Genomic DNA, 71,725 nt, shown 5'->3' with positions numbered 1-71,725 from the left:
AGGAAGTTCGCCACCAGGGAGCACCACCAGGCAGTTCGTCACCAAGTAGTTCTCCCCCATGGAATTCGCCACCAAGTAGCTCATCACCAAGGCACGTCACCACCGGGTCAAACAACGAGGTACTTAGCCAAAAAATTTAAAAAATTTATACATCACAAAAAATGGTACGTGACAAAAAACGGTTACATCACCACCCACTAATGACCCAGGATTAAATTAATACAACCCAACCTGTAAATTAACCAACCCACCGACTAATGACCCAGGATTAAATTAATACAACCCAACCTGTAAATTAATTAATGGGTGGGTGGGGTTGAAAAGTTGACACCCCTAATTCCTATCACTTGAAAGAGTGACCATGACCTCCAATACCTAATAGGTTGCAAACTTCAATCATCAACCAAATGGGCAATTTGATTCATGCTATGTTTTGAGCGCATGGTATCCCTCTCTTCTCGTGTCAAAACATCTTCTCATTCAAATATCCAGCAATCAAATCAAGGATCCGTAATGGTCTTTTAAGCCAAAAAATAAGACCTGGAACATGAAAATGGATAGTCTGAATATCCTCCCACACCTAGGGGTGTTAGTGTTAGGATTTGGTCCAATCCAATATGAATTCATTACAAATGGACCAGACTCAATCCAGTTTAATGAATATTTTAGACCATTTTAGACCAGTCCAATTTGATGTCTGGACCCAATTTGTTCAAATTGATTGTAATTTAGATTGATTCCAATCCAAACTAATCCATTGATAGCTGCATTTTTAATGGAACAGATCCCATCCAATATAAATCTATTAAGGATGGACTAGATCCAATCCAATCCAATAACTACTTTGGACCATAAAGTCTGAATTAATCCGATTCAATATATCTTATCCATTCATTCAATTCGTTTAAATTGATTTTGATTTAAACGGATCCAACCCTAAATAGATCCATCGACACCCAACCCACACCTGCATTCTATTCCATATATCCAAGGTATGTGTGCACCTCCACGAGTAGGGGTGTCAATTGGACTGGATTTTGTCCAATCCAATCCATTTCAATGTGAGTCCATTATAAATGGACCAGACCCAATCCAATCTAATGAATGTTTTAGATCAATTTAGACCGGTCCAATTTAATGTCTGGACCATCCAATCTTTTCAAATTCAATTTGATTTAAATTGGTTTCAACCCAAACTCGATCCATCGACAAATATATTCTTATCTTATACCAATGGACCAGATATTAGCTTAATCCAACCCAATCCAATATAAATTTGTTATGGACGAACCAAGTCCAATCCAATCTAATAAATATTTTGGACTAAATTGGTCTAATCCAATGTATCTTATTGGTCCATCCAATCCATCCAAATTAATTTTAGAATGAACGGGGTCAAATCCAAAACCGGTCCATTGACACCCTTATCCTCGACGTGTCAACCTGCCCAACACTGACCTGACCTTCATATCTATCAGATTACCACTGAAAAACAACTTACTTTGATACCTCCTCCTCCACAAGCTACTGTCAGACCCCTCACTATATATTTTCTGTTAAGCCTAGATGATTCAGTGTTTCAGACCAGACCAACAAAATCCAGAAATCTCCAGACATTACTAGACTTATCTTTCCCTCTCCACATCTATTTATATAGGAAGGTGTACGGTCACCCTCCTATGCTTGACACGTTTGCAATTTTGAGGATTCTGTGCTCGACACGTGTACTCGAGCCGAATTTCTCTCCTAGTGCTCCTCCACTCGGAATGGTCTTCTTTCTCCACCAACGCCCCCCGACATCATACCTGCCTCTACCGCCGATCGCTACGTACGCCACCAACGCCGCCTAGCGAATCAGAGAGAAGAGTCTACTGGAGAAGCTTCAGATCTGCTACGGTCGCAGACTAGTGTCTTCAGACGACAACGATGACTCGAGTAACGACTGCCTGTCGTCAACGGTTCTGCTTTACTTCGAACCAAACTCGCTGTTCTTTCTGCTTTACTCTTATTCGAATTCGAAGGCAAGAGATTGAAGATGCGTGCTCTACTCTATGCCTCAACACTGGATCGTATTTTGGCCTGAGGTCTACTGTTGTTCGAATGTCAGCCTGGAATCACACAATGCTGAATCGAGATTTCAGCCTGAGAAACAATGCTGCAGGGGGGTTTAATCCGCTTCGATCTTGAATTGTTAGTATTCGAATGGTGAGAATTTTCCCAGTTCGAACAATAGACCTCACAGGTTGTAGGAGTTCTACTGATGATTAGGACGGCAGAGGAATGGTACTAGGGCGAGAAAAAAAAATAGTAAGGGAAGTAAATGGGACCAGAAGAGTTTGGGTTTCGGCGAATCGAGTGGGGAATGGAAGGGAAGTTGTGCCGCTGCAACTTATCTATTCTCGCTGATAGGGACGATGAACAGTGGAGAAATGCCACTGAGTCTCGATGGAGGAGGAAAAAAAAGAAGCGAAAGTAAAGAGGGAGGGAAGATGATAGAAAGAATGGGAGAAGAGAGATTACCGGTGAGAGAAACTAAAACGGCCTAAGGGAAGTAAATGGGACCAGAAGAGGTTGGGTTTCTGTGAATCGAGTGGGGAATGGAAGGGAAGTTGCGCCGCTGCAACTTATCTATTCTCGCTGATAGGGACGATGAACAGTGGCGAAATGCCACCGAGTCTCGATGGAGGAGGAAAAAAGAGAAGCGAAAGTAAAGAGGGAGGGAAGAAGATAAAAATAATGGGAGAAGAGAGATTACCGGTGAGAGAAACTAAAACGGCCGCCGCTGGTTCACCTTCGGATGGAGAAGAAGATAAACAGTAAACTCCTCCGAAAAATCCCTTAACAGTGGTCTCTCGGGTTTAACCTAAACTTGAGTTGAGTTGGGTTTGGGTTGATGCCTTAGATGGTGCAAACATGGATTGCGCCCAATCCAATCCAATACAACCGGACCCTTCTTGACCTATAGCTCCGAGTACAAATGTCAATCTAGTCCTATAATATATAGGTTTGGATTAGTTCGGGTCTATCGGATTGACCCGGAATATTGAGAAGCATTGGCTGACAGCTTTAGTTTGGTTTTCTCCCCTACCAAATACACTTGAGGCTATAGTTATCAGAGGTTTAGGCCATGTAAACATGATCTTACTATTTCAATGTTCCAGGGAACGTAGGACTATTGTGGACAAAAGTCTTGGTGTGCCTTTCTTACCCAAAAAGAAAGAGGTCTTATTATAGCTTAGAGTGGCCTATCAATTGATGAAAAGTCGCTTAATATCTGACACATGCTTCAATCCTCGGGACCCAGTAATTGATGGGTCGGGTCATTCAGAGCGGTTGTGGGCCACCTTGGTCCAGTTTTGTTCTGCAAGTTGGGTTTACATTGGTTTAATTTGGTTCACCCAACTTGGTCCAGTTTTTTTTTTTTTTTTGTGATTTTCTTTTTATCGGTTTGTATAGTTAGGGTTTTAGATTTTGAGTGGATTGGGTTAGAAGGAAAGAGGGAAGAGAAGAGAAGGGGAATTCATTCAATACGGATTTGAGCATTGCCGACGAAGATTCAGCACCGGAGATCCATCTTCCGACAGATATCGATTGGAATGCTTCTTAACAGAGGTGCCTACATCAGTATAAATAACATTTTTCATGATCAAATTACCCTTTGATGGCGAGTTAGAGGAAAAGGGTATTTTTTAATTTTTGATTTTTTTTTTATATTTTTTAGTGTTTTGTTATAATTTTCAATACTTTTTATAATTTTTTTTTTACATTTTACATTTTACATTTTTCAATTTTCTACAATCTATAATTTTTTTTGTATTTTTTGTTATTTATTTGCAATTTCTGTGTTTTTTTATAATTTTTGGTGTATTTTCTACAATTTCTATAGTTTCCTGTTTTCATGTCTAATTATTATTTGTTTAACGTTCAAGTGACATGGTGACTTGTAGACATTTTGAAAAGTTGTGGTGAGTTTAAGAGAAGTGCTGAAAACTCAGGATGAGTTTTAAACAATTTTCCTATGTATATATATATATATATATGATATATTATCTATTAATTAAAATATAATATTTTATATATATTTATAATTTATAATTTTATATATTTTTATAATATATATTATAAAAATTAAAAAATTGACAAACCGATGAACCAAATCGACGGTTAATCGAATTAATCAACCAGTTAAACGACTGGTTTTGATTACCGGTTTTTCAAAAACTGATAGTACTGATCCCTTCCTTCTTCCCCAGCAAGCCCCTACTAGGCGCTGTGTCTAACAAATACAGAGACGTGAGCCCCAATTTCGCCTCTCAGTCTCTCCCATTCTCGCTCTCCCCTCTCTCTCTTCAAACCTCCGAATCACAAGGATCCATTTAACTTGACACGTACTCCTTCCTTCCTTAACAGACAAAGAGATGTGAGCCATGATTTCGCCTCTCTAACTCTCTCCCAGTCTCGGCTCTCCCCCTTCCTTCCTTAGCCCCCACTCCTCCAGGAAGAATCCGACCCAGATGAAGCCGATGACGCCGACGATGCTATGTCGTTGAACGTTTCCGACTTCCTTAGCTGCTGCCATTGATTCCAACTCTGCTTCGGCTACCACTCGAGGTGGCATGTCCCAAGTGTCACTCTTCCTCAACTATTGTGTCGCGGAATTCCGTCTGTCTGCGATCGATTTCCACATTGCATCCAGCGTGTCGTTCTCCTCCCACTTTGCCTCACTCCCTAGACCTCTCACCTTCTTCTCCATCGTTGCCTTCACAACGCACCTTAGATGTCCCACAGGCTTCGCCTCCGTCGTAATGTCTTTGGCGGCTTTCCGGTACGTCCTCATTGTTTTTACAATGGCAGAAGAGGCCGAGGAGTTCAGCCCTAATTTCCCGTCAAAATCGGTCACGGACACATCCGACCAACCCCTGACGATGACACTGGATTTTTCAACGAAAACCACTATTTTCTTGTCTGTCTCCACCTATGCGAAACCTTCCGCCTCTACTTCTCAGGTCGACTCTTATCTTCTTCGCTTCGACTCTTGTTCGATAGCTTTTGTTGGAAGTTCGACAAAGCTGCAATGATGATGATTATAAAATTGAAGACGACAAAGAGATAAGGACGAGCCAACCAACTCTGGAACGAGATCCATAAACGAGGGAGCATCCGAGATCGTCATATGGAAACTGTTTTTGGCCAACGAGTATTGATGTAGGGTGATTTGGCTAACTGACCTAACTGACAGGATGAAAGTTCATTCCGACGTATCTAGTCTACAACGGATCGAGCTCGGATGACCGAATCACCTCGGGGCAAATCCACTTCGGAAGTAAGTCCACCTCGGGACAAGTTCACTTTGGAATACAATTGCATCAAAATCACTCTGGTTACAAGGCACTTTGGCATTTGTACCAGGTCGAATCCAAGGGGCACTAGCTCGAGTGATATTGACCAACCTCTGCATGCCTCGTAATTGCCAGCCTTATCTCCCCCATCCGAATCAGGCGGAAGCGGTAAGCCTTATCGGCTAGCAGCGTTATCTCCTGCTAATACGGATATGGGCCTCATAACAGCAAGAATTCCGGAACCACTTCGAAAAACCCACGAGGAATTCAGTATATAAAGACCCCAAGCCTTCGGGGGCAAAGGTACGCGTAATCTCTACTCACTAGCTCTCTTGCTTTCTAAACTACCATCAGCTTGCAAATTACTGACTTAAGCATCGGAGCGACCTCGGCGGGTAAGCACCCCCGAGTTCTCTGATTCTCTCTGTGCAGATTAGCCAACTCCGTCGTCTACTGGAAGCCGAGTCATCTCCAGCTAGGAGCAGGCAGATTGCGTCGCATCATTTGGTGCCATCTGTGGGAACGCTTCAAAAAGCCTTTTTTCACCAAGCATTCCAGATTCAACTTCCATGGCATCTTCCAGTAACGCCGAACATAGCGCTGACATGAGCGTCTCCGGGGGGCAACTCCAGGTCCCAACTGTGTGCATTGGACAATTCACTGTGCCTCTCTCTGCAGATGGGATTCCGACACTGAACGTGCCACAAGTCATTGCACCAGTGAATGCCCCACTCCCTTTTACGATGGGTGCAACCTTTGTTGAACCTTTTGAAATTCCCTCGGAAGTCGGACAAAATCAACTTGACGACCTGGTACACTGCGTGTGGGCTATGCAAACCCAAATGCAATAGGTCCAATAGTTTTAGATGTACCAGCAGTAGGTCCTGCATCACTTTTACCAGCAACAATACCATCAGCAGTTCCCTCCACTTCCACAGAATCAATAGCCGGTTCCACCTCGGCATCCGGCGACACAAGTCAAGCCTCGCTGCCAGAAAGAACGCCCTCCTCGCCGGGGGGAGACCTCCCAGATCCAGAACCCTCTTGGGAGTCAGGTCTCATCCTGCGACAAGAGGGAGAGACAAATCACTCCTCCCGCCTCGCAGCAAGTGAATAGGTCAGGAGACACTCAGCCCACCAGAGCCGCTTCACCTCGGCCTTCACAGTTTGAAGGCCCCTCAGTCCACAGCAGCCGCTGCCAGTAGTCCAAGCAGCTCCCTACCAGAACAATGCTTGACAACACAGAAGCTAGCAGCACTAATGCAGAGCCAGTAAAGAAGCAGTAGAAGTGGCGTCATAAGGTTCGCCAAGCTACAGTTCAAAGTCAGCCCAAACAGGCTAAAGGCAAAGAAGAGGCGAGCTCGGGAACCGTGAAGACCACTCCGCTCCTCTCCGTGCCGTCTCCTTTATCCCCCGAGCTCCTGGCCATCCCGATGCCCAAAGACTTCAAGGTACCTCCCTTGGACAAGTACGACTGGTCATTCGACCCAAATGACCATGTGGATTCTTTCCAATCACAAATGCACCTAGCCGGGGCTGATGAACCCTGCATGTGCGTTGCCATCTCCACAACCTTTAAGAGAGTAGCTCGCACATGGTACAAAATCCTCGCACCCGGGACAATTAAAAGTTGGGCGCAGTTCGTGCAAATCTTCACCTCGCACTTCATCACTAGCAAGAGGTGCCCAAGGTCCCAAGAAAGCCTCCTCAGCATAGTCCAGAGGGAGGGAGAATCAATCCGGAGCTATATCAAGCGTTTCAACGATGCATGCTTGCAGATCCCTGACCTAGATCCCACCGTGAGACTCACAGCTGCAAAAAGAGGCATCACCCACAAAGAGTTCAAGTGCCACGTGGTTACCAACAAGCCTAAAGATGTCACAAAGTTTCTCAAGCTCGTTGACCAGTTCATCGAAACAGAAGAAGAGATGAACCAAAAAAGCAAGAATCCACCAGAAAAAAGGAAAAGAGAAGGGGAAACCTCAACCAACAAGGATAATATACGGAAGAAGGATGAACCAGCTAGAGGAGGGAGTAAATCGGATCAGCATTTCCGAACTCCCCTAGTTGAAAGGATGAACTACACGCCCTTGAATGCGAAGCGAGGAGAATATCTTACGGCGATCAAGGACGCCTCCTATGTGAAGTGGCCACCTCGGATGAGAGGGGATCCGAATACTAGAAATAGAAATGTATACTGTCATTTTCGTAGAGACCACGGTCATAGCACTGAGAACTGTAAAAACCTCCGTGATGAGATCGAAGAACTCATCCGTCGTGGATACCTAAAAAATTTTGTATTAAAAGAAAATAAAAGTCAAACAGATCGGCAGGGGGAGCAAGGGAGAGATGCTCCCGAGACCAGCAACACGCAGAGCGAGCAGCCATAGAGACAGCTGCCCGATGAAAGACCGGTTCGAGGGATAATTCACATGATCACCAACGGGTCAATTGTCGCGGGCTGCACATTAGCCGCAACGAAAACATCGGCTCGTGAGTTATAAAGAGAAGAGCAGAACCCCCCGATGCGGCCAAGGTTAGAAGAGCCCCTATTCTTCACTGAAGATGACGTGCGGGATCCAGTACCCCCATGATGACACGCTCGTCATAAAAATGAGAATCAACGACTTCGAAGTGAAGCGCGTCCTGGTCGATTCAGGCAGCTCGGCAGACATACTGTTCAAGGACGCGTTCGACAAGCTGCAGCTCCAAGAAAGCGACATCAAGCCCACGAACACTCCTCTGGTAGGCTTCAGTGGAGAGGAAGTCAAGCCTCTAGGGCGAATTTCAATACTTGTAGAGGTCGGTACGTATTGCGAGGTTCAACCACACTTTTCTAGTGGTCGCAACTCCCTCCTCGTACAATGCTGTTATAGGTCGGCCTATCACCTACGCTCTTCGCACAGTGGTGTTCACCTATTATTTGGCCATGAAGTTCCCTACGGACTTCGGAGTAGGGGTAGCGCGAGGTGACCGGCTCGAGTCTCATAAATGCTATGTCACCACCCTCAAAGGGAAAGCCAAGGTAGCAAATGACCTCAAGCTAGAGTGACCTACGGAGTACACTGAGGAGCGAGTTTCACCAATAGAAGAGACGGTGGTCCCTATACCCATTTTGACAAAAGATCTAGCCAGGACTCTCCAAATCGGCGCATCGATTGAGGAGCCTCTGCGTTCTCAGCTTGTAAGTTTCTTACTTGAAAATTTAAATGTGTTTGCATGGTCCGCGGTAGAGATACCCAGCATAGATGCTAAAATAATAACTCACAAGTTGAACATTGATCCTGTAGTTAGGTCCGTTAGACAAAAGAAACGCAACCTAGCTCCATAGCGCTGGAGAGCAGTCGATGAGGAAGTTGGGAAGCTTCTCGCAGCCAATTTCATCAGGGAGGTCCATTACCCGAGCTGGGTGGCTAACCCCGTTCTAGTAAAAAAGGCCAACGGTAAATGGCGCATGTGCGTCAACTATACCGACCTGAATCGAGCTTGGCCGAAGGACTGCTTCCCACTTCCCAAGATCGACCGTCTGGTGGACACGACCTCAGGGCATGAGTTGCTGAGTTTTCTGGATGCATACTTAGGCTACAACCAGATCAAGATGGACCCTACTGATGAAGAAAAAACGGCCTTCAAAACCGAATTAGGCCTGTACTGTTACAAGGTCATGCCCTTTGGACTGAAAAACGCCAGGGCAACATTCCAAAGACTTGTAAACTGACTCTTTGAACCACTAATCGGCAAAAAAGTAGAATGCTATGTAGATGACATGGTCATCAAAACTCAGTTTTCAAATGATTTAATAAAAGATTTACATTGTGTTTTTGAAATTTTGAGAAAATACAACATGAAGTTAAACCCTAATAAATGTGTCTTCGGTGTCACCTCGGGTAAATTCCTGGGTTACATCGTTAACCGACATGGCATCGAAGTCAATCCTGACAAAATCAAAGCCATCCTAGATATGAGACCGCCCCGTAAATTGAAGGAGGTTCAGAGGTTGAACGGTCGTATAGCCGCTCTGAGCCGCTTCATGTCTAAATCGGCAGACCGCTGCTTGCCTTTCTTCAAGGCAATTAAAAAGAGCAAGGACTTTGAATGGACCGAAGAGTGCCATTTCGCTTTCAACGAACTCAAAAAGTACCTAACCAGTATCCCGGTTCTGACCCGACTCGAGGAGGGAGATATTTCGAAGCTGTACCTCTCCGCGAGTGACGAGGTAGTCAGCTCGATACTGATAAAAGAAGTAGATTGGGTTCAACGACCCATCTACTATGTTAGTAAAGTTTTGCAGGATGCAGAAACAAGGTATCCAAAGATTGAAAAGCTAACATATGCGCTAGTCACCATAGCTCGGAAGCTTCAACCGTACTTCTAAGCCCATACTGTCATCGTCCTCACCAACAGACCTCTTAGGCAAGTCTTGCTCAAGCCTGAGGTCTCCAGTAGATTGACAAAGTGGGCCATTGAACTCAACGAATACGACATCCAGTATGAGCCTCGAATAGCTATCAAGGCCCAAGCCTTAGCCGACTTTGTCACGGAATGTACCTTCAGCACTACAGTCCCTGAATTGATTGAGCCCTTGCACAGAAGTGAAGCTTCAACCAGTGCGGCACCTCCCCTAATCAGAGCAACACCAACTTGGGATGAGGAGCCCTAGATCCTCCATGTAGGCGGCTTGTCAAATCAGTAAGGTAGCAGAGCTGGTATCATTCTATACGAGCCAAGCAGAGTGAAGCTTGAGTATGCGCTTCGGTTCGAGTTCATCGCATCCAATAATGAAGCGGAGTACAAAGCATTGATAGTCGGGCTTGCTTTAGAGAATGACGTAAGAGCCAAGCACATCGTTAGCTGCAGTGACTCCCAGCTCATGGTCAACCAGGTCACTGGTGAATATGAAGCTCGCGAGCCAATTATGGTCGCCTACTTAGCCAAGGTTAGAGAAGCTCTGTGCGATTTCCAGTCCTACTTCATCAGGTAGATCCCGAGGTCCGAGAACACTGAGGCCGATGCCTTGTCCCGGTTAGCCAGCATAAGCGACAACACCATGAGGACCGTGTACATAGAGAATCTGCCTCGGCCTAGCATTCTCGAGGGGGGGGGGTAGAAGAGATCGCTCTTGTTGCACAAGCAGAGCCAAGTTGGATCGATCCACTCGCGAACTACATGCTTCACGGGACCCTCCCTACAGATCGCAACGCAACTAGAAGGGTAGAGCGACAGGCAACCAAGTATGTCATAATAGACGGATGGCTGTACCGAAGATCATACAAGCTCCCCTACTTGCGCTGCTTGCGACTCTCAGAAGCCGAGCTCGTTCTCCACAACACTCATGAAGGTCTGTGTGGCGGACACTTGAGGGGCAGGGCTCTCACCCAGAAAGCGCTACGACAGGGTTACTACTAGCCAACGATGAAGGCAGATGCGCTTGATCTCGTCAAAAGATGCGACAAGTGTCAAAGGCACGCCAACGTCCACCACCAGCCTGCTGCTGACCTGAACTATCTCACTAGCCCATGACCCTTCGCGCAGTGGGGAATTGACATCCTTGGACCATTCCCGCCAGCGATAGGACAGAGGAGATTCTTAGTGGTAGCAGTGGACTACTTCATAAAGTGGGTGGAGGCCGAACCTCTTGCGACGACCACAACACAAAGCGTGCAAAACTTCTTTTGGAGGAGCATAGTGTGCCGCTTCGAACTACCTCGAGTGCTTATCTCTAACAACGGCAAGCAATTCGAGGACATCAAGTTTCAGAATTGGTGTAGCCAGATGCGGATACAACAGAATTTCACCTCGATGGCACACCCCCAAGCAAATGGTCAAGCGGAAGTCATGAACAGGGCCATCCTCCGTGCACTGAAAGCACGCTTAGCCCAAGATAAAGGACTATGGGTAGACGAGCTGCCCAATGTACTATGGGCTTATCGAACCACTGTGAAGACCGCCATGGGTGAAACCCCCCTCAACCTCACCTACGGCACGAAGGCAGTGATCCCAGCCGAGATCGAGGTGCCTACGCTACACCTGGAGGCATACGATGAAGAGGCAAACGATGACGAGCTACACACCAACCTCAACTTAGTTGAAGAGGTACGGGACCTCGCATACATCCGGACCACGACCTACTAGCAGAGAGTGGCTCGGTACTATAACGCCAGAGTCAAGAAGCGGAACTTCCGCGTTGGAGACCTGATTCTTCGTAAAGTCATGGTGCCTGAGCCAGGTGTTGGTAAGCTCCGACCGAATTGAGAAGGACCCTATCGAGTAAAGTGGGTGCTCGGAAAAGGTACGTACGAGCTCGAAACCTTAGAAGGAAAACAGGTGCCTCGGGCGTGGAACGTCGGCAATCTAAGGTGGTACTACCTGTGATCGTCTAACTAGAGAGCGGACTGTAAGTCACTCCCAAAAGTCTAAGGACTAAAAATGTTGAGCTGATAAAAGACCTCGGCATTATACAAGCCCCAGTCACCTCTTCGGCATGGGCAGGATCAAGAAGGGTGGACAATAAGTCGCCCCCAAGGCCTAAGGGCTAAAGTATTGAATTGACAGACTCGTCACCATATAAGTCCCAGTCGCCTCTTCGGCATGGGCATATAAGTCCTACTCGCCTCTTCGGCATAGGCAAAGTACCTCAAATGCCTAAGGCATAGACAGCTCGAGTATAAGCCCTATGATGTCTAGTCCACTTCGGCATATAACAATAGGTTGGGCCCGTTAGGGACAACCAACATCTAAATGAGTAGCCCGTGGGCAGATAGGATGGGTATATACCCTGTAATGCCGCCCACCTCGGTGTACATTACGTGAAGTTGCTCCTACTAGTAGTCTAGGCAGACAATTCGGGGTAATCTCCACTTAGAAAAATTTTATTTTTGGTTATCCTTACTTATTGTCCAGCTCGGTAGCTCGACAATTCGGGTAACCTATACATTCGTTGCCTAGATCGGCAGTCACTCACACTTAGAATATTTTTACACAAGGATTAGTAAAAACGTTTTTATTTCATTGATGAAAAGATTTTAAGTACAAAGGTCTCATTGTGACCCGAGCTTAGTGGCTTCGGGGTGTACATCCATGATTCAAAAAGGAAGAGAAAAGAAGAAAAAACTCTTAGGCGGGAGGACTGCCAGCCACATCCGAGGGGTCCACTACTTCGACCTCGTCATCACTCTCCTCCTCTGACGAGTTGGGCTCCTCGTTTGCTGCCCTGGCCACTCCAGGAGCTAAGCCCAACATCGTGATGGCACCAAGGTCGAGATCGGGAAACTTCTGCCGAACCAGATACCTGCACAGCTTGAACCCAGAGCGGTAGGAGCTTGAGTCATATTTGACTTGGAGAGCGCAAAACTCCGAGGACTCCTTGAAACGTTCAATGGCTTGGTTCCTCTCTTCTGGCCGCGCCTCCTCGATGGCTGTCTCGAAGATCTGAGTACGCTCTTGGACCATTGCTTCAAGATTTTCGACTTCTCGTTGAAGTTGCGCCTTCTCCTCGGTCATTGTTGCGATCAGCTCCTTTTGCTTCGCATTCTCCTCGGTCATCACTGAAATCAGATCCTTGTGCTTAGCATTCTCCTCGGTCAGCGAGGAGATCTGCCCCTCCTGATCCAAAATCAGATGCTTCTAGCATTCGGCTCCCTTTCTAGCCTGAAGTACCTCACCCCGAGCTAGGTCCAGCTCGCGATGGAGCTTCCATACCTCCGCCTTGGTGTCTCGAGCTTCCGATGGGTGAATCGCGAACTGGCAAGCCAATGCGTGAATGGCAGAATTGACCTATCAAAAGAAAATCGAGGTAAGTAAAAAAAAAGAGAGAGAGAGAGAGGAACTGAAGGCAGAACACTTACCACCATGCAGTGGTGGGAAGCCATTCCCAAGAGCCGGGCTGGAGACATATCATCCCATCATGCGACCTCGCGCAAAAAGATAGCATCCTTGCTCTTATGCACCATGGTTATGTGGTCCAAGATGCTCTCTTTCTCGCTCGCAGGGGCGCTCTCTGGCTCGACAACGGGCCCCTCTGAAGTTGATACGTCCTCTGGTTCCTGAGGACAAGCTTCCTCCTTGCGACCCTCCTTTGTGACCACTTCGGGGTCCGCAGGTCGGGCCTCCTCCCTGGGGGGCTCAGTGGAGATCGGCTCCACGGCCAAGGCCTCGGTTGCTCCAGACGTTGAAGGCCTGACTTCCCGGCGAAGTCTCTTCGTGGCCTTCCACTTTTTCCCCCTCCGGGAGCTCATCAGGAGGCTCTCCGCATCAACCTCTGGCATTGTAATTGCAAAAAACAAACAGTTAGTCAAAAAACTTAAAGGGTATTTTAAGCAAATATCCGAAAGGAAACCTACCAGGAGGGCTCAAACTAGCTCGCACCAGCGCGTCCTCGGCCAAGAAGTTTTTCATCTCAAGCCCGAGGTCCCTCCATGAATTGATCACCGCCCTAGTCTCTTTGTCCAAGCTCACCCCGGGGTCCTGAGTAGCCACCCTCCAGTGGGTTGGGAAAGACCACCCTTCTGGGTTACGAGCGATGAAGTATCGCCTTTTCTAGGCTGGAACCTTGTTCGGGCAGCCATGCAAGATATTGAATCTGAGCCTAGGAGAGATGTAGTAGATCTGTCTGATGTCCCCGCGTAGACAGGCCGAGTTTCGCTTGATCGCACAAATCGAGCTGAAGACGTCCAGGGTTAGGGGTCGGCCGTAGGAGTGGAACAAAGAAATAGTGCCAACGATATTCCAAATAGAGTTTAGATGAAACTGGTCAATGGTGATGTTGTAAAACTTAACTACTTCTATTAAGAAAGGGTGGAGTGGGAAGTGCAGCCCTGCCGCGAGTTGCTCCTAAAAAATGGCGAGCTCATTGTGATCATGAGCCCAAGGGTATAGGGGTCGGCCGTAGGAGTGGAACAAAGAAATAGTGCCAACGATATTCCAAATAGAGTTTAGATGAAATTGGTCAATGGTGATGTTGTAAAACTTAACTACTTCTATTAGGAAAGGGTGGAGTTGGAAGTGCAGCCCTGCCGCGAGCTGCTCCTAAAAAATGGCGAGCTCATTGTGATCATGAGCCCAAGGGTACTAACCTAAGGGTATGTTGAAGACTGAGCTATCGGGGAGACGATAGCGGGACACTAAGTACAGCAGTATGTCTGAAAACAGTTTGGAAGGCCCGAAGTCATCAGGATCCCGACTTCGGGAAGAAGTTGGGGCCCCCGACCTGGAGGATGGACCCTCTTCCTGAGCTTCGGTCTCCCCGAGCCAAGATGGCTCAACTTCGGGGTTAGAGGTTCCCTCTAAAGACCGGAGAGGGGAGGCACCTTGCTGTGGGCTGACTTCCCCGGCAGGAACAACAGCACCCTCCACCTCGCTAACACTATCTACAAGCCTATCTATGCTAGAACTCGACATAATCGGAAAGCAGGAAAAAGCTAAGGAATGGGGACTCACCGAAAGGAAAGAACGAAGTGGAAAACAGAAAGAAGACCGAGCTGGCAAACTCCAATGCGTCCTTGGGAGAGCTCAATCGTAGAATTCGTGGCGAGAAAAATGAGTTGCGGACCCCCTATTTATAGCCGCTATGTCCGAGAACTAACGGTCGAGATCGAAGCAATCCAATGGCTCCTAGGAAAACCAGTTGCGCAACCCTCGAGGGTGAAAACGGTTTACCGCATTTTTTGACGTCCACAGAGTTTACAAATCGTGTGACGTCCGCACGTAAGCCAGACGCGACCTGGGTTTTCCTGGTTGAGCCAGGTGGTCGAACAAGTTCGACCCGTGATTCATCTAACTAGCTGCCCGGTCCTCGGACCAAATCCACTTGGCTCGTCATGAACTCCTTGCACCAGGTCAGAACCCCTGGCCCAGGGAGTGGGGGGCAATTGATGTAGGGTGATTTGGCCTGACCTAGTAATAGAGGGGCACGTGGACATGACCTAACTGACAGGATGACAGCTCATTCCGACGTATCTAGTCTACAACGGACCAAGCTCGGATGATTGAACCACCTCGGGGCAAGTCCACCTCGGAAGCAAGTCCACCTCGAGACAAGTTCACTTCGGAACACAATTGCATCAAGATCACTTCGGTTACAAGGCACTTCAGCATTCATACCAGGTCGGATCCAAGGGGCACTAGCTCAGGTGATATTGACCGACCTCTGCATGATAACCCTAAAGATCTCACCACAAGATTCCACGCTTTACGAGATCATGCCTCATAATTGCCAACCTTATCTCCCCCGTCCGAATCAGGCGGAAGCGAAAAGCCTTATTGGCTAGCAGCGTTATCTCCTGCTAATACAGATACGGGCCTCATCACGACAAGAATCCCGGAACCACTCCGAAAAACTCGCGAGGACTCCAGTATATAAAGACCCCAACCCTTCGGGGGCAAGGTACATGTAATCTCTGCTCACTATCTCTCTTGCTTTCTAAACTACCATCAGTTCGCAAATTACTGACTTAAGCATTGGAGCGACCTCGCCGGGTAAGCACCCCCGAGTTCTCTAATTCTCTCTATGCAGATTAGCCAAGTCCATCATCTACTGGAAGCTAAATCATCTCCAACTAGGAACAACAAGATTGCATCGCATCAAGTACTGAAATGAATTGGCCATTGCTTCACAAACCGAAGATGGTAAAAGAGGATTTCTTGAAGTGAAACCCTAAATAACACGAAAAGAACTATAAAGAGCAAAAACCCTAACATTTGAAAACCAGAAAAGAACACACTATAGAAGAACAAAGACTACAGATACGTGAGATTCTTTTTGCTTGAAATAATTGTTCGTACTCTATTTTGGTTGATCAATTTAGTTTTAGCGTAAAAATAATGATCAAGTGACCAAGGCTCACACTTCTCACTTCTCAATTTTCCATAAAAATTGTATCCAATTGATGTTGCCAAAAGTATCACATAAACAAGTTTGTCATCCTGAATTGGCCGATAATTAATAACCATCTATGCTTTTAGTTTTTTTTTTTAATTGTAAAAAATTGTTTGCACATGGTCTTATTATTGAGTCATCTCCAACTTTATTGGAATTTTAAACTTAAAGGGCTCTCTCTGTATCCATTCTTTAACAAGTATGATTAAATTGAGCTATTTATCCCAAAGAATGAAGTAGCACAGAATTAGTGTAAATTTCTGAAGTTAGATTTTTAATTGAAAATTATATTAACCTTTTCCTTCATTTTTAATCTCCCAATTATTCAATAAATAATTGTTCAAAATTATTTCCTTGTTTTCCCATTTGCCCGTGCTGCCTTTCTGCTACTTTTTAATTAATTAAATATAAAAAAGCAAGAAATAACTTTCATTAAACCACTCTCAAGTGTCAAGTCTACAAGCCATCTCAGACGCGCTGATACACTCTCTCGCTCTCACAGACACAGAGTCACCGTCTCTCTCTCTCTCTCTCAAACGATGTTCGGTGTGTTGTTTCCGAACCGGAGCTTTCCGATGGACATCTCCACCTTCACCCAAATCGACACTACTCATTGGGTCCTCGACATGAATACCTTCGTCGGTAAGCACACTTCCTCTCACCCCATCCCCCGCCTTATCTTAGCCTCCTCCTTCATTATATTAACCCTCCGTCTTCTTCTATCAAGCGCAGGGGAGGCGTACGATCAGATTCGCGATATGTGTATCTTCCTACTCAACGGCTTCACTCTCCCTCCCGACAAAGCCCTAGCCGTCTATATCCAGTCACCCGGCTCTCCTTTCCTCTTCTGCGGTGCCGTCTCCGTTTCCCGTCCCTCCGCCGTTCTCTCGCTTCCCTGGCCAGAGCCCGGTGGCCAGTTGCAGCTCACCTCTCCGGATTCCGCCCCTCTTTCCGCCAAGATTGGTGTCTCCGTCGAGGACTTGGCGTCTCTCCCTTCTCTTGATGTCACCGCTCAGAAGCGGGTCGAGCACTTGGCGCTCAAGGTTGGTGAGAATCTTTTTAACTTTATGCAGTCCTTCTGCGGTGTTGATGGAAGCCGCCTGGTCGTTCCAATGGACATATTAGATCGATGGTTCAAGAAGTTTCAGGAGCGGGCGAAGCGGGACCCTGATTACTTGAAGGGTTTTGTATTATGAGATCAGAAAGAGAAAGGTACTGTGAATTTGTGACCCATCAATGTTCTTTGCTCGCTTTTAGTGTCAAATGCCCATTAGTTGAGCCCCCAATTTGTTCTATGTTTTGTTGTGAATGAATAGAGAAATCTTTCTTTCTTTCTTAAATTGTGTTTTAGACTGTTTGCTCTTTAATTTACGTTGTACTCGGAGCATTTGATAAGCGAAAGAAAATTACAAGAGTATAAAGCTGTGCAGTATGCAGAGAGAATTGGGAGCCATTGATTGTGGACAACCTGGAGCCTTTCACAACTCCAATTAACCATTTGAACAATATGCAGAGAGAATTGGGAGCCATTGATTGTGGACAACCCGGAGCCTTTCACAACTCCAATTAACCATTTGAACAATATGCATAATGTGTGAAAATAGTGATCTAATATCTGTGTAGTCGATGTAACAGGAATGGAGGCTTCTATTTAAATGGGAACAGAGATTATTTAGCATTGGTTTGGATAGGGGATTGAGGGGTTTGTATGACATTGTTCATATTAGGTTAGAGGCAGCTTTCCATGAACATGGACATGGGAGAGTCCAAGAGTATGAGAAAACATGAACTAGCAGACATGTCAATGGAAAAGTATATACTATTAAAATAGTTCATGTTTTTTGAATCCTAACATTAAATACCTGCAGAAAAGAGAGCTAAAGTGCTGTTTTTGTTACTAAGTAACATGTTATATGAAAATGAAAGAAAAACGGAGAAGAAAAAGCTAAAAGATATGGAATTTATATGGAAGTATCCTCAAGAATCCAGGAAGTCTTGGACAATGGACGTACAATGCCTGTCCGTGTCTGTCATCCATTTAGGAGAATCCATGCAACACTTGTTTTAGGGTGAGTGATGTTGGTGGATTTTGTGATGAGAAAGCAGACCTAATACTGCAGTTATTTACTGAGGAAATAGGTGTTATTGTTGAATGGAGATATGGATGTTTAATTATTGTTTTAGTGAATTGATTTGTATGCGGTAACTAAAATAGAAGAAACAGATAGAGAATGCAAACCATATGAATGCATAATCTTTTATATCCTATGCTTTGAAAGGATGGAATTCCACTTAGAGCAGTAATAATGTAGTGTTTACAACCCAAAAGGTTCATGGTTTACCATGAAGGTGGAGTGATAGTGTCTTTCTATTTTACAGTTGAAAAAGCTAATACTTCTGGAATACAAGAGTTTAATTTGTAACTGACTACATACCTGCACCTCGTGTGCGGTTTTCATGTATGTTAAAATAGAAAATTTTGAAAGCAGACTGGTAGAAATGAGAGTTATTTGATCTTTTCCATCCAGAGCAAGTCTGCTGGTTGGAACTGGTCAGTATTATGTTACCTGGAAGGCTCAAACCAAATTTATTGAAGCTGAACCTTGGTTTTTGAAGCATGTGAGTGCAGCTATCTGTTTGTAAATGTATCAAATGTCAGTGACAACATCTGCTCTATTCTCCTAGAAAAAAAGGAGGAAAAAAAAATACAAGTGCTGTATCCAGAAGGACCAGAACCAAATATTATGTTTGTATTCTACTGACTACCAGTCAGCAAGCTTATTGATATTTATAAATATATAAATTTTAATAATCAATTAATAAAATCCATGCAATTATGACAACTAAGACTATGCTTGTTTAAAATTCTGCCCCGAAGATCATTATTTGAAGAATGAGTTTCGAGTGAAAAGTGATTCTTTTTTGAAACTAAATTTTCTAGCTCAAAGAATCAATTTTTAGAACCAATTTTGAGTCCAAGAAAGAAAAAGGTTAATTCAAATGATTTTCATGAATCCAAACTTGAAAATGACTCATAGAATCGCAAAATTTATCAGAATTATTCATTTGATTATAAAAAACCATCAAAATTAATTTCGCAAGCCAAACACAGCCCAAGTAAAGCATGGTTTAATTTCTATACCATAGAGGCTAGGAGACTGAATTTAATGGCAAAAAAAGAGGCCAAAGTGAACTTCAGTCGGTAATCGTATTGTAGATTTTAGGAAATGTGAATGTTTGGGACGTGGAAATTTTGATTGTTTTGTTGGGGGCGCTGGATCAGTCCACTGTAAGTCCCCTTTCTCAGGAGGAGGATTGGATATGGTGGATACTGGATAGGTGACCATTCAGGCATTTTCCCAGATAAATCTCTTTTCCAGATCCTCTCTGCTTCAAATAGAGATGATTGTATGAAATTGGATTTGGAAGCTCAAGTTCCCATCTAATGTGTTCGTTTTTTTTCCTGTGGACGGCCATCAAAGAAGAATTTAAACAATTGATAATCTGAGAGCCGAAGGAATGGTCATCATTAACGCCTTTCTATGTGTCTGGGGCGAGGAAAGAGTTACATCACCTTCTGCCCCACTATGAATTATCACATAAGAACTGGGTTCATTTCTGGAAGCTGTTAAGCACGGTGTGGGCAGCCCCCTCGGCCCCCTCCTGATCTTCAAGTCTTGTTCTCTTCATGGCAGTCCAATTTGTTCAGAAAGAGGTATCAGATTTTGAACCCACCAATAGCACATCTGGCCACCTTTGAAGGTGCATACTCTTCCCATAAATATCCTGGCTCAATTCTTGAAACTTAGAAAAAAAAAGAAAAAAACAAATTAATCAATCAGTATTGCCCCTTTGAATCATGCAATATACAATACTTTGAACCATGTTTTCGAAGGAGTATGATGCTCAAGAAACAATCTTCGATCTAGAAGACAATCTTCGATTTCCATCTCTTATTTTCGAGCTTCATGAGCAGCCACCGATGCTTGGTGGCATCTGGCAAACAGGTTACCCTGTTCAAGCTTCAAGGACCATAGATAGGAATATATATATAAAAAAGCTGTCCATTTCTCTGCTGTGTATTTTGAATTTTGAGTAGCTACTGCTGTTATATTCTAATATTCCTATAAATCTTAAGTGGCGCATCTTTCTACTTGGACTACTCTGCAACTCTAAAGGAAGAAAAGCATTTTCAGCCAACATTTGATCCTTATGCAGCATTAATCTACCTATGAATATCCAAACCGTTATAAAAGCAATGAAACGCTACAGCGGTCACCAAAGAAACAACTGCAAGATAGAAACCATCAGTCCATCGGTAAACAAAAAAGAATATGAAATTATAATAAACTCACTCTCCCACAGAGACCTTGATGGCAAGCTACGTGCTTCACCTTTCATGGGGCTCTGGTTGAAGACGCTTATTCCACATTACACTCATCAAGTTTGGAATGAAGATACCTGTAAGCATGCTTCCACCCATAGAGGTGATGTCTCAGATAATATGGATGGCGAATAAAGAATGATAACAGGACCACTAGTTCTTTGTGGGGCTAACAAGTAGTTTACCCCCAACGACTTGCATATAACCAAGGTTCAAAATATCAATACAGGGTGATACGCCCTACTGGCTTATCAGCCTGTATTGGTTTTGTTTTTTTTTTTTTTTCGAATCTGATTCAGAGGGGCTGGTCTACCCCCCGAACCAAAATTTTGAACCTCGCATATAACAAGTTCCTGCAACTCCTGAACCGCTGTGCACGGGGATCACATAAACAGGTGGTCGTAATAATTGAGTTGAGAGCCAAAAACAGTGTTCATATAATACAAAAAATTCCAATCAGTACATGTCCTGTGGGAGGTGGTATTACAAATGTCTACTTCAATAGGCTAATACATACACATGTCGAAGGTAAAACACAAATGAAAACCACAAGATACAAGATCAGTGCTATGCCTATTTTAAACGGAGTAAAGACTAGTAATTCTTAACTACAAGCTATTGTGTTTAATGCCATATGACAACTGCTATTCGTCACAGTTGACAACGCCCAGGCGGGTTCTTTGATGTCAACTAGGCAGCGTGGCATATCTGACAACTGTACATTTCTTTTTACCCACAAGGTATCCACTTCTTTAATCCAGTGTCCTGCAGGAACAAGGGTACAGAGATTAATACTTTATCCATAGCATTAAAGTTGTAAACACTACAATCATGTAAATTCACACCATATTTACTAGACAGTACTCAAAGCAAGAACATGCACGGTGGAAGATCACCATATAAAGGATACCTTGCCGATCTAGGCTCAAGGTTTTAACAATGAGAACGAGGAGATCCCAATTCAGAACCATAACCCGATGCATACGACATTGTATCTTCTTTAGATATGGCAACAAAGTTTAGTGGTGCAGTTGACAGTCTTCTCGTTTCTTTGAAATATCCATTTTGACGCCCTGAGTAGGACCTGGGTGTGAGTAACTCAGGAGTTGCACTCCCAACTGAAAGCCGCTGAGGTGTAGGAGTCATTGATCCATTTCCATTTGCACGATATCCATTTGGTTTCTTAAAGCTGTTACTTCTTTTCGGGCTTGGTTTGGAGCCATACATTGCTTCCTTCTCCGTAAGAAGAAGATCTTGAAACTTCTTCTGATCCTGCCAAATGATATGGTGGAATGATTATTTTACTGTTTACAAATAAAACAATCTGGAAATGCCCAATTTGTAATCATGTTTTACCCGGTATCTCCTCTTCTCTTCCTCTTTCTGTTGCCTGGTTAGTTTGTAGTCCTCCAATATTTGGATTAACCGAACCTGCAAATTGTTAAAAATGAGCAAGCTTATTTCACAATGGTGTGAATGGTATGTATCCAAACTGTGAATGAACCACTCACCCCATCATAAAGAAACAGCATTTTTCTTTCATCTTCCCATGCCAGTATTTTATTTATCAAATTTTCAATCATTGATGGAATCTTGGTAACAGTCACTCTAGCTTTCTCTGCACGTTTCAGGTTGAAGTGGACTCCTCTTCCAGCACTATAACGGTTCTCATCCTGAAATCCACCAAAATCACTTTAAAGCAGGGCTCTATAAGGGATAATTAAGACAGAACCCTTGATTTGTAAATAGCAGGTGTGATTTATTTTATATGATGTGCTATTTTATGACCAGAATCTGGCTTGCAAAGGCCAAAACACTGAAAATAAAAAAGATTAACCACTATAGTTTCTGGTATGAATTCCATGTTGCATTCTTACGCACTATAACAGAATATTACTATAACTGAATCACCAGCTTACTTGGTTGTAATCTTCAAGCCAATTTTCCTCTTCACAGGCAGCTAGCCATCTGTCTATTCTATCCATAATTTCTTTTCGGCTAACAGCCTCATCCTTCATCTTAGTTATCTGAACTTCAATGTTGGCCAGAAGTTCAGAAGGATCTACCAAACCTGAACAAGAGTATCATTCAGACAAGTACCTTGATAATTAGATTTACCGTGCAGCAAGATAGATGGAGATTATACCAGAGTCTATCAATGCATTCGCCTTTTCTGCTGCAGTGCTCATGTCAGGCTCAATATGTGCTTTTCTACAAATTTCTTCCAACTCTGACCTCTTTTTCATGACTAGTTCTTTCATTCTGCTGGCTTTTAGCTTGGTCAGTCTCTCAACCTCTGATGCTGCCTGAAAGCAATAATAAAAAAGGAAAACTTGAGATACATCTTTTTAAATATTTAACAGAAAAATATGGTGTTTGAACAGTCAAACCTGCTCAATAATCTCTAGTGAGAGTACACTCGATTTGGTAGTTTCCAGTTCTGGTGTTTGAAAGACAGAAGTAACTCTTCTAAACAGATTCCTCTCTTCTTGAGGTGAGTCCATCAAATTCCATAGCTCGAACAGTGATGCCACTATATCTTTCAACTACATTCGAAACATAGGTTTGTTTACATAGCCCAAAGCAAAAAGATGCATAACTATTAAAAATTTGTAATACCTTTTGAAAACGAGATTTTCTTTCTGCCTTTAACTTTAGTATGGCCTTCTCCAGACCTTCCAATGTACTGTTGCTGATGTTTGTGGATTGCTCATGACCTGTATCATGCAAGCTTGGATGCACTTCACTCACTGTCCTCCCAAAATCCATTCCAAGGACACCACATAAAGAATGCACCTCATTTACATATTCCAGAACTTTATGAAGGCGGTCAGACTGCAAGTAGCCACACAAACTTGAGACAAACAAACTTTTTGATTGGCAAATTTAGACTAAGAACAGGTATTCTTCATGTTTGAAATCTGGCATCATACAGACTGGTAAATGATCTCATTTGTCAGATTCATAGTTGCCCAGGGAACACCTAGGTGGATAGCTAGGCAACTAGGCAGTTTTAGACAGTTTTCTCACTCCACTGCCTGGAAGATTCCGTAAAAAGTGCTCACTCAACTTTTTAAGCAACAAGGCAGGTGTCTGTGTGACTAAAATAGGCTGGGCTACACAAGTAAGTTTCTTCTTAAGTTACAATATTAAGTTAATAACTGAATAGCTTAATAATGTTTGTTTATTTAGTGGCTTAAAATATAAGTTACACAACCAAGTTTCTCAACATGCACACACAGGTTTCTTTTCTGTTATTGCTGCAGCTGCTGAGCAATTTGCTCAGTTGCTGTTTTGGCATTTCTTTTTTTGTTTATCTTTTAGCTAAAACAGAGACTCTGCTCTTTCTTCTGTTTATTGTTTTAGCAGTAAAATACTTTCTTTTCTGTTTACTTTTTAGCACTAAAACAGGGGTTCTTTTTGTTTGTTTGTTTGTTTTTTTTGCTGAGAGAGGGGGGGGTACTAAAACATGGCTGAATTTGGTTCTCTTCCTTTTTGTTTATAATTTGGTGCTAAACAGCCAGGGCTGAGTTGGTATGAAATTAATGAATTTAAATGGACGTCTTCTCATGAATATGACAATTTTCTATATTTTGATAAGAAATTCTTGCTAATTGATAGTGTATATGATTATTTTTTGACAAGTAACAGGATATTGCCAGTGTATATGATTGCCAGCAAAATAGGAAATTAACCTAGGATTTAGGGATCATTTATTTTCAAAACCCATAGCCTAGGTGCCTGCCTAGGCATCTATGCACTCTCTGGTTGCCTAGCTTCACCTTGGTACCTTGACAACTATTCGCAGACTAATTACAGCACTTCTTCTGGGCCTGCCCCTTAGTCCTTTTTGGGGGTAATCTAATTGCATTCCATTGAGAAAATTTTGCTTAAAAAGATGGAGTTGTTAAAAGTTCTTGAGCTGCTTGTGATTCAAGCTTGTCTTTAATCATATAATGTAAACCTCTAGTCTAACAAAATAATTTTTTTTTTATCAATATAGTCTAACAAAATAATGATACTTTGAAATTATAAAAAAAAAATCAAAAAATAATAATAATAATAATGATACTTCGGATTATCCCTCTCCCACTAATTTAAAACAGGGATTCATCACATCATGATAAATGCCTATTGATCATAAAATACACATTAATATTAATCATTTTGGGCCTTCAGAAAGTGATTGTTAAAGGAGAATATCTAGTTCTCATAAGATGCATGCTCTCTACAATAATCCTCATTGAATAATTTTTTTTTTTTATCAATAATCCTCATTGAATAATTCATTCATGTGAGTCACAAGATCAGCAAACTCTCAAGCTAATGCTCTTTCAGGGGAAGGAGTAGGGAGGTTTATCCCTTTTGGGAAGCTTATAGTAGAGAATAACTATTGTACTGCTCTTAGTAAGGTCAGAATAACCACTGTTTTGGTTTAGGGTGTAATCCAACTTTTATTTCACTTCAATGAATTCCTTTTGATCCGTTGCTGGTAAAAAATAGTTTAAAATACATGTTATTCTATATTTTTTATTAGAGAAGAAATGGTCCTTGCATCCTCATTGAATAGCTCATTCATGTGGATCCCAAGATTAGCAAGCTTCCGAGCTAATGGTCTTGCAAGGAAAGGAGTAGGGGAGCCTCTTATTCTAGTCTGCTATGAGGTAGGCATAACCATTTCAATCCATTGCTGATTAAAAGAAGGTTAGAATGTACGTTATAAACTATAAATTTATGTGCAAACTTTTCATCTTTATGCATCTTATTACTGTTCCTATTCTAGCTATCCTACAGGAAAGTTACGGTTATCAGGAAGCATAACTATGATAATTCAAGACATGCTTACCTTTTCTTTTTGCAGGCTGTGAAGATGTGTTTGATATTCAGTAAGCTTTCTTTGTGACAAGTCTTGTTCTTCAGTATTTAAGGAGTCAGTAACAACACCATTGAGGTGAGTGTATCCTGAAACCTCGCCCCTAATCTTCTCAATTTGTGCTTTTACATCTGCAATTTGCTTTATGCGTTCTTCTTTCTTCATTCTAAGATCTTCTACCAGTGGTAAGACTGATGCAAGTTGCTCTTTCAAAGATGCTGACCTTTTGTCAGTCAGTACCTGCAACTTTTACAAATTAATTAACTGACAGAAGGATATGTAATTAATGATATCACATATTGAATGGCCTACTAAAGCATTTTGCAGTTTGCGCCTTTAGAGTTTAATTCCATCTAGTAAATAGTGAATGGTCTGGATGTACTGTAAAGATGTAATACAATAAAAACAATACTTTATCTGTTAAAATGACAATAAAGAAAGGTTTCCCAAGTAATAATTAAAAGAAAAGAGAAAAAACAGCTGTTATAACAATAGGACAAAAGAATTATCAGCTAAACCATATTTTACATTGGAAAGGTAGATGTGCCAGAATCTGATATTAGCTATGAGGTGGCAGACTAGGCAAGTCCCAAAGATGTGGGGATATTCAGCAGGCACACTTCAATTTTGGACTTTAATGGTAATTTTCAGTGTTACCAAAGTATCAATTAGTCAGCTGACAAGTCAACCATGTCAAAACAAAATTATTTTTGTTGAGATGCTAGCTTAGAATTATGGTTTTAGTTTATTCATTGATAGTTAGTTGCTGTCTTTGCTTCTTTTATTGCTCCTAAATTGCTTTCATATAATTGGGTCAACCAGGGGTATTTTTGCCATTGTACATCTTTTTATATTATAAATATATGAGAGAGGGGCAACAGCAAGAATTTTTGCTTCTCCATTCTTTCTCTTCTTTTCTTTGTTAAGTATTGCATTATTTTCTGTTTCTGTAATCCAAGTTGGTATCAGAGCAAGCACAACCTCCATTGGTGATTTCCATGCAGTTCAAAGACCAGTTGACTGAATGGAAGAGTGAAAGTGCTGGTCTATTATAAGAGTTGTTTGGCCTGCTTTTTGGAGATTTTGGATTACTTGCTGCTGAGCAAGGAGTTATCTTGGAGAACTGCCCAAAATCAAGAAAAAACAGAAAGAAATGAGAGGATATTTCTTGCTTGTGATCCAAATATAATTTCTTTGAGATTGGTGCTTGGCTTTTTCTAGGCATTTTATCATAAAAATGTGGGTCGATGCAGTTGGGTCAGATTCTCGAGTGTCTGGTGTGATCAACCTAGTTTTCTCAAATTTCTCCTCCCAAAATTGGGTGAAATTTGTTGGATCACTTTTAGGTGAATGTTCTTTGTGCAATCTGTTTTCTCTAGGTTTGTTTTACCTAGAATTAGTGGCAGCTACCTCTGGAATTAGTTCTGTTCCTTCTAGAAAGATCAATTATCAGATATCTCTTCTCTTGATCTCTGGCTGGTTACTTCACTAGGAACAACTTTAGGGTGATTTCTATAGATCAATATATCCCTGAGGAGTTCTTATTTGTTATCTATTAATATGGCACTGAACAGAATAGAATGGTGAAACAGGATTAATGTAGCTGTCCACATATGGTTGGAACAAGGCTTAGATAATGATAATTATGATGTGATCATTACCTATTGGAGAGATGACGAAAGTTGCTGCAAGTGGTCATAAATCAGGTGAAAAGACAAGAAGGGCTCTGAGAGGAATGAGAAAGAATCCTAGTGTTCACTGCTCAGGTTACTACAGTCAAACTTGATGGAACAAATTATATGGAATGGGCCTAGTCTGCTTATATGGAAATTTGGGAATAGACTAAAGACCCTTCCCATGCTCGATGGGTGGAAAAGAACCACATGGGAATTGGGATTGTCTTTATCTACCTTTCAACCTCCCTCTCCCCCTTCCTTCTAAATGGCCTAGTTGTAAGTTTAAATTGTAACTCTCATAGTCTCTAGGCAAATTGAAGTTCCATTGCAAACAAGATCCTAACAAGTGGTTCTGGAGGTGGAATGAGCAAACAAACAGTTTGTGGAGAAGAGTTATTTTGGCTAAGTATGGTTCTACCAACTTTAACCGGAATCCAGGTAAATCCAATATCTCTGATGGGTGCTCTGTGTGGAAAGGGATTCAGAAATCAGCTCCAAATTTAAAAAGGGAATCAGGTTTGAAATAGGCAACAGCTCAAAGGTGAATTTCTGGAGGGATTGGTGGTGTGGTGAGCATCCTTTGAACAAGAGATTTCCAGTTTGAGCTAGCTCAAAATAAAGATTGCTTGGTGACAGAGGTTTACTCTCATGACAGGTCCACAGGTGATTGGTGTCCCACTTTCAGAAGAAACCTGAACGACTGGGAAATAGCTCAATGGATGGAATTGGTGCAAGCTCTTAGTCCCCGTCAGACCAGACTTCTCTAGGCTAGATAGAAGAATTTGGTTGGGAGAACGCTCAGGGGTTTTCTCTGTTAACTAAAAGCCTAAGCAGTGAGGGTGAAGAGAGTTTCCCAGAGCATAGAGTTTGGGTATCTGTTGTGCCTCTTAAAGTAGCCTTCCTGTTATGGACAGCTACTCTTGGAATTTGGAAAAAGCCTGACAGAAGATTTGCTTGCAAAAGGGGGAATGGTGGTGAAGCCAAGCAGATGTAGCTTGTGTGGGACAGCTTCAGAAGATGCATGACATTTATTCATCCACTGCAAAACTGCAAGAATGACCTAGGGGAAAGCTTTGGGGCTGTTTGATGCTAACTTCTGTTTCCCAAAAGACCTGAAATCTCTTTTGTGGTGCTGGCAGCTTAAGGGTCTGTCCAAGAGAGGGAAAGTCTTGTAGGAAGTATTTCCAGAAGCAGTTTTTTGTTTTTTGATAAGTTCCAGCAGCACTGATTTGGTCTCTATGGGTGGAGAGAAATAGGAGAGTTTTTGAAAATACAGTACAAAAAGGCTTATGGGGCAGAATCTACTTATGGACTGCAATTCACAGACAGCTAAAGGATACACCTTTCAATTATTTTTTTGATTCTATGAATCTTTTTGTATCTAGATCTGCAGTGTAATCAGCTTCTCAGTTTTTTCCCCTGTTTCAAGTTCTTTTTGAGCAGGGCCTTGTATGTTTTGTTTTTGCCTTTTCTAATACATTACCTCTCCCTCAAAAAAAAAAAAAAAAAAAGAGACCCTTGCCCAATAAAATATCTTATCTCAAAAAAATATCTCCCATTCTGTTATCCTTGCCCAATCTGTTATCCTTCATCTCAAAATATAAATAAATAAATAAATAAAATATCTTATCTCCCATTTTCTATTTCTATTGTCAATCTTCAGGAACCTACCTAGTTGATTCCCATTTAGCTTTAAACATTCTGCACACACCAAACGCATAATGGTAATGCCAATTACAAGACCCAAATCATTCTTATTCAGTTATTCCGCAATGCTTCCATACAGCTCATGCTTATAGGCACCACCACTCAACACACTTTCAGTGCTCTGGACTTACTTTCCTCAAGCTCCAAGATTTCCTCTGCCTCCTTACTGTTAAACACAAAGAGAAGCAAGCATGCAATTAATCCTTTTACAAGAAGGTGTTCATCAAGGTTCCCACTCCACCACCACCCAACTTCTGACATCTTCAGCATCTGGATCAACTTCCACAAATAGCCCTGACAAGCGTGCTACCTTCAAGCCTAACCTCTGAAGAAGTTTTCCTAACAATGATACCTTTGCTCGTCAAATTTCCTTACCAGTAACCAGTTTCCATTGACAAGCTCCATGATAGCCTTAGTCCTTCAGGGAGTTTCAGCTAGACCATAGGTTGATACTTCTATTATTCTAGTTTCCTTACCAATCACCTTTGGCAAGATCCATGATAGACTCCCCCCTCCCTTCTCTAAAAGGGCATCCCAGTGCACGAAGCTCCCCCCTCTCTCTCTGTCGTTAATAAGGTTGGTATAATGTTTCAAAGTCATTGAGTCAATAGGTTATAACATATTGGTTTTTTTCCTCTTCTACAATGACAATTTCATGGTTATGGTGAGGCAGTGAAGTAACACAAGCCCCCCACAGTTATCTATTAGTCCCCCCCCCTACTTTTCTCTCATTGAATATGCATTTTTTTCATTCTTATATCATGAAGTTTAAGAGATTGAACCAATGTGCATCTGCAGCAAGTAGCATAAGTTTAAGAGTTTCTCAAGAACGTTACCAGTTCTAGTACAAGTATGAATAGAGGATGCTTGTATGCACATCATTTAATAGTGATAACCCTTCAGGATGAATGAAAAAACGAGGTTTTGATGATAAGAATAGATGCAGGTATAACTTTCCTTACTTCCAGAAGTTCAGTTATAACAGTCCTAGAACAGCATCAAGAATATCCTTTCGTTACTTCTGAGAATGCTCCAGTGTGCAAAAAGCAGGATGGCACAAACATAGTGTTCCAACTTCCAAGAAATTTAGCACTTCCACTACTAAGAATTTGATGTATGCATAGAGAAGTTTTCCATTAGAATGAAGCACCGTCTCTTCAGTATCTTACTTCTAGTACACTGCTAGCTCATCATTTCATCAACAGTGTGTTTCTTTGACAATCAACTTTTGTTATCATGCATATGCTAAGTGATCCTTAAATTACCAACTTTACAATGTAAGATGTCACCATTTTCTGAAATACAGCTATTGAATCACTCAATAAAGTAAACCCAACATCTTATTAAGTGTAAATACATCAACATCCACCTCCATCTTTTCCATGAATCCTTGCCAGGATTCTACAACTTTATCAGTTTTGAGATCATATGTTCATGACATCCACTGCAAATGTTCCTACTACATCTCCAGTACTGACAGTGCTCAATTGAGATATATTCTTGTGGGTCTCAACTACACAATTTGCTTTTCTAGGAACCCAACATGTCATTTATTAACTTTAATCTTCAAATATTATGCTTTGTGGCAGTGAAACTGCAAATTTCAGCATCCTACTCAAGGAGGATTGGTTCATTGATCATACTTCCTACAAACGTCCTTAACTATCAGACTTGGGAAGTTGGGATTGAAAAACACCTAGAACAAATAAGCTGAATGGTAAGTAGAAGGTTGTATCTTTTCTAAACCAGAGAGAACTTGCAAATTCAGATGACATGGCAGTTCCAGATGATAATTAGTAATTATGGAAAGAGCAATTTGATGGCAAACAAACAAAACTGAGAGAGAGAGAGAGAGAGCACTGAAACAAAACACAACATAAACTATTGCATGAATTTGCCACGCTGAAAAAGGAGGAAAAACCATAGAAAGATACAGCTGTAATTCCTGAAAAAAAAAATGAACTGTACCTGAGAACGAAGATTAAGCTCCCCAAGAGCAGCCATGAGCGTAGCGAGTTCAGCCTCCTTTGCCGCAACAGACTGATGGAGGCGGGCCTTGTTATTACTTGCCTCGTGAACCTTCCTCCGGTATACCTGTAAGCATTCCTTCTCAAGTTCCAACAGCATTCGGTCCTTGTCCGCTTCGCTCTCACCAATTTCATCCCACACGTGCTGCTCTCAGACAAGTTGACCAAACTATCATTAGAACATTTGAACCGAGAGAGAGAGAGAGAGAGAGAGAGAGAGAGAGAGAGAGCTACTTGAGTTCTGATACGAGAACTTGTGAAGAAAACCACTAAATGAGGAAATGAGAATTGACCCAAAAATTAAATAAAAAAAAAACCATTTATCTTGTATGTAAAAGATCACCCTCTAAGTCTCCAAGTTCTTCCCCGGACAAAGGAAAAATAACAGAAAAAAGAAAAAATGGAAACAATCCCAAACTGTAATCTTGACTTTTATTTTTATTTTTCATTTTCTGCTCGTTTCTTAAGAATTTCTCGACAAAACATCGCACCCAATTCCACTGCACACCTTTTTTTCCAATAAAAAACTTACAGGAGATTAGAGAAGTGTAGCCTAGCCTTACTTTTCCCCCTGAAAAACTCATCACGGGATGTAAAAACGAAGTTAATAAGATATCTACAGAATTTAGAGCTCGAAATAAGAAATTTGAGACCGATGCTGGACAATGAAAAAACAAATTTTACTCGAAAATAGTACCAAATAAGAGAAGATATCATTGAGGGAAAAAATAAGCACGCATACGAGTAAAGACCTGAAGTTCTCTAAGTAAAGCACCACAACTAGTGTCCGTACAGGCACTGGTAGGGCTCCCAAGCGCCTGCATTTGTACGAATTCAAGCCCCCCTACCTCTTTCTTGATATTTAAAACTTCAAACAACTTTTCTCAAGCAAAGACAGAAATCCAGAATGGAAAGTAGAAAAGCCGAAATTCTAGTTCTTCCTCCACCTCCACTACCAGGATACCACCTTGGCAAAAAAAACGAGAGAGAGAAAAAAGAGAAGAAAAGAAAGAAAGAGAAAAAACGGCGTTCAAAGGACGAAAGTGGAGCAAAGAGAAGCGGTAAAGCTGGAGAGACAGAAAGAGGAGAAGCGGAGTAGTTTCAAGTCAAAAAGGCCAATAGAGGAAGCCACATTGATGGCTCAGTTGGTTGAGACAGCAGTAGCTCCGTCAGATCTGAAGCACTGCAGCAACAAAAGCTCATTAAAGACCTCATACGACAATCTGTCTTCAAAGCTTAACCGAGAAACAAGAAACAGAAATCCGAAATACCTTTAGGGTTTCTGTCAAAGGAAAAAATGGAACGGGCAGACCAGGATTCAAGAAAAATCTCAGTACAGAAAAAACACCATTAAGGACGCTAAACAGAAGCAGAATAGAACCGGAGAGTTGAAGAAAAGCAAGAGATTTCTAGGGTTTCAAGATGGAGCTAAGCTGTTTTCAGACGTAACAGAGATTTCTGGAGATCTTTAGAATCTCCGCTCGAAAAAGCTCCGAAATTTTAAAGAAAACAAAGATAGCGAATGAAAGAAGAGAGCTTTTGAGGATTGAAGGAGAGTTCACATAGAGGCATCAGTAGAATTGTCTCAGTCGGAAAGGTCAGTGCTACGTGGAAGAAGAAGGAAGGAAAAATAATAACAAATTAATAAAATAATAATTATTGATAGTCAAATTTTTAATTTATAATAATTTGCTTAAAAGCAGATGGTCCTTTCGTAGAGATCTGAGCTGGCTTAGCGACCGTTTTGATAACTTCTGAACTGGATAAACCGCTGAACTGAATTACTTAAGTTTGTCGTTTAACGGATAGAAAATTATAAATAAAATCTCCAGGGGTAAAACAGTCACCAGCGACCGTTTTGATAGCTGCTGAACTGGATAAACCGCTGAACTGAATTACTTAAGTTTGTCGTTTAACGGATAGAAAGTTATAAATAAAATCTCCAGGGGTAAAACAGTCACCACGTTAAAATGCTATTCAGCCTTCATGCCCGATGGCTTATGTGTATACGCGATGGAAAAACCGTTTGATTAGAATCTTAGAATCAGTTCTTTTGTCGTTTGGGAATTGGGGCAAATGAGGATCTTTAGTGGGACCACAAGAACAAAATGGCCATTGGATACGATGTAACAGATGCACACTCAAGTGGCTCCCACCACTGGAAATGGGTCATGCCTTGGAGATTTCCTGGTACTGGAATACGAAAGCATTGATCTTGGAGCCACGACAAGTACACTCAAAAAGTAGTTAGAATCAATGCTTTCAAACCGTGTTAACTGTAACAGTCAAACCGATGAACCGGAAGGCTGACCGAATCCTGGTTTCAGAAATCATTATGACAAGATAACCCGGATAGTTTTTCGGGTTCTACATCGGGGTTGGTTATGGATCCCATTTTTTTTTACCTGATTGGATCCGGTTGAAGATACCTTACATTAGGTTAACCATGCATAAGTCGTCCATGAATCAAAAGTTAGATCTCAAGCATGCATCAAAATATGTAGACTCAACCATGCATAAATCATAACTACCCTCATGATAAAAATACAACCTCTTCTCTTCATTCAATATATATTAAAGGAAAATTTCCACTTTAGTATCCTGATTTTTGGATAGTGTCAAATTAGTACCCCAATTTTCAAATGTATTATTATAATATTTAGACTTTCAAAAAGTGTTAAGTTGGTCCCTGTCATTAACCAATTGTTAATTATTTATTGAAAATGTCAAAACTAACCTATAAAAGAAGACATTATTCATTATCTTCTACCTTGAGACTGAACCGATTATCTTCAAAAAAGAAGAGGAAAAATTAAACATATGATAGAGGGAAACAATAACGGAAAGTAAATAAATAAGTAGACAAGAATGTGTTTCAAATCTAAAGATAGAAGACAACAACTTCATTAGTCTAAAATCTCAAACACCTCAACTGGTTCAGTCTCAATGTAGAAGACAATGAATAGTGTCTTCTTATGAAGGATAGTTTTGATATTTTCAACAAATAATTGACGGTCAGTTAACGGTAGGGACCAACTTGATACTTTTTGAAAGTTTAGGTACTGCAGTGACATGTTTGAAAGTTTAGAATATTAAAGTGGAATTTTTCCCTATATTTAATTGCAAATCCACTCTATACAAACACACATATTATAAAGTACTTAAATATATAATACAAAACTAATTATAAATAAATTATAAAATATTTTTCCTAATTCAGACACCACGACACTAGCCTCAATTTCAACTAAGACCTCTGCAATATAAAACAAAAAAACAAATTTCCATGGACATTGGGTCACTAGAAGCGTTTGTTTCTATTGTAAACACTTGACCGGTGTAAACTTGCATGCGATCCGGCTTTGCTTGTATTTGTTTGCGATGTTTTTATACATCCTAAAAGAGAGCAATATTACATTCAAGTCGACGTTTGCACCAAGTCTTAATGGAAAGTTACCATGGCGGATAAGATCAATGTAAACTCTCCTCCTCCTCTCTCTCAAGGTAAAAACCACTATGCTCGCACCTCCCCTCAACCGCTATAACAGTCATATAGCATTGATCTTCTCTACTAGCAACGACCTATCTACAATTAGGGGTGTCAATTGGATTAGATTTGGTCCAATCTGATCCAGTCCAATGTGAGTCCATTACAAATGGACCTGGTCCAATCCAGTCCAATGAATATTTTGGATCGGTTCAGAGACTGTTTAATCTGTTCAAATTTATGTTAATTTAGATTGGTTTCAACTCAAACCTGATCCTTTGACACCCATGTTCTTATCTTCTATCAATAGACTAAATATTGGCTCAATCCAATATAAATTTATTATGGACAGACCAGGTCCAATCCAATATATCATATTGGTCCGTCCAGACCGTCTAAGGTCAATATGCCTTATTGATCCGTCTAATCCATCCAAATGGATTTTGATTTGAACGGAATTCAACCCAAAACCGATCCATTGACACCCCTATGTACAAGGACCATATATGTTGTAATGGTGTTTTTTTCACTTTTGATCTGCACATTTTTCCTTTTTCAATGTGGTGATTGTGTTTTCTCATCTTCTTTTTTTGGTTTTATATTTTTTTAGTTTTTAATTTTCTTTTTGTTTGTCTCGCAAATTGTTGGTGAAGTTATCGACTGTCATTTATTCCTCACATCCCCACTCCCAACTGAATTAACTTGTCAAGGGGCTGTTAACGATGGGGGTAAGTAGGAGTAGTCGAATTTCTAATGAATCGTATCAGAAGGAAATCAAAGGAGTCATTCACCTAGCATCGCGGGTAGGGGTGCAAGTCGGATTGGCCTGAATAGTTTATACTGTTTTAGGTTCGGGCTTCAGGTCCAAGCCCAACCCAGAAAAATTGCACCCTTAATCGCGGACTTCATGTAAATAAAAAATGGTATATGCGATGAAATAAATATGTTGCTAAAACATGGTATTATTATAGTTGAAGCACCTGGGGAACAATTGAAACATGGAATTTTTGAAAAAAAAATCAAGTTTGGTCAATTGACAATTTCGGTTATGTTTTAAAAATAATAGCAAATTGAGTGAGCAAGAGGAAACAAAGAGTTTTTAGGACAAAATTACCTCTTTGTTAAAAACAGAACCCACCGAATCCAAAGAGGACACATGTTTGGTTCATTCAACTCCATTCGTTCAAATTGTGGCTGGCTGGAAGCATCTCTAAATTCGAGTTCGACTCCGTCCATTCAAATAGTGATTTGTTAGACAGTCTTTGTATGCCCTTAGCTACAATCAAAATGATGTACTTTTGACATTTATTGTAAATGACTAAAGTGCATATTTGATTCATGTTCTTGTGGTTTGTTTCTGTGTTATACCCTTAAACTAGACACTTAATGAGACTCGTGTTAGTTTAGAATGTTCACAGCCGATGGGTCAGTCTGGGGAGACTTATCTTGATAAGGCTGACACTGATGTGCCACCAAGTCGGTTGGGGTGGCCTGTCTCAGTTACCAGGGTGAGACCCAAGGCACATGCAGTATAGGATTAATTAAATCTTTGAACCGGACCAGATTTCCAGTATTGCACTAGACCTTGGAGATTGATGGGCAAAACTAGAAGTTACACCTGACCCCTAGACTCGATTATGATACTGCACTAGATGTCGGATTGGGCTGTCTTTGATATGCCAATTAGTGAGATCCTTAGTGGGGGTCAAAACCTGGGTATGTTGGGACAGTCTAAGAATTCATCTAAGTGGGTGATCATAGTGACAGGATCAACCCCTTTGTCGGACAAAGGTAATGATCGGAGATGCACTCTCTCTGATGGAAACCAAGACTGCCGGCAGCCGATTTCAATCGTTGAGATTTGTTTTGCAAAATATATTTTATATGAGATATAAAAGTATATATATATATATATATATATATATATATATATATATTACGGTTTCTAAAATGTTTGCAAAATGTTTTAATTCCCGGGATCCACATAAGCAGAGAGTGCAACACTGTTTCTTGCAGCCAAGGGAGAGGTCCTCTCTTGTCGGGCAGTGTATGATCATTATGGGCTGAGAGCTTAAGTGTAAGGCCACTGAGGGTAATACCTGATGGGCTAATCTTGCATCTGCCCATAGTCCCTGGGTTTTTACAAGGTGGCTTGGTCCAGGGACCACTTAATTTAAGTGTTGGGCCCAATAGAAGTCCATGTGATGGGTTTCAGGGGCTGCACTATCCACAACAGTGTATTCGGCCAGGCCTTGTAACAAAGGCTGGGCCGAACCCATATGGCTGATGTGTAGATCAATGCTTGCGTCCCACGCCATACAAAGAAGCCCAACTAGGCAGTAGTTTAGAAGCAATTTGAGCATATAGACTTATTGGGCTTAAGCCCATATCGAACTGGCCTGTTTTAATTAGTTAAATAGAGGGGGCGAATCTGGGATTAAATCAGCTGATAGGATAGAGTCCTACCCTATCCACCCAGAGAGACCAGATCTGAATTCAGATCTAGAAACCTCCTGATAAGATCAGGAGAAGGCTGATCTAATTTGCAGATAAGATAAGGGTCTTATCCTTATCACTTAAAGAGAGTCCAAATTCAGATAATGATCTGAATTAGGAAACTCCTAATAGGATCAGGAGCTGATCTCTTTAAGCCTATAAAAACAGGAGGGGGCGGACCATCGATATCATCCAAGCATCCAGAGATCAAATCTTAGATAACCAAGAGAGAAGACATCTACGCCATCTTCTGCTCTTGCGTTCTCCTCCAGTTGTCGCCTCATTGCTAGTTCGATCTCCTTGGTGGGAGAAGATCAAGGAGTGTTCTTGATATCAGTCTTTGGAGAAAGGCTGATAGGAAGTTGTGCTCACTACCTCCATTGGATTCTTCCTGATAGGGGGCGGACCCTGTTGATTCTGCTCCTCCATCCACTATGTCATCTTCAGTGGGAGCAGTTTTTGGTGATCTTCTTTGGGCATGAACACCTCCATTGAGAGATACTATTTCTCTGTATCAGGTATATCCCTCTCCTACTGTTTCGTTTCAAATCTGGTTCGGTTTATAGTTCAAGATTGATCATTGAAAAATATGATTTTTCTAAAATAGGGAATACGAATCCCAGTTGAAGGGAGAAAATTTTTGAAATTCGCCCACCCTATTCCGCAAGTTTTGGGCATCCATGTGATGGATCTCTCACTCCCATCATGATTGGCTGGAAGCATCAACTCCATCCATTTAAATGACTTTAGATTGGGAAGCATCAATTCCATCTAGCTAGGAAGCATCAACTCGACTGATTCAAATTGTGACTGGCTGGGAAGACTCCATCTTAAAAGCAATATCCCTCCTAGTTCAAGTTCGAGTGATTTGGGGTTCCATTCTTCATCCAAATGCGAGTTCAAGCGATTTGGGATCCCATTCTCCGTCCAAGTTTGAGTTCGAGTGATTTGGGGTCCCATTCTCTAAGTTTGAGTTCGAAATTACTGTTTGATTGTTTGTCTTCTCGCAAACTCCAGAGTTAGTTGGAAAGGGTTTCTTCTTTTAATCTCGATTTGGGGTCTCATTCCCTTTATTTTTTTTCTTGTTTCTTGTTTCTCCAACTCTTTTTAACTGGCCTGGGGAGATTTTACATATTTTATTTTTTGTTTGTTGCTTCTTTGTATTTGTATTTCATTGTTTAAGTAATTGATGTGATTCTTTGGTCAAATTCTGATTGTGTATTCTTTTGTTTAAAGAATGAAAGAAATCCCTTCCTCTCAAAACATAAGTAAATGATGATTTAGTTATATTTGCAAAATGTAAGTAAAAAAAAAAATAAGACTTAGAAGTCAATAGAAAGTTGGAAATGAATGGTTGCCAAAATTATATAAATGGCAACCATGTGATGATTTGAATGCAGAAGAAGCTACACTTTCTTTTGACCAAAATATCATTATATAGTAGCTCATAAAATGAGTTAATATACATAGGAATCTAGAACTTGAATTATATAAATGGCAACCATATAATGATTTGAATGTTGAAGAAGTCCCAATAGAGGCACTAGAGGCAGAGATTTATGGTCCTACGCAAACATGGCATGTATGCTTTAGCATCGTGGAATGGCACCTGGCCAATAGATGCATGATGCAATTTAGGTTTCTGAGTCTATAAATATAAGAATCATACATAACCAATAAGTTTATTGAGTTCTAAATGGTTTTGGTGGTGTAATTACCTATAGGGGATAGATGTTCAGAACAGTAATTTATGAATCAAAATTGCAAACAATTATCCAGTCTGTTTAGTGCCACAAGGTTTCTGAGTCTATAAACATATAAGAATTATACATAACAAAGAGGTTTAGTGGGTTCTAAATGATTTTGATGGTGTAATTATGATGTAGAGGGATAGATGTTTGCAACTATTATTTATGTTTCAAAAAACATTCAAAAAAATTATGTTTCAAAAATGCAAATAATAATTCGGTCTATGTAATGCTGGATGGTTTCCAACTCTGTAATAAACCATCTGGTCTTCTCCATGCTGGATGGTTTATACACTTGTGAGAATCATATTTATGGAACGTTGGGCTTTAGATGAATTTGATGGTGTAAATACTATTTTATCACCTGAGGAGCTAAAATTTACAATTGCAATTGAAGATTCAAAACTACAATAAACCATCTGGTCTGTGTAATGCCGGATGGTTTCCATTTCCAATTCTGTAAAACACTATGTGGTTTGTGTAATGCCAGATGGTTTCCAACTCTGTAAAACACCATCCAGTTTGTGTGATGTCAGATGGTTTTCAATGCTTATCGCTGTAGAACAACAACTTTGTTCTTGTTGGCAATCATATAAGTGGATATGTAGTTTGGGTATTAATCACACAGATAAGCATTATGAGCTTTATTCAATTGTCCTACTATTTTAGCCAATCTGGCATTAAGATTTGTCATTGTCATCTAGTACACTTACTTTGAAGATGGAATCAATGCTTCCCAACTAGCCATAGTTTGAATCGATAGAGTTGATGCTTCCCAGCCAAATGGAGCTGATGCTTCCTGATGCGGCACGATCCGGGCACTCCTAGCTGGCTGCTAACTGGCTCCTTGTTAGCAACAGACGACACCTGAGAAGATGAAGAAAAAGGATTCCCGGGGATTTGCCCGGTAGGAATTCTCTGAAGCTTAAGTTAGAATGCTGGGGAGGAAGGAAAGAGTATGAAAAGCTAAGAGTGTAGGTCACGCTAGATCATTGTGCTCGCGAAGTTAACTCGTGAGTAAGTAAGGTAATCCAAGTTCAGAGTGAGTGAATGCGAATATATCCCTCCCCTTCGCCTAAAAGGCTTTTATAGGGGCGTTCTTGTCAAATCGGGTGTAACCGCCACTGGGCTCCTGTCTCAGCCGTTACCTGCCAGGTCTGTGCAGGTGATCGTTATAGTGTACCATCCGCTTGGCTGAGTGACACGTCCCAAAGGGCAGGCACGCCTCCATCTGTCGAGAGACGTGGGTGTAGACTGTAGAAAGGACAGGGACTGCGCCGCCAGTCGAGAGACATAGCGCAGTCTGACTGGTACGGTCTTGTCAGATGGAAGCTTCCTGAGAGCGTCGCATCACTCAGTCGCAAGTTACTTCGAAGCGAGCTATCCTTGCCGCGAGCTACTTTGTAGCAAGCTCTTAGGGGTACCTCGAGGCGACCCTCATCAAGGTTGGTCTTTGGGGCAGTTCTTCTGCCTAGGTGTTGGAACGAGCTGGTTTCCCTAGCTCGCAAGCTAAAATAGTCTTGGAGTATTTCCTTCTCAGTAGCTTGGGGGACCTGGGGCGTTGTAGTGAGCTCCCCCTATAGCGAGTTATGACGTAGCGAGCTGCTCTATAGGCTCGTTACTTAGTTGTGGTAAGGCCATGCTACTGAGTTGTTGCTCGTGCTGAGTCAGGTCCACGTGTCATCATCTCAGCAGGTCGGGTCAAATCATCCTCCATCAATTGCCCCCCACTCCTCAAGCTAAGAGTGTTGCCTTAGCGCGAGGAGTTCATGAGGTGTGACGGATTGATTTGACCAGAATTCAAACTTGATTGACTGCTCATATTAAATGCGTGTGTGGGAATCAGGGGATTTTCTGGCTTTTCGAATACCAAAAATGTGCTGAAGCGGCTCTTAACTCCGGATGTCGTGCAACCGTCATTACCTCAATCATGGGATACATGCAGCCAGTCACATTTCAGTTTCAAAAGGCGTGCAGTCAGCTTGACTGCGAACCGTCAAATCTGCCTCGATCTGGGTCGTTGATTCGGGGGCACAGTGACTATAAATAGGAGGACCCCCTGGGCCTCATTTCCTTTCATGCCATCTTGATGCCTTCAGATTCTGAGGTTGCGCATCCATCTAGTCTACCCAAGTTCCTTAGTTTACTTCGTTTCGTCTCTTCCGGTGAGTCCCAATCACTGTCAATCATGTCTGGGTACCCATACCATACCTACTACCGGGGCAGTAACCAGGATGACGATGCTCCCTCGAGCTCGGGGGGAGCTTGGGAGCAGGTCCCGGAGGCTTGGGAGACCTCCGGTGATGTAGCATCCACTTCCTGGGGGAGGGAGCCCGACACTTTCGGCCCTTCCTCCATGATGGCGGAGAGACTCAGGTCTCTAATCCGCTATTTTCACCTTCCTGGGGACCATGTCAACAACCTCCCCACTGACAACTTTCCTTGGGAGCATGGTCCCAACGATATAATTATCTTCCAGGAACAGCTCAAGGCTGGCCTGCGTCTCCCTCTACACCCCTTAATAATGGAGGTGCTAAACCATTTTAATGTCACCATCGACCAGCTTCATCCCAACGCTATTCGGAACATGGTTGGGACTATATCTTTGTGTTATGAGTACCGTCTCCCCTTGAACCTTGACATTTTTGCCTCTATTCTTTGTATAAAAAATGCCACTTCCGAGGTTCCACCGGAGAGGCGTTTTTACTACCTTTCTCCCCGCCACGGCTATAAGCTCTTGTACGAGCTACCCACTAAGATTCCCGCTTGGAAGCGGAATTATTTTGTGGTCAGTAACCCCGAGGGGTGGCCCTTCCCAACTTATTGAGGGGCGCCATCCAAGACCCCGGGGTCGAGCTGGACCCCGAAACTCGGAAAACGATGTTGTCCTGGGCATCGGTAGGCTTCCTTTGTTCAGACTACTTGACCGAGGAGAAGCTCGTGCAGGCCGGCCTGAGTCCGGGTAGGTTGTCTTTTTAGGTCATGTAGTGCCCTGTAGTAATATTGTGTATATACATACATTTTGTTCTTTACCGAACTGATATCTTGTGGTTTCTTTTTCGGCAGCCATCATGTTTGGTGTTGACTTGCGCTGCCTCCTCTCAAGCAACCAGAAGCGCAAAGTGAAAAGGTCGCGCCTCGACCGGACCCCCACATCTGGGAGTACTAAGTTCGGGTTTGCTGAGCCAAACTTCACCTCTTCGTCACCCGAAGTTCCGCTGCCTCCATCTGAAGGAGGTGCTGGCGGGGCTAGCCCCGAGGAGGGCGAGCTCCCACAGCAAGGGGTGATCCCTCCTGGTCCTTCTCAGTCATTTCCTTACCTGCGGTTCCTAGTGGGGAACTAGGAGGGTGTGAATGATTTCGTTGTGGCTCGACGGAAGAGCCGAAGGGCAATCTGCAACGAGGAGGTCGCTAAGTGGGGGGCGATGGAGCCTGGGGATCTTGTCGCGCTTGCCGCCTCTCACTGTATGGTGGTAAGTGGTCCTTCTCTTCTTCTCGTCTTTCACTTTCTTTTTCTATCTCCTGACTTCAGTCTCTTGTTGGCAAGTGAACACCGCCATCCACGCCATGGCCCTCCAGACGCACGTCCACTGCGGCGACACTCACAACCGGAGGGTCATCATTCAGAAGCTCTAGGGCAAGCTCGATCAGACTTGGGGCAAGCTCCTTCACACTCACAAGGGGAGCGAGTCCTAGGAGCTGCTCGTCCGAGACTAGGAGGCGCAGATCGCCAGGCTTTCTAAAGAGAGTGCACACTACAGGGAGGAATCGTCGAGGGTGGCAGCGGAGAGGGAGCTCCTTCGCCAACAGGTCCGGGACTTGGAGTCCACTCTTCTGGACCGAACTCAGAACTTTGACAACATGGTGGAGGCCGAGCGAGAGAAGGCAGTCTGGGACTTCAAGGACTCCCAGGAGTATCACGACCTCCAAGTGGAGTATGGCTCGAGCTCGTACCGCTCCAGATTCAAGCTCTGCCGTTGGTTGGTCCGAAAGAAATTTTCTGGGCTCAACCTCGACGGCATTACCATGAAGGGCCTGTCTCCCGAGACGGCGGACCAGGCGGAGGAGGAAGATCCTGACTCTCCGGAGGACGAGGACGAGGTGGAGGAGGTGGACCCTTGAGGCTGGTGGTGTTGGTTTTCTGCTCTAATTTCTGGTGGCTCCCGGGTGTCATAAACCCGGTCTTGAAAAGATCTTGTTGGGCGGTTGTGCCCTTTTTACCTTCTGCTAAACTTTCTCGAGTTGTTTAGCTCGTTTTTTTTTTTTTGAAATGGTAATGAAATTCCTTCATTTTTCTTCTAAGTATGGTGTGCTCCATTTATTTTTGCTAAAGCGATCTTGTCACTTGAGCTTTCAGAGCTACATGCCCGAGCTGTCCTTTAACGTTTAAGACATCTCTATGGTGTACCGCGAAGTGATTACCATGTGTGTCTAAACTATGCGTTGGTTGGTTATTCCTTAGTTCAACCAACGTACTGAGACGAGCTATGCTTCGTGGGTTTAAACCCGAGCTACTTACGCCTCTGATATTTCATACTTTGCCTTCACCGCTGAAGTGGCTAAGTCTTTCTTGATGCCGAGGTCTCAGTTAGCTCGGTATTTTAGCTCTTAGGCTGAGGGGGTGACTTATAGTCTACCCTTGAATTTTGCCCAAGCCATGGAGGTGACTGGGTCTTGTTGCGCCGATGCCGTGTTAGCTTGGCATTTTGGCCCTTAGGCTCTGGGAGTGAGTTATGGTTTACTCAGTAGTTACAGGTAATATTGCCTTAAGTTGACAATATTCCATGCCCGAAATAAGTTCTGAACGTTTCGGGTTGTGATTGTTACAGGGGTTCAGTTTCTACCCACTTGGTGAAATAATCCACTGCGACCACTAGGAACTTCCTCTGGCTTGTTACTGGTGGAAATAGTCCAAGTATATCGGTGCCCCATTGTGCAAAAGGCCACGGGCTAGTGAGATACTTGAGATTGGCAGCGGGCTGATGGTGGATGTTGGCATGTCTCTGGCACTTGTCACACTTTCTGACGAGCTCAATGGCGTCTGCTTTCATTGTTGGCCAGTAGTATCCCTATCGTAGTGCTTTTTGGGCGAGGGCCCTACCCCCCAAGTGTCCGCCGCACAGACCCTCATGAGTGTTGCGGAGTACGAGCTCAGCTTCGGTAGGTCGCAAGCAGCGCAGGTAGGGGAGCGTGTAGGATCTTTGGTACAGTCATTCATCTATTATGACATATTTGGACGCCTGGCGCTTTACCCTTCTGGCAGCATTGCGGTCTACAAGGAGGGTCCCGTGTAGCGGGAAGCTCGTGAACGGGTCGATCCAGCTCGGCTCTACTTGAACGACAAGAGCGACCTCCTCTGCCCCCCCGAGAATGCTAGGCCGAGGCAGGTCCTCTATGTACACGGTCCTCATGGTGTTATCACTGGTGTTGGCTAATCGGGACAGGGCATCGGCCTCAGCGTTCTTCGACCTTGGGATTTGCCTGATGAAGTATGATTGGAAGTTGAGCAAGGCCTCCTGTACTTTGGCTAAGTAGGCGATCATAGTCGGTTCGCGAGCTTCATACTCTCCTGTGACCTGATTGACCACGAGCTAGGAGTCACAGTAGATGATAATGTGCTTGGCTTTCATTTCTTTGGCTAGAGCTATCCCGGCTATCAACGCTTCGTACTCTGCTTCATTGCTGGATGCCACGAACTTGAAGCGCAGTGCATACTCTAATTTTGTGCCACTTGGGCCATGCAGGACTATTCCGGCTCTGCTGCTCTGTCGGTTCGAGGAGCCATCTACATGAAGGATCCAGGGCTCCTCATCCCAGTTTGCGCTTGGCCTAACTAGGAGAGATGCCACACTGGCTGCAACCTCACAGTGCTCGGACTCAACTGGCCTGGGAGCTTCGGGCTCGCCCGAACTGGGGGCCTCATGCTCAACCGGCCCAGGGACTTCGGAGCTGAAAGTGCACTCCGCAACGAAATCTGCTAAGGCTTGGGCCTTAATAGCAGTCTGCGGCTTATATTGGAGGTCGTACTTGCTGAGCTCAATGGACCATTTCGTCAGTCGACCGGAGACATCGGGCTTGAGTAAGACTTGCCTCTGAGGTTTGTTGGTGAGAATGGTAACAGTGTGAACTTGGAAGTACGGGCGGAGCTTTCGGGCTACGATAACCAGTGCATAGGCCAGTTTTTCTATCTTTGGGTATCTTGTCTCTGCTCCCTACAGCACTTTACTAACATAGTAGATAGGTCGCTGGACCCGATCTACTTCTTTTATTAGTACCGAGCTGACCACTTCGTCGCTGGCTGAGAGGTACAGTTCTAAAACATCGCCCTGTTCGGGCCGGGTTAAGACCGGTATACTAGCGAGGTACTTTTTGAGCTCGTCAAATGCGAGCTGACAATCTTGGGTCCATTCGAACCCTTTGCTTTTCATTGCCTTAAAGAAAGATAGGCAGCGATCTACCGATTTGGACATGAAGCGGCTATTCTGCCGTTCAAACTCTGAACCTCCTTCACTTTCCGAGGTGGTCTCATATCTACGATGGCCTTTATTTTGTCCGGGTTGGCCTCAATGCCACGCCGGTTCACAATGTACCCTAGGAATTTACCCGAAGTGACTCCAAAGGCACACTTATTTGGGTTCAACTTCATATTGAATTTACATAGAATTTCAAAAACCATGTTCAAATCTTGTATTAAGTTGCAAGAAAGCTGGGTTTTGATGACCATGTCGTCTACATAACATTCCACCTTTTGCCCTATCAATGGCTCAAACAGTTTATTTACAAGTCTTTGGAAGGTTGCCCCGACATTTTTTAATCCGAAGGGCATGACCTTGTAATAGTACAGGCCGAGCTCGGTTATGAAGGCAGTTTTCTCTTCATTGGCTGGGTCCATCCTGATCTGATTGTAGCCCGAGTAGGCGTCTAGAAAGCTCAGCAACTCATGCCCCGAGGTCGCGTCCACTAGGCGGTCAATTCTGGGGAGTGGGAAGCAGTTCTTTGGGCAAGCTCGGTTGAGGTCGGTGTAGTCGACGCACATGCGCCATTTACCGTTAGCCTTTTTCGCCAGAACGGGGTTGGCCACCCAGCTCAAGTAATGGACTTTCTCTGATAAAATTGGCTGCAAGAAGCTTCCCGACCTCCTTGTTGACTGCCCTCCACCGCTCTTGGGCTAAGTTGCGTTTCTTCTGTCTAACGGGCCTAACTACAGGATCAATATTAAGCTTATGAGTTATGATACTGGGGTCTATGCCGGGCATTTCTGCCGCGGACCAAGAAAAAACATCTAAATTCTTAAGTAGAAAGCGTACTAGTTCGGATCGCAGGGGCTCCTCGATGGAAGCACCAATCTGAAGCGCTCGGGCAGGGTCCTCTATCGAGGTTGGGATAGAGACGGTCTCCTCCGTAGGCGCAACTCGCTCCTCGCTCTGCTTCGTAGGTCGCTCCAGCTTGAGGTTGTCAACCACCTTGGCTTTTCCCTTGAGGGCGGCGACATAGCATTTGCGAGACTTAAGCTGGTCACCTCGCGCTACCCCGATGCCGAAGTCCGTGGGGAACTTCATGGCCAAGTAGTAGGTGAACACCACAACTCGTAAAGCATGGGTAATCGGCTGACCCACTATGGCCTTGTACAGGGAGGGGGTTACGACCACCAAGAAGTCGTGGTTGAGCCTCACAATGCTAGGCCAAGTGCCGACTTCCACAGGTACTGTCACCCTTCCTAGGGGCCGAACTTCCTCTCCGTTGAAGCCCACCAGGGGAGTGTTCATGGGCTTTAAGTCGCTCTCTTGAAGTTGAAGTTTGTCGAAGGCCGCTTTGAAGAGGATGTCTGCCGAGCTGCCTGAATCGACGAGAACTCGCTTGACTTCGAAGTCATTGATCTTCACCTTTATGATGAGCGCGTCGTCATGGGGGTAGTGGACCCCGCATGCATCGTCCTCTGTGAAGAAGATGGAGTCTTCTGTCCTTGGCCACTTTGGAGGGTTCTGCCCTTCCCTGCCGGTCTCGCGAGTTGATGCACGAGCTGTTGCTGAGGTGCAGCCTGCCACGATCGAGCCTCCGACTATAACATGGATGATCCCCCAGACTGGTCTCTCCTCGGGGGGCTGCTTCTACGGTTGCTCTGCTTGCCTGCTGGACTCGGGGGTGTCTCTACCTTGTTCCCCTTGTCGACCTTCTTTATTATTATTACTATTACTTTGTACAAAATTTCGTAAATATTCGCGACGGATGAGTTCTTCTATCTCATCGCGGAGGTTTTTACAACTTTCGGTACTATGATCGTGATCTTTATGAAAACTACAATACAAATTTTTATTCCGAGTGCTAGGATCGGCCTTTAGCTGAGGTGGCCACTTCACGTATGGAGCGTCCTTGATCGCCATGAGGATCTCAGCCCGTTTTGTGTTGAGAGGCGTGTAGTCCCTTTCTACTGCTGGGGCTTGGGAGGGCTGGACTGGCCTCGCCCCCTGAGCTATGTCCTTCTTCTTCCTGTTGTTTCCTTGAGACGGAAGTTCTAGCTCCCTCTTTCTTTTTTCTAGGGCCTACTCGCCCTTCTGGTTGATCTCCTCCTTAGTCCCAATAAACTGATCCGCAAGCTTAAGGAACTTGGTTACGGTTTTGGGTTGGTTGACAACTACGTGCCACTTGAACTCCTTATGGGTGATACCTCGCTTGGCTGCTGTGAGACGAACTGCGGGATCCAAGTCGGGTATCTGCAAACAAGTGTCATTGAACCGCTTGATGTAGCTCTGGATGGACTCCCCTTCCTTTTGCACTATGCCGAGGAGGCTCTCCTGAGTTCGCGGGCACCTTTTGTCGGTCACAAAGTGGGAGGTGAAAACTTGCACGAACTGCGCCCAACTTCTTATCGAACCGGGCGCGAGATTTCGGCTCCAGGTGCAGGCCACTCCTTTGAAGGTAGTGGAAAGGCCACGCACGTGCAGGATTCGCTGGCTCGAGCTAGGTGCATCTGGGACTGGAAAGCGTCCACATGGTCATTTGGATCGAAAGACCCATCATACTTGTCCAGAGGAGGGAGCTTGAAATCCCTTGGCATGGGGACAACAAGGAGTTCTGGAGATAGCGGGGAAGAAACCGAGAGGAGGGGGGTAGTTTTCACTTCACCTGAGCATACCTCCTCTTTTCCTCTGAGCTCGGGAGAGGCTCTGGAAGCAGTTCGGCGAGCTCGCCGGCGTTTCCGCTGCTGCTTTGCTGGGTCGGCGTTGGTGCTTGACGCTTCGGTGTCGCCGAGCTCGATAGGCTCGGACCGCTGGTGACGACTCTGGACCAAAGGGCTCTGTCTGCAGTCCGCTGCCAGGACCTCGAACGGATTGTTCGCGAGTGGGAGCTCGAACTGCAAAGGCTGTGGTGACACGGGCTTTGTTGGCTGAGAGGCCCCTAACCCGCCCACAGGCTGCGAGGCGGGGGTAGCCGGCCTCTCCTTCTTGCTACGGGAAGAGGCTTGGCTCTTGGCTGGATCCTAGACCTGGGAGGCTTCTCCCCGATGAGGCCGCTCACTCTGGCGAGAGGGCTTGGTATGCTTCGTGGCCGAGTGCCGAGGGGGAAGCGACGGCTGGGCCTGAGGCAGATAGGGAAACTGCTGCTGGTACTGGTATTGGGAAACTTGGTGCAACACTTGTTGTTGGTAGAGTTGTAATTGTTGAAACTATTGCATTTGAGCCTGCATGGCCCGCATGCATTGCACCAAGTCCTCTAGTTGGTTCGGGTTGGCCGTTGGGGGCATAACTGAGGGTTCAACAAAGGTTGCTCCTACTGTAGAAGGGAGCGGAGCAATGGCAGGTGCCACTATAAGAGGCGCATTCAGACTAGGAACTCCGTCCGTAGAGAGGGGGACGGTAAATTGTCCAATGCAGGCAGTAGGCAGCTGGGGTTGCTCCCCAGGAGCGTTCTGGCTGTTGCCACGTCCGACATTGTTGGAAGAAGCCATGAAGAATGCTAAGTTTTTGGAAGAAGGAGCTATAAAAGCTTGGAGGAAGGCTTTTAGAAGCATTTCCCACAGACGACGCCAAATGATGCGGCACGATCCTAGCACTCCTAACTGGCTGCTGACTAGCTCCTTGTTGGCAACAGACGACACTTGAGAAGATGAAGAAGAAGGATTCCTGAGGATTTGCCCGGCGGGAATACTTCAAAGCTTAAGTTAGAACACTGGGGAGGAAGGAAAGAGTATGAAAAGCTAAGAGTGTAGGTCGCGCTAGATCACTGTGCTCGCGAGGTTAACTCGTGAGTAAGTAAGGTAATCCAAGTTCAGAGTGAGTGAATGCGAATATATCCATCCCCTTTGCCTAAAAGGCTTTTATTGGGGCATTCTTGTCAAATCGGGCATAACCGCCACTGGGCTCCTGTCTCAGTCGTTACCTGCCAGGTCTGCGTAGGTGATCGTTATAGTGTACCATCCGCTTGGTTGAGTGACACGTCCCAAAGGGCAGGCACGCCTCCATCTGTCGAGAGATGTGGGTGCAGACTGTAGAAAGGACAGGGACTGCCCCGCCAGTCGAGAGATGTAGCGCAGTCTAACTGGTACGGTCTTGTCAGATGGAAGCTTCTTGAGAGCGTCGCATCACTCAGTCGCAAGTTATTTCGTAACGAGCTATCTTTGCCGCGAGCTACTTTGTAGCAAGCTCTTAGGGGTACCTCGAGGCGACCCTTATCAAGGTTGGTCTTTGGGGTAGTTCTTTTGCCCAGGTGTTGGAGCGAGCTAGTTTCCCTAGCTCGCGAGCTAGTTTCCCTAGCTCGCGAGCTGAAATAGTCTTGGAGTATTCCCTTCTCAGTAGCTCGGGGGACCTGGGGCTCGTGTTGTAGCGAGCTCCCCCTATAGCGAGTTATGACGTAGCGAGCTGCTCTACAGGCTCGTTACTTAGTTGTGGTCAGGTCATGCTGCTGAGCTGTTGCTCGTGCTGAGTCAGGTCCACGTGTCATCATCTCAGTAGGTCAGGTCAAATCATCCTCCATCACTTCCCAACTTGAAGTCGCTTGAATGGATGGAGTTAATGCTTCCCTGCCCGCCGTAGTTTGAATCGATCGAGTTGATGCTTCCCAGTCAGATGGAGTCGATGCTTCCCAATTTGAAGTCGTTTGAATGGATGGAGTCGATGCTTTCAGCCAGCCATAGATTGAATGAATGGAGTCGAATTCGAACTTGGAGAAGACGAACCAAACATGAATGCTTTTTAGATTCAATGGATTATGTTTTTAAGAAAAGAGTAATTTTATCCTAAAAACTTCATGTTTTCTCCCACTCACTCAATTGCTATTATTTCTAAAACATAACTGAAATTGTCAATTGACCAAACTTGGTCTTTTTTTTTTTTGCAAAAAATCCATGAAACATCTATATCGTTCATCGTTACCTAATCAAATTACACTATGAGTGCTAAACGACAAGAGAGGAAATCAAACATAGGCACCAGTCCAATTTTTCATTCTCATTGAACCAATGTTTAATATACTCCACGGTGTAAAGTAGGGGAGATCATTCTTGGCCCAACCTGGCCTAATCCACATCAAGCCCAAAAATTATATATATATATATATATTTGAGTCGCTTCGAGTATGAGATTTGTCCTCCTGAGAAAAGCCTTATAAGACAAAGGCTTCATTCTCATTCCGTAAACAATGTGGGACAGGGAAAGTACTCAATGGTTGCACTAAGCCACTAATTATTTAATTATTTAATGTTGTTCAAAATCCCACAGATCAAGAAAGGAATGAAGGCCTTGCCTTTCTCTATAAAAAAAGATAGACAACCTAATCCAAATCAAATCTAACAATTAAATGAACCTCATGCCTTGTTTTTTATGCCATAGGTATAAAGGCTAAAGTCTACTTAAACCCAATTTAATTTTGACTTATGTAATTTTTTTGTATGTATTATATTTACACAATATTTAATTAAATTAAATTTTATTATTTCATATCATGGGCCCAGAACTTGCATTCTAGGCTCGGCGTATGGGCCAGGCTGGGCCCGAACCTAGATTAAAGCCCTTATTATTGGTGTTAAGCCTGTCCCAGCCCCTAATCAGCTCCCAGTAAGAATGTGTTTACACCGCAAACAAAGGTGTATTTACCCATTGTAGACAAATCCTAGACACAACGACATCAACTTTAATTTGAACTGAGACAACTTGTGATATAAGAATAAAAATTAGAGCAAAGGAAAATAAAATACTTGAACCAGTTTTCATATTCAGTAAAACTAGATCCGAACAAAAAACAAAAAAAAAACGAAACTACAAGTGTGCCATCATAGAAACCGATAATCCTCCGAGCACAACAAAGAACATAGAATCCAATCAGCCTTCCAATCACCCGGGAGAACCCATTACAACTACCACTATTTTTTAATCAAGCTTATCCATTGTTGAGAAAAGACAAAACATTACAATACAATATAAAAGAAAATCCCACAGTTTGATCAAATAGGAGACTTCTTTAGAGGCTCACGAGTTGCATCCAACAATAATAAGGAAGTGGATCTAATTAGGTGACACTCTTACTAAATAGAGTCCCATTAATTGGAGGCTGGATCTGCTATTCACGTCTGACGCCTCACAGGCACCTCATATGCACATCCAATCATGCATTGGGAACATATCTCATACTGTATTAATTGCGATCATTTGTGAGGAGCAGATCTCGTTACCATTAATTGCGACCTCATACCCAAAAGGATTTTGTGTGAGACTCATATTAAAAAATAAAAACTCTTGTTTGAGAGCGCACCTAAGCCTAAGGTGAAACACTTGACCACACATAAGGGAAACCACGATCAGTTGTGTACTTGATGTCTATGTGGAGTCTGGATTTGCTCCTCACAACTGGCACCTCACAAGCGCATCACATGCACATCTTATCATGCATTGGGAACATCTCCCGTATTTTTTAGTTATTATTTATGGGAGATGTTACGGTGGATGTGCTTGTGAGGCACCTATTTGTGAGGAGAAGATCCCGTCACGTCCATGTGTGTGTGATCATACATATGTCGTCTCCTAAGTGGTTCCCAAAATCGTGGTTTAACGGCCTTGTGGTCGATGGTCCCCAGAACACGTGTCTAAGGAAGAGGGGGTTTGGAGATGGGAGACACATGCTGACGTGGTAATGCTATATTTCAAAAAATATGGACTACTTCAATAGTTTATAACCTTTTATAGATGCTAGTGAATGACCCCGTATTAAGTATGTGGAATCAGTAATGTTAAATTTACATTATGGAATCAATAATGTTAAATTTATATTTATTAATATTTTAAATAATTATTAAAACTTCAAGAAATATTTATTTCAAAAAATAGTTTTTCAATAATTATTAGAATATAAATAGTTTTCTTTTGTTGTGATACATAGAGGGTTAATGATTAATTGAGATTGGTAGAATGTAGGTAGAAGTGGTTGTAGATAACCACTTTTGCATTTTTTGCATTTTTTAGGAATGGATTGAAAATGGTGGTAGTGGGTTGTGGGCTTTAATAGTAACTTCTTAGAGAATGCCATGTGTATAACTTTCCAAAAAAATGAGAAGGCAATGTGTCTGAATGGTGGGGGGTTGTAGCCTGTGGGTTGTGGGCTTTAATAGGAGTTTTTCAGAAAAATTGCCACGTGTCTAGCTTTCTAAAAAATGACAGAGCCACGTCTAAATGGTGATGGTGGGTTGTGGGCTCAGAAAATGCCATGTGTCTAAATTTGAAAAAGCCACGTGTTTGAATGGTGGGGGTTGTAGCCTGATATATATATTAGATATCCAAGAAATCTTTAATGGAGTATTAGATTAAGATAAAATTAAATTGGGATAGAATTAATAATATATAATATCTTCTTTAGGAATGAGATTAATTGATTTATTTATTTTTAATATTGTTAGATATTAAAATTTTTATCTAGTTTGTTATATTAAATAAGATTTCTAATATAATAAATGGAGTATTAAATTAAATTATTGAAAAGATAATTAATAGGCATTTCAATTAATAATAACTAAATTCCCAATGTCTCTAAGGCCACATTTGGTTTGCAAGAATAGGGGTCTGAAATCAGAATTGGAATGGGCTATTCTGATTCCAACTGTTTGGACCTTTGGTTGGACAGAATAAGAATCCTATTCCCCCGTTTGAGGGGAATGGCCATTCCCTACAATGAAACCTCATTCATGCTAATTCCAATTCTCATTCCTATTCTTGTCTAAACCAAATAGACTATGGGAATAGACCATTTTGATTCCGATTCTGATTGCGAACCAAGCGAATCCTAAAGTCTATGGGAATTAATGATAATTAAGGCCCCATTTGGTTCATAGGAATAGGGGTTTGGAATAGGAATCAGAATGGGCTATTCCGATTCTAACTGTTTGGTTGGGTGGAATTGAAATCCCATTCTCCCATGTCCATTCCCATAATTTATTTGGTTCAGATAGGAGAATACCATTCTAGAAAGAATGTAAATGAGATTTCGATTCCACCCAAACAAACAGTTAGAACCGGAATAGCCAATTCTGATTCTAATTCCAAATCCCTATTCCCACAAATCAAACATGGCCTTAATTCATTACTTTTATGTTTTAAAAAATACAAAAAATGCAGAAAATTTAGAAGGATATCAATGTACATTGGAGAGGGGCTGCTGATATGAGCTGGACAATATGTTTTATAATATCATATTGCATTTATGTATATACTGATTTTTATTAATTTATAATATCATATTGCAAATCTATTACTTTTATATTCTAAAATTTTTAGATGAAATAAATCAATAGAAAAAGAATAAAAATACAATTTTGGAGAATCTACACTGCATTTGCTTTAGGACAGGCAATTCATATTTGACATAAATTAGGACAAAACCCAAATTTTGGAGAAACATACAAAACACGATTTTTTAACTTTTTAGTGCACGGGGCTTGCAAATCTATCAAATTCAACTGGAACTGGTTGTGTGGTGGTGGGCCCATCTTCATGAAGCAGCGTCGACCAGTCCTTTTACGCAGATCATATAAACCAAATCAATTATTACAACGTTGCTGGATAATACACGTTGGGCTTGGGCCCACCACTAAATCAAGTCTCAACTCTCAAGTCGATCTCTTCTCTCCTGTTTGATTTGAAAACACAATGACTTGGAATCTTTGATCAGTCAATCCTATCCAGACTTTTCATCCAATCCCATATTCTTTGCTGAAGTTGTTTGCAATGTAATTTCTTTTTCGCTCCCAACAAGTACAACAGTGCAAATCCCAGTTTGGTTCCGTTTCAGATTTTATTTTGAAATAAAACAGATAAAACTGGAGAATAATGATCTAAAGAAAAAGTCATTATCAAATGTTGGTCCGAGTTATATTGGGTCTTGCGATGGGTGAATCGTAAGCTGCAACTTGGGCCGGGTTAGCCCGAACCCTGAACCGGATTAGGGTTAGGGCTGACTTTTTCCAACCTGATTTCACTACGAATTGGATTAGGGTTGATCCCTTGATCAACCAGATCTAACCTGAACCAGACTCTACTATTGCCATTGTACATATGGTATTTGCACTGGTTCCACAGCTCACTGAACACCTAAAGCGTTTAGCTAATCCGAATTCTTAACGAGGCATGGGTTCAAATTTGGAAAAGGCATGCTCTCAACTTTGTACCAGTGGACCCCTTGTACACCTGTTGCTAATCCCTCTAATCCCTTGACTATGTCTAGTGGCTAGCATAAAGCACTTTATCTTATGGGGAGATAAACTCACATGATCCATACCCCAATTCAAACGAAAAAAATAAAAGAAAAACCTAAAACATGCATTTTCATACTTGTCAGCTTGAGATTTTACCATCATATTAGGATTTAGGAATAATTATTTCTAGTTTAGCCTAATCCCAGTACATAAATTTCTGGGTTTGGACCTAGATTTTGTGTTTAAGCCCAACCCATCTTTAGCCTATATTAGGCCCAGAAATTTGTGGGTCAGGTTTGGGTTCAAAACTTTAGGCTTGGGCTACAATACATTTATATATTGCATTATCCATAATATATACATATTATATAATGAAAAACATGATATATGTTATATAATTATGCAATATATTTTATACATATGTTATATTTCATGTAATAAAATGTTATCTATATTGACTGTAATGTATTATCATTGGCCCAAAGCCTGGCCAGGCCTCTAATACTTGGATAGTTGGACTTAGACTTATATTTCAGGCCTAGGGTTTGGGCTGGGCCTGAGCTATAGCCTTATCATAGGTTGTAAGCTCAGCCCGGCCTGATCACCTCTACATTACACTAAGGTTTTGTTTGTTTTTCGGGAAGTTATTTATCCAAATAAATGCATTTACCCTGGTAAGTGTTTTTTGGGAAATACTTGGCCACACAAATGCATTTATTCATGTTCTTTTATTTTTCAGATAAATAAGACAATGACCAATTTAGCCATAAAATGCCATTATTAAAAGGGGCAATTTTATTCCATCCAACCATTGGCAATTCCCTCCTAGGTGGAAATGCTATTAATCCATTCACCCGGGTAAGTGATACCTAGTAAAAATAAATTTTCCATGGACTCCATATAAACCAAAAAAAAAAGAACATATGTATCTTGGTCAATGAGACTAAAATCCCATTGATCAAGTTTTCCCTCTCTCAAAATTCCAAAAACAAACAGGTCCTCAATAATCATCTCTCAGAAAAGTGAACTGGAACATGCATTCTTCTTATTTTCACTCATATATATATCTGTATTAATGCAAATAAAGTTGTACTACAAGCAAAAGAAGCTACAGTACATACTTGGAAAATAGCCTTCACAACTTATATTCCATTATTCCTTGTATGAGGTCAAAAAATCACCCTTATAGCCTGTAATCATGTAGCATCGTCACAGATTGCATTAAATTCTTGCCCACGGTAAGGGTGCAACTTGGGTTGGGTTTAGTATTGGTTAAATTTTAAATGACACGTAGACAGTAGAAACTGCGATGATGGATTGTGATGAAGGATGATTTGGCCCGATTTATAGAACGGCGACACGTGGACGCTGACTCAGCGTAAGCGACGGCTCAGCATTGTGGTATAGTGTGGCTAAGTGATGGGCTCATAAAGCAGCTCGCTACATGGTAGCGGAGGAAAGGAGGGGCTCGCCACAATGCGAGCTCCAGGTCCCCCAAGCAACCTCAAGGGACATTCCGAGGCAAAATTTAATTTGCGAGCTAAGAAAGTCAGCTCGCCCGAGCTCCCGAACAAGGCAAGTCATCCGAGGACCAATTCTATTAAGGGTACTCCTGAAGTATTCGAAGCTCGTTGCAAAGTAGCCCGCGAGTGGGCCGCACGAGCATTCCTCAGGAAGCTTCTATTTAATAGGCCGTACCAAGTCAGACTGGGCCACGTCCCTAACTGACGGCGCAGTCCCTGTCCTTTCGACAGTCTGCCCTCACGTCTCTCAATAGACGGAGGCATGCCTGTCACTTTGGGGACGTGTCACTCGTCCGGATAAGGAGTACGTCCCAACGGCCACCTACGCAGCTTGACAGACATGCCTGTTTATTTAAATGGACCTCCTTCGTAGTCTAAATCAAGGGTTTTTATAAGGATAAAGATAATCAAAGGGATGAGAGTTTAGGTGAGGACATCAATGCTGTCTCTTATTTGTTTAGACTGGATTAGGAATCTCCCCTTGAGCCTAAAATAAGTGTAGGTTTGTTGCTAGACAAGTTAGGAAGTGACTAGGGTTAAAAAAACCAAGAAGAGAGTCTAAATGAAATGGAAAACTGCAAATACAATGGTTTTTGGTCAAGTCGACTATATATCAGGTAGACAGATAATTGGTAGGACCAGTCTGTTATCAGATAGCCAAACACTTCCCTGTAGAAACGGGAATACTATTTGGTTCCTCATCCATTACAGTAGATTAGCCTAGGTGATAGGTTCCAGTTGACTAGAATAGTTGAGCCCCTGGTTTTTGAATCCAAATACTCTCTCATAAAGGGCTGGGGGAAATTAGCTAATAAGGCTGCATTTGGCATTCCTTATTCTAAAGATTTATCTACTTTTTGCAGTTAAAATACCCCTTTATACGAACACTGAGTTTTTTAATTGCAAAAAGGAGATAAATCCTTACAATAAGGAATGCCAAATGCAGCCTAAGATCCCTAACAGTCTGAGAAGTTGGTTTGACTATTTCTGAAAGCATCATGTGATATAAAATGAGCAGGAAAATTTTAGTCCATTTGCAACTCGTAAGATTCTTATGAATGTCAACTTTCAGAGACCATAAGAAATTAAAGGTAGCAATTGTTTTAATTCTTAACAGAAATGCATTTCTGATTTTCATCTTTCAACAGCAATATTGTCCTTTTAGGGATCTCCCTCTACATAAAAAAATGTCGGTGACAATGAGTTAGTCACCTCTGGAAAATGAATATAAAAAATAAAATTAATTAAACATTGAATTCCTGTTCAGATTAGGTCGTAAATGAATGATCCAAATCCTGAGAAATCTTTCTATCATTTCTCCAACGGGAGACCACGAAACTGGTAAGATGGGCAAGAAGATAGGGCTAAGATTTATAAACAATCTCCAGCCCTTATTTTTATTTTCTAATTTGTGTTAAGAAATTAAAAGACTCAACCTTAGAGCGAGAAAGGGCACAACTGTGCAAGCTCAATTGCCCAAGAGAGCTCAACCTTGGAATAGAAGGAGGTTAAATGGTTTTAACACTGATTCATGCATCTGCATTAATTTGTTTGAAAGAAGTAGTAGAAGAGAGCGACAAGGAAATGCAGAAACAGACAACCAAACCCATATGGGCCAAACAGGTGAGGACAAAACCGGTTGGTCCGCTGGTTTCATACTCCTTAAGATTCGACCAGCTGAATCTGGACGGTTTTTTACAATTATAATTGAAGCCCAATATTGGAGATTCAGCATTTCCTAATCCTAACAATGGTATGGTGGTTCCAGCTCCACGTTAGGCCCTGTTTTTCTGTACTTTAGGTTTTTACTTTCTTGTCTTGTCTTAACATATACCATATAGGAAATAGAAAATGCCATTCAAACCAAACTAGTCCCTATAAATAATCAGAAGTCAAAAGAATAGGAAGACAAATAGGTTCTTGATCCCCCACAACAAAACAAGCTCTACTATATATATATTTTAGAAACTCCATGCATTATAGTTTTCCTTTCTGGTATTTAAATAATTAACATCCTTTTCATCCACACCCACCGCGCTTTGTATTGGTCTAGATAATATGCATCACTAGCTAGTTTCTTTTCCCCACTCCAAAACTATCTCAAACTCAAGCAAATACTGGAATAGTTGAGACATTATTTAAATTCATGCCTTTTGTTGGGTTGGATATTATGTAGATTGGATGGTTCATATTCTTCTACTGGTGTCGATCAATGAGTTAGAGAGCTACATAAATGTATCGTAATGGTGATGTCATCTTTCTGTGAGACATCTTTACATTTCAAATTGAACTTAATTAAACAAGGCTCTGTTTGATTGCAGTGCAAATATCAACTGACGCTCAGTTTGGAAAGAGTACAAATGCAAATATAAGGTTTTGCACTCTATAAATTTGTATTATTTGTATTCTTTCCAAGCTGAGCCTGAATAAAAATTTTACACCCGGTTCAGTCTTCTGTTTGTAATTATGATTTGCACTCCTATCCAATTCTCTCTTATATAAAGTGGGAACCGCATCATCTCTCTTCCTACCTCTCTTCCAAACAAATAACCCTTTCCTTGCTTCCATTATCTTCTATATAAGTTGGGGACTGCATCATTGTTCTTCAGTCAAAATTGATGCAAAAGTAAACCAGAATTCACACTCTGCCAATTAATTTGCACTTCCATGCATTTACTCCAATATGTAAATTAAATTTGTACTGCAAACAAACTGAGCCTTAATGCTTGGACTTTGCAACAATAGAATCAGAGCAATTTTAAAATTTAGTAGAGGCGAAAGGAGAAGAAAAAGGGATCGATCGAGAAACTTGGATGCATAGAAAAGAAGATAGATAAATGATAATTAACTGTACAGTTAAGAGCAAGCTAGCTAATACAATAATGATCTTTGGAAGTTTCTCATATTAATTAAGCTCAAAGACTCACAGCATGATAAAAAATGCTGCTTATTGTTAAACCTGGAAACTTGATCGATCTACCATTAATTAAACAAAAAACCCAACTCGTGGGTACACCTCAAAATTGGTTGGTATTCGCTAAAGTCTGTGTGACAAGCAGTAGCAGCTATCAAATCCTTTGGAGGTTCTTAAGACGTCGACCTCTGTGGTGAAAACTGCCCAGACGGGCCTGTGATCAGACAGCTTTGATTCACCTCTACTGTACTGGTTTTGCTTCAACCCCTGGCCGAACCAAAGAATCCTATCGCACCTGCAAATCCCCTCTCCTCATGAGTTGCTTTCATCATACTAATTAAGGCATTTGTATTACTTGGTTTGATGATCAAGAAATTACTTCTGATGACTACTTACCAAGCAGGAGTTCGTCTCTTTTCGCCTTTTCTACCTTGAACACAGCCATAGTATACATCGGAATTTGGAAAGTATTTGTATGTGGGTCTGAATTTGATAACTCCTTCAAGCCATCCATCGAATACATGACCCTCCGTGAGCTCAGTCTTTAGCTTTATGTAACAAGAGATTTGATTTCAGAAGATCATTTATGTACAATTGTTGGATTCTCAAGCTCAGAATAATGATTCATTTAGAAGAAAGCTTAATTGTATATAGCAGGGAAAACTATTTAATACCTGATCATTTTCTAATAAGACATCCCATTCTCCTTTCTCGACTAACGATCTTGTCGTGGCCTCTGATAGAGAGATTCTATAATTCAAATCGCCAAGCAAAATTACCCGACTGCATGAGACCAGACACACAGTTAGCCGAGATTTTCCAATTAAGTTGCTCCAAGCTTATAATTTGAAATTTGTGGTAGTTACTAGTTAGCTTAAGGAAATTGTTTTTTTTTTTTTCATTATGAAGCAAAAATTCCACCTGTTCAGTGAAATAGTATTTATTTCAATAATTAAGAAAAGAACTTAGATAGTTGAATCAATAAGGGTATGCTTGGTTTGATAGAAAAAAGGGAGAGACAGAAAGTTAGAGAGAGTTAAGAGCATCCCGATCCCCCGATTTTCTGTTTCTCTCTTTTCTTCTATATATCAAACCAAATGCAGCTTAAAGAGATGGTTTACCACTTTAGTAGCACACAAGTTAGCTTTTTTCTTTTTTTCCCAGTGGCTTAGCTATCTATCTACTCAACTCATTTATCCATTCCAAGTCATAGAATAATCTCCTATTAGCCCAGGGCCTAAAAAGTTTTTAACAACTCTCTCTCTCTCTCTCTCTCTGTGCGTGTGTGTGTGCTTATGTAACAATATTAACTTGTTCCAGTAACTAATACCAGGAAAAGAAACAACTCAGAAAGATATTGATCAAAATATAGATAAACTGAACCTATATGAAGATCAATTCCTTTGGTGGTTTTAGTGGATATAAGTTACATACTCGTGATCTAGAACTTTTCTTGGCAAATCCAGTGAAGGGCCGCGAGGAAAGCTTGTCCGTGATAATATTTCTGCAGCGTTTGAGTTTCTATGCTTCTCATCGCCTTCTTTCTCTCCAGAAGCTAGATGACCACAAACAAAGCAGAAGCTCGTTTCATGCAAGTAAAATCTAACGGACACTGAACCCTGCATAACCATATATTTCACAAATATATAAGAACGAAAAATCTTTAAAATAAGCATCAACACCTCGGTCATACAAGTTATGAAGTTAACAGTAATAGTTCTATCTGCAAATTCTTTTGAGAAACTAACACTGTAAAATACCTTATTTCCAAGGCAACCCATGATACCGCAACCCACGCATGAGACGCTTGGATGCCGGATGTATCTGTGGAGGTCACTTCTAACCCAGACTGATACCAGTACTCCGACCATCTGCTTACTTATTATGCATCGATAATCTCGTGGGGCATTGCTTTCTATTAAACTGTCATCCTTCACAGGATAAACTTTCTGTAGTTCTATTTTATTAGCATCTTGTCGTTTATCTGAGGGAGATGCTTTCTTGTTCAGAGCTGTTCTGATCAAAGAATTCCATTTCATGGAAACTCTACTGTTTTCAGAGCCTAGAACATTGCCAGCGTTTAGAGCCACGACCTCCTGGAAACTGAATAAATTGTAAATACCAGAATCAGTTTATTTCTTGGTAATATTTCAACTTACTTTCATCCATGAAATTGTGAATTTACCCAAGAACGTAAATGTCACAAGGGTTGCTTTGGGTGTTGAGCAAATCCTCCATGTTCAAATCCTCGGTTGGTGCTATGCCTCCGACGTTCCATGTGCTAACGAATACTCTATAAAAAAAAAATCAGAAAGCAAAACCCATATTAGAACTATAATAAACTTGGCAGTATTTCAAAAGTTGTGGAAGTAGACACAAGATAATAGATGCACCACTTTGGAGAAAGAGTTGAGGGAGATGGTGAAACAGTTAAACATCTAGAGCTTACTTGTACTTCTGAGTACTAAAGTCTCTCTTAGGGGATGAAGATTGATGATGTGAGCTTGGAATTTCCAGCAAAGTCTCGGTATTGTCCGGAAAATCTGCTACGAAATTGTTGCCACCCAGTCTCCTTCGGAGGATCTTATTAGCTATTAATCTTGGCCACATGACCTTAAAACCACAAACAATTATATTGAATCAGTAACAAATTCTGGCTAGGGAGTCAGAGAGGAGAAACTAGATTCACTTCTAGATAAATAAACGAGAGAGAGAGAGAGAGAGAGAGAGAGAGAGAGAGAGAGAGAGAGAGGCTGCTCACTTCCCGCTTCCCCTGCATGCTGTGCTGATTGACTGAAGTTGTTTTGGGGTTGCTCAGAAGAAATAAGAGCTGGATATAGAGGCATAATGCCGAGGAAGAAGGGCTTTTTCCCTTCTTTTTTAGGGCCCACAAAGCCTTTGCAGCCGAAGAAATTAAAGTTTTGCAAGTTGTATTGGAAGGGCTTTTAGGTGATACAGTGATGATGATGCAAGCAGAGTTCAATTAGTTTGAATGACTTTCATTTATATATATTTACAGAGAGAGAACTCAGAAGAATAAAAAGAAAACCCAGTAATTAATCAGCATCCACGTGGAAAAAAATGGAGAAAACACTAAAAGATTTATGGATCAAAGAATTACTACTAAATTATTGCCCTTTCGGAGATGCTCAATAAAGAAAATCTCAAACCCCACTGGATTGGCCCTACTCGAATTAATTCCCTAATTGGCTTTGTTCATTACTTAATCGAGGGTGAGGCAGGTCGCAGGTGGGTAGGTCCATGGCTCCAAATGCACCCCAAAACAAGACAAACCATTCAATCAACTTGCGCGGGCTCGAGGTCTTGAGGTCAAGGGACTATTTTGTTGTGTTTGTGGGGAATTGAAGGACACGACGTCTTTGGGCTGGGGGATGTCTCGCGCAGTAGCCGCCCAAGCATGGCTAGAAACACTGATGGTGGTTAAACATTAAAGATTGGCCCCATAAATTTGGAAAAAGTAGATAAAGAAAATTGATGATTGGAAGATGAATTTTGTAGGCATATCTTATCATGCCCATGCGTCTTAATTCGGGGTGATTCTCACCCCTGCTAGGAAATGGTTTTCTTGTGGTGACCATGAGCAAATTAATTGATTGATGTAAGGTTTCAGCTGCTGATTCCTCCCCCCCTCTATGAGTGGGTTTTATAACATAATCCTGCTTGAAAGCGTCTGACATAATTAGGGCACTCCACCCAATGAGAAAACCTAAAATTGAAGTGAAGACTTAAGAGGAAGGCCGCACAAGTAGTCAGCCCATGATCAATATTGGCCTTCAAATAGCAGAGAATATGCTTAGTAGCTCCCAGTGCATAGAAGTGGGACAATGTAAAAGCTGACACATCTTGTTTATTCAGTATTTTTTGTTTTCATTTATCTTATTAAATATTTTAGTTAGTCATAATAAATTTATCTCTCCCATACCTTTCTACAGGGTTACCATTAGATCCTAATGTTTTTTCTTTATCTTGTTAATTTAATGTTTTATTATCTTAGATAATTCTAATATTATGAAGCTATATGTTACTTTTAGTACTATTAATTAAAGTTACTAAGCCCTCCTCCACTGCTAACACCCTTTTCATTTTCTTCATTTAATAAATTTTTAAAATAGTTTTTATTTCCATCTTTCCTTAATTTCTTAATCTTTTATCAAGACCTTTTAGTCCTACTTTTTAATATATCTAACTTGACTTAAAATCTTTGTCTCTTTCTAATTTTTCCAATTTATAAATTCCATTCTATCCTTCTTTAGTGCTTAATTTATGATATAGTTCATTATATGCTTCAAATTTAACTTCACTTACTTTTTTTAAACTTTATTTCTTATGGTTTTACATTTATCTAACATGCTCTTTTACACTTATAATCTTTTGCCAATATTTACAACATGCTTGTTTTACTTTGATTATATTTTGAACATTTTCATTCAACCACCAAGTTTCTTTAGTACTTTATCATTTTCCTTTAGATTATTCTAAGTCATTTGTTGCTACTTTTTTTATATAATTGTTAATTTCAAGCCATATATCATTAGTCTCTTCATCTAAATTCTATTTTCCTTTTATTAGTCAATCTCTAAGTTGTACTATTCTCCTTTAGATTTGTCATGTAATTATTGGGCACCTATTTTTTTATCTTATTTCTGATCTATTTTTTAATAGTCACTAATACAATCATTAATTTACTTTTTGTGGTTAAGCTTTCCCTTGAAATAACTGTAATTTTTATGTATCGTTCTTTATGTTTTCCTAGTAAGATAAAAATCTATTTGATTTAAGTTTGGTTCACTTTTAAATGCTACTAAATGTTCATTCTTTTTTAATATTGTTAAATCATAAGCAATTGCAAATTTTAAAATTGTATCTCCTATTTCAATCATCTCTCCAAAACCAAATCTTCAATGCACCATATTATTACTTTCCTGATCACTTCCTTTTTCCCACATGCCCATTTAAAACTCCTCCTATAAAAATCTTTCCTTCTCTTTATTTTTTTTAGATTAATCCTTGTAAGTTTATTCTCTAAATTTGTCTTCTAATATTTCTTCTAAACCAAATTATATTAATGTTTCCCTTCCCTAGAATTGGTCTAGTTAAAATTATTTTATCACAAACTCTTTTAACATTTACAGTTTCATTTTTTAGAACTTTATTTCTAGTTAAAATTATTTTCTCCCCTCAACTTGGGTTTTCATTCCATTATGTCTACTAATTCCATCATCTTAGCGGCTGTTTGGCATCATTGTAGTTTCCTGGAGCAACGACGTCATATCAACGCCACGTAGGAAAAAACGGTGCTCCAGGAAACAATCGTATGTTTGGAACCGTTTTTCTATAGAAAGCGGTGCTCCTAGCCATGTCTTGGAAATCAGGAAGGCATGGCTTGGAGCAACACCAAATTTGGTGTTTCTTGGAACTTCAGCTCGTTGCTGCCAATAGGGCAGTGATGTGGCACTGGATAATGGGTAGAAGCACAGAAAACATTTCCTAGAACATTGATGCCAAATAGAAAAAGTTATTGCTCCTGTAAACGTCCTGATTGGCAGCAATGATTCCAAACAAAAAAATGCACCGTTTTCTAAGAATACAGCGCTTCCAACCCACACATCAGCAGCACCGTTTTCTCATCTACAACTGCAGCATCGATGTCAAACATATACTTAATTGCTGCATTATAATCGTGTTTTGATAGAGAAGCACAAGTGTTTTGCCTTGCATTGCTATTGCTTGTCATTCGGTTTAATTTGTATGGTGAGAAATAACGTAACTCTATTCTCTAGAACAAAATAAGTATCCAATAGATCGTAAATAGAACTAACCAATTCTTGTGTGATGGAGATACTAATAAAAATAATGAAGATGTTCATCAACAATGTCATGTTAATAAAGGAATAATTTTAGGTAAAAGATTGATAAAATAGAAGCATATCCTTCGGTTGGAGACTGGAGTTATCAAAATAAATTATAATGCTAAGAGAATATCGATCAGAAGGCAGATTCTCTTTTGGTTTTGCACGCAGATCTGATGATTTATTTGGCTGCTGTTGGTGGAGGATGTGAAGGAATTTTATATAATCTTGGGGCTGAGACTATGACCTATTTTGGAAGTACAACTTTTGCACGAGAGAAAGGATATGGAGGAAAGGTTGAAATAGAATATGATTCTAAGCAATCAGTTGCAGCTGTAAATGGCAGAGTTTTCATATATTTTTTTGATGCTTTTAACGATCTTGGTTTTAATTTTTTTATATATCTTTTGTTTATGTTAGAATAGAATACTCTATGCTGCGCATGTGGTGGCAAAAAAAATGCAAATTTATTGTCTGAAAAGGAAGACTGGAATTCCATTCCTCTTGGTTAAGGCCTAAGGGATCTAAGTATCTAACCTACCTGTGCTTGGTTTCCAAAAAGATAAGAGAGAAAGAAAGTAACACAACCTAACAATATTGTAATGGCGCTAGTGTTTTGCAATTAATATATATACCACTATTCTCCTTATTCAAATCCCTCTCATTAATTAAGTGTTATATTCAGGGTATTAACTTTCATTAACATTCATTGAATCCTATTTTTGACTAGAATACCCTTGTTTTTGAATTTGATTTCTCTAATTGTGAGAGCAAAAAGTGTAATTTGAACTATTACATTTCTCCTTATTCAATTTCCTCTCATTAGGTCTTATATTTATAGTATTAATTCACATTCTTTCATTGAATTATATATTTAACCTATTATTTTCACCAAAAAAATAAATAAATATTATCAACTGGATCTATATCCAATACTTTTAATGATATAATAAATTACATGCTTTTTAAAATTAACCAAAAAATTAAACTATTTTCCATCCTGGTTATAAGTAAGCAATTCAACCATTTGGGTCAAGTGAGCCAATCCATGATATTATAAAAACAGCTAAAAAACACAAAAAAATATACAAAAGTATATAAATTATGCAAGAAATGTTTGTGTATATGTCTAATATTTTATATTAATGAACCACATTAAAGAAAAATAAATGTGGCAAAGATTTTTTTATTGATGATAGAAATAAAATACAAATTTAAAACGACCTAAAAATGGAGTTGTTTTCCTATTTTGTGGCAAGTCAACTATTCAAGCTTTTGTGTCAAAGGCGTCAACCCTTGATGTCATAATTGAATAATAATAATTAAAAATATGAAAACACAAAAAAGTATTAAGAAATATATATCTTTTTTTTGTAGAAAACATTTGGACATATCTCTAATATCATATATTCATCATATTAAATAAAAATAAGTACAACAAATAAGAATAATTTTTATAGACATAGAAATATAAAATAATTGTAGCAAATTTTGGAAACATATTATATACTATCATCATCATAAAAAAATTGCCAATGGATGCCAAAAACCTAGTGGGTGTTTGGCACCTTAGTGTTCTACAAATTTTCCATTTTATCGTTTTGTTATTAAGAAAAATCAGTAATGCTATTTAAATGCATTTGGCAAGACTATTTTTTAGAAAACCTTGCTGAAATAATTAGCTTTAGGACTCATAAAAGGAGGCATTTCTTGAATGGTCAAAATTGGTGTTTCTTGAATTGCCTTGGAGATCTTGAACCATCACAGTGACATGGCATATTGAAATTTGAAAAAAAAAATTTTACTGACAGCATTTTTGAGATGTCATACAGTTGTCAATGTAAATATATTATAAAAATAGGTCAAAACACTTTAAATCTCCAATCAGCATGCATCTCCGTCAAACACATTTTCTTTTTGTGTTTTTTCAAAAGAAAACAAAAGAAAAAACAGGTGAAACGAAATGCTTGTGAATTAAGGACACTTGTGAAACAGAATGTTTATAAAATGTTACAGTGAGTGCCAAACAACTCCCTGGTGGTAGTGGGATTTGATCCCAGGTCCCTGCTACAATAACTCTTCTGGTTGATATATCTCCAAACTTCCATTCATAAGGCCAAAGAGCTCCCGCCGTGCAACCAATTAAAAAAAAAAAGTTGATATATTCAACAAATGGCTTTTTAGAGGTTATCTATCTGTCTAATGAATTATTTGGGTTGGATTTCTAGAACTACAGGCCTGAATGATCCTTAGGAAACCTTTCATACATGTAAAGTAGTGTTTCATTTGCCATGTTGTGTGAGAAAGAGACAGGGGTTGGGGATTGAGGGATATAATAAGGCACCTGATTAGAGGGGTACATTAAAAAAACCAAGGCAAAATCAGGAATTCTTGGTAGGATCCTGTAGTATTTTGATTTGGATATTATTTAAAAACAAAGCTATGACTGGGAGCAGTATCTAACCTACCCTAAAACCTATACTTTATTTTAAATGAACACCCAGTTAACATACACCTTTTTTTTTATTTATATATTTAGATCTTTCCAGCAAATGGGTTTGATTGTAGAGAATTTGCAACCACAAGGGCCGAATTAATTATCAAAGAAAAAAAAAAATCTATGCTTTATTGAGAGTGACCCTGCGATTTATAATTGGACCAGGCATCACTCTCTCTATATCTCGTTTAAATAGTGTTTTAATTTATTTCATTTTACATCTTTTAATGTATGGACATTGTCTTGTTATTGGTTATAGGACTTTAAAGAAAGAAAGCCTGGGGCATGACTAGCAATTGTTTTCATTAAAAAATTTATGCACTACCATTAAATGTATATCAACAATTTTTTTTTTAATTAACGCATTACTTAAAAAATCCAAGTGGAATATTAGGGTTTTAAAATAAGAAAAGTGAAAGTGAGGTGATTGAGGAATATATTTGGACTATAATTGGAACAAGTAATCTTTTCTTTCCCTTTTACTGTTTTTTGAAGATTTAAATATAGGGATAGGGAATTGCAAAGCCCCTAAGTTGGTAAACTACGTTGGATCCCACTGAGAATTGATTTTGAAAAATCTTGATTATTTCACAACAAAGATGTACATTGGAAAAGCTAAATGTGTGGCCTCATAGACCATTAGACCATCTAATTACTAAAAATATATCCTGACCATCTAGTTATATTCATCCCTAGGTCATATTTTTGTTGGAATTATACAGCCAAATGAGTATAACCATTTAAACAATCACATTGTTCTTTTTTTTTTTTTTAACCACAAATTTTACTCCTGCAGGCAGAGGGAGGGGGAGGGGTAGTCATCTAAAATTTTATTAACCATTGTCACAAGGCAAGAAATAATAGATATAGGAGAGGACATAGCCCGCCTTGCCGCAAACCCAAAGAGAACAAAGCTCTCGCTTGCACACTCAACCCTGCTCATAGTTTATTGCTAAGAATTTATCTTATATATTTATGATTTTCGTGGTTTAACATATTGTCCATATGAATGCAACGAATCAAATGGTTATGATCATTTGAAGAGTTAACAAGTTTTATCATTCTTTTTTTTTTTTTTTTGCCTCTTTCCCTTTATTGGTACATACTCTATCCCTTTCTGCATAAATTGATAATATACATATATACCATAGGAATGTAACCAATGGAGTGCCCATGTAAGAGTCTATTTATATTCTTTTTGGCACTTTGGCCCACCTCAAAAGAAAGGGAAAAAAAGAAGAAAAATTCAAGCGAAAAGCTTAATATGAAAAGTTGAAAACCATCAGATGTTTTGTGGTAGCCATTTAATTTCTTGTTATCTAGACACTGTATGGATAAGCATAAATTTCAGAAAAAAAAAAAAAAAACTATTTAATGGGTGCTTTAGTCACCTACCTACAACAGGAGACAATTGATTGACAGGAACAATGGATTGTGGTCCATCTTAGGAATGAGAGAAACAATGGATTGTATCAACAAATATAGTTGATCCAATCACTGAATCAATGTCTTTCTTAGTGATCCAATTAGCATGTCATAATGTCATTTGAGTTACGTAATTTCTATCTTTTTGTTGAACTGTTGCATCACAAAGCATGCGTGATTGTAATAAGTAAATTAATTATAACATAAATGGTTAAACAAAACAAATATAGTTGATATAATGTCTGCTTAGCCGGGACCTACCAGTAATGAGATAAGGGACCAATTATGTAATCCAACTTCAAATGTCCCTATAGCTAGCTAGCTAGCTGATTTTTCTTTGCCAATTCGCGAATTTATTGTGGCTTAATTATCTAGGGTTAACTTGCCTCTTAATTAGTTATGAGAAAGATTTTCTTGTAAATTTATTGGGTAAATTACAAAGACCCTCCCGTACTATGGGGTCTGTGATAAATACCCCTCTGTATTTTGTTTTGCGATAAAGACCTCCTTATATTATGACCGTGAGACAAAAGCCCCTTTCTGTTAGTTTTTCGTCCAAAAATATCGTTACAATATTTTTTAATCCCCATACTATCCTTATAATTAGCGATTGCCACTTGCAAGTTCTTTATAAAAAGAAATCAATAAAACAATCAATCTTTCTTTTAGGTGTGCTACCAAAACACCAACAGGGACCATTGCAAAAGTTAAATAACCACGAGAAGAACACAGGGAATTCGGTCATAAAGAAAAATAGTGAAAGAAACCCCAAAATCAAAAATTGTCCCCAAATGTTTCCTTACCAGAGTATCTACCGAAGAAGACACTCGAAGCCCAATCTGATAAATCAGACATCCGGCGCTCCTCTGGCTCTTCCCCATTTTGCGTTAAATCCCTCCGATCTGTATAAGTGCAGCAGCATAGCAACTCTATCAACTTGCAAGCAGTATATCCTACCATATATTGTAACAATATGCACATCTTCTGCAGCAAGAACAGGCTTTATGTTCACCTCTGCTTTAGCCATTGCCATATCAAATCTTGGCAACCCAATAATTCCCCCAGATGAAAGCTGAAATCCAGTAAATGTCTTGCACTGCATTCCAGAAGCAAGAAGAACCATCCGGATTTCATGTGTATAATCATACCAGAAGACATTCAATTTCTTTGTCTCCACCAGGCGGAGAAATTTAACCTCAGGTTCATATGTGAACAAATCCAGTCCACTAGTTTTTACAATTACAACATTGCAAATTAGGACAATCTGTCCAAAAAAAGCCCAGTATGCTCTCAGACTCCAACCTACATCTATCTATCCCCAGTTTTTCTGTTGGAAGAGCGAGTGGCGCAACTTAAAGTAGAGGGGCAGGTGTAGCAAGCCAAGGTGAGACAACAGGAGGCCATGGCGGTTCATTTCGGAGAGTTGGGAGAGAGAAAGAATGAGAGAGGACAGTGAGAGAGGGGAAAAGAAGAGAAGGGAAAACAATAGGTTAAAAAGGTTTTAAAAAAAAAAGAAAAATAGAAAAAATTTAATGGGGTATTTTGATAATTTAACGCTCTAACTTAACGGTCAAGGGGGGTCTTTGTCACAACCCCATAGTACAAGGGGAGCTTTGTAATGTATATTTACAGCTCAACAAATTGCATTCATGGTCATTTAAGAGGATTTTTCTTTTCATTAATTTATACTTGCAAGATTTTTAACTTAGAGACCTTTTTGAAGTTCATTTTAATACTAGAAGACTACTGCAGAAAATAGTTTAACAAAAAAATAAAAAAGCAATACAAGTATGATCTTGTTTTAGGATAGAATCCACATGTTTTTTATTTTTTGCTTCAAGAAAGCAGAAACTCATTTTTTTCTTCGTTTTCCTTTTGATTAACTTCGATTCACTTAGGACTAGCCTGATAAAATTGCCCTTTTCCACATACAACTACTACATCTTTTAATTGAAATTTTTAAGATGTTTTGCAGGTTACCTCCAACCCAAGTTTTTTTTTTTTGGATAACAATAAATTGGACAATGATAGTTTAAGTGATTGTCTCTGATAGAATAGACTCCTTTATAACGAACTTACCATTAAAGAGGTTTATTTAGGGATGCTGACTAATATGGAGTCTGCTTAGGGTCTTTTATTATTATTTATGACTGTCTTAGATGTACAAGTACCCCTGAAGTGCCAATTATTAACATTTCACGTAGAATAGGGGGCTCAAATTGGGATGGGTCTGATTTGTGCTACCTAAGACCTCAACCCAAACTTAACCTGAGTTTAGGTTAGGTTTTAGATTTTTGGCCTAAGTTTAGTTTGAAGTTCTAATCCAACATATGTAAAAACTTTGATTAAACTGGATTGAGCCCACCCAAGTCACATTCCTATCCTTTTTTTTTTTTTTTTTCTTATGTCTCAAATTCTTTTAGCAAAGCCCGTATATCTCAGTTATCAACATGCTTAGGATGAAAACTGCATGCCTAGGACCATTTTCTTTTTTTTTTTTATTTCCCAAACCCAAAACACAATTTGTTGAAACCCACCATATTAAATCAGAGCCCGTATTTTAGATTAAGTTGATGTAACTGAAGTTGTACCTAACCCAAAAAGGTTATAAAAAATAAAAAGAAAGAAAGAAAAGAAAAGTTCATTATACGCTTATCATGAACATGAGACAACACTAAGCCCTACAAGAACCTGCAATGAATCAACCCCCCACCACGATTTATGTTTGGATTGGATGGTATAATATTAGATTCTCAAACGTGCAGGCTGGATCTTGGTTGAGATTAAGCACACAAATTTAGGCAGCAAACTATGCAACAGAATTAATGGTTTTTGATTTAGTTGTGATTTAATAATAGTCAAGAAAATGTTTTAGGAGACTTGAGCATGTACTCCTCATCTTTATATAGGATTGGATGAGCATAATATATTAATAACTATGAGTCTCTTCTTAATCTCTATATTTTTAGAATCATATAATTGCATTGGGTGGGTACCAGTACCACCAATATAATGATGTTAATGAGAATTACAATATGGTATGCTAATAGATCTTATCCTCTTGATGAAAGTTGTTTCAAATACCACAGTGAAGTTGATTTTCTTAAATGAAAAATTAGCAGAAATGAAGGGAAAGATAATTCACTATGTTGGGCATAAAGGGTTAAGTCTGTTTGTCTTCATCAATCACTAAAATTAACAAAAAAGCAAAAA

At 41.0% G+C, this 71,725-nt stretch overlaps 3 protein-coding genes across 6 annotated transcripts; 1 reads left to right on the top strand and 2 right to left on the bottom strand.

The window, feature by feature from the left end:
- The first annotated feature begins 16,649 nt into the window (after positions 1 to 16,649).
- Positions 16,650 to 17,633, top strand: LOC104586859 (hikeshi-like protein). Its single transcript, XM_010244266.3, has 2 exons — positions 16,650 to 16,854; positions 16,945 to 17,633. Exons 1-2 carry the CDS (start codon positions 16,752 to 16,754, stop codon positions 17,406 to 17,408), a joined length of 567 nt encoding a protein of 188 aa, XP_010242568.1. The 5' UTR covers positions 16,650 to 16,751; the 3' UTR covers positions 17,409 to 17,633.
- Positions 17,634 to 21,009: 3,376 nt separating this feature from the next.
- Positions 21,010 to 32,533, bottom strand: LOC104586571 (65-kDa microtubule-associated protein 6-like). 4 transcript variants are annotated; one of them, XM_010243954.3, is made up of 12 exons: positions 32,151 to 32,465; positions 31,632 to 32,062; positions 30,821 to 31,024; positions 25,443 to 25,709; positions 23,216 to 23,431; positions 22,987 to 23,142; positions 22,743 to 22,902; positions 22,516 to 22,667; positions 22,108 to 22,269; positions 21,953 to 22,027; positions 21,507 to 21,868; positions 21,010 to 21,361 (listed from the first exon to the last, which is right to left on the bottom strand). In XM_010243954.3, exons 2-11 carry the CDS (start codon positions 31,701 to 31,703, stop codon positions 21,530 to 21,532), a joined length of 1,803 nt encoding a protein of 600 aa, XP_010242256.1. In that variant the 5' UTR covers positions 31,704 to 32,062; positions 32,151 to 32,465; the 3' UTR covers positions 21,010 to 21,361; positions 21,507 to 21,529. The 4 variants fall into 4 exon arrangements, with proteins under 4 accessions (XP_010242256.1, XP_010242317.1, XP_088757583.1 ...); XM_010244015.3 differs by lacking the exon at positions 32,151 to 32,465 and adding an exon at positions 31,412 to 31,450 and having other exon boundaries at positions 31,632 to 31,771; XM_088901457.1 differs by having other exon boundaries at positions 31,632 to 32,533.
- Positions 32,534 to 58,626: 26,093 nt separating this feature from the next.
- Positions 58,627 to 61,658, bottom strand: LOC104586498 (type IV inositol polyphosphate 5-phosphatase 9-like). Its single transcript, XM_010243787.2, has 8 exons — positions 61,482 to 61,658; positions 61,170 to 61,333; positions 60,906 to 61,013; positions 60,481 to 60,823; positions 60,155 to 60,339; positions 59,395 to 59,503; positions 59,117 to 59,268; positions 58,627 to 59,015 (listed from the first exon to the last, which is right to left on the bottom strand). The coding sequence occupies exons 1-8, from the start codon at positions 61,497 to 61,499 to the stop codon at positions 58,844 to 58,846; spliced, it is 1,251 nt and encodes a 416-aa protein (XP_010242089.1). The 5' UTR covers positions 61,500 to 61,658; the 3' UTR covers positions 58,627 to 58,843.
- Positions 61,659 to 71,725: the final 10,067 nt, after the last annotated feature.

Source organism: Nelumbo nucifera, chromosome 3 (assembly GCF_055504915.1).
Source record: "Nelumbo nucifera cultivar China Antique chromosome 3, China Antique-T2T, whole genome shotgun sequence".
NCBI lineage: Eukaryota > Viridiplantae > Streptophyta > Magnoliopsida > Proteales > Nelumbonaceae > Nelumbo > Nelumbo nucifera.
This window is presented reverse-complemented; position numbering and strand designations above follow the sequence as displayed.

What these genes read in the sequence shown, in the direction of transcription:
- LOC104586571 (XM_088901457.1), bottom strand. Translation starts at nt 31,703, where the DNA reads ATGCAGGCGCTTGGGAGCCCTACCAGTGCCTGTACGGACACTAGTTGT. An exon ending in GGCTTGAAGATTACAACCAA is followed by an intron (nt 22,270 to 22,515) that starts GTAAGCTGGTGA and finishes GGTGGATTTCAG; the next exon opens with GATGAGAACCGTTATAGTGC. An exon ending in AAGAGAAGAGGAGATACCGG is followed by an intron (nt 21,869 to 21,952) that starts GTAAAACATGAT and finishes ATCATTTGGCAG; the next exon opens with GATCAGAAGAAGTTTCAAGA.
- LOC104586859 (XM_010244266.3), top strand. Translation starts at nt 16,752, where the DNA reads ATGTTCGGTGTGTTGTTTCCGAACCGGAGCTTTCCGATGGACATCTCC. An exon ending in CGACATGAATACCTTCGTCG is followed by an intron (nt 16,855 to 16,944) that starts GTAAGCACACTT and finishes TATCAAGCGCAG; the next exon opens with GGGAGGCGTACGATCAGATT.
- LOC104586498 (XM_010243787.2), bottom strand. An exon ending in TTTAGTACTCAGAAGTACAA is followed by an intron (nt 61,014 to 61,169) that starts GTAAGCTCTAGA and finishes TTTTTTTTATAG; the next exon opens with AGTATTCGTTAGCACATGGA. An exon ending in TCTTATTAGAAAATGATCAG is followed by an intron (nt 59,269 to 59,394) that starts GTATTAAATAGT and finishes TGTTACATAAAG; the next exon opens with CTAAAGACTGAGCTCACGGA.